Source organism: Passer domesticus, chromosome W (genome assembly GCF_036417665.1).
Source record: "Passer domesticus isolate bPasDom1 chromosome W, bPasDom1.hap1, whole genome shotgun sequence".
Taxonomy (NCBI): domain Eukaryota; kingdom Metazoa; phylum Chordata; class Aves; order Passeriformes; family Passeridae; genus Passer; species Passer domesticus.
The window spans coordinates 35727226-35798814 of record NC_087511.1 but is presented as its reverse complement, the minus strand read 5'-3'; positions in this window follow the sequence as shown (position 1 = coordinate 35798814).

Sequence of the window (71589 nt, the reverse complement as noted above, 5' to 3'; positions counted from 1 at the left end):
ATGGTCTTTCACCTGTGAAACAAAACTCACCAGGCCAGGTTCCTGATGTCAGTTTGCAGGAGGCACTTGGCACTGTCAAACCAGCCACAGTTGCCTGTGTGGGCACCTTGCATCTGGGAGGTATCCTGATCCGTGCGGAATTTCAGCATGCAGCTGGCCACTCCGGGCCACCGGGCCGTGGACACGAACGATGGCCTTTCCCCTGAGAAACAAAACTCACCAGGCCAGGTTCCTGATGTCAGTTTGCAAGAGGCACTTGGCACTGTCAAACCAGCCACAGTTGCCTGTGGTGGCACCTTTCATCTGGGAGGCATCCCGAATGGTGAGGAATTTCAGCAGGCAGCCGGCCACTCCGGGCTACCGGGCCCTGGCTACGAACGATTGCCTTTCCCCAGAGAAACAAAACTCACCAGGCCAGGTTCCTGATGTCAGTTTGCAGGAGGCACTTGGCACTGTCAAACCAGCCACAGTTGCCTGTGGGGGCACCTTGCGTGTGGGAGGTATCCTGATCCGTGCGGAATTTCAGCATGCAGCTGGCCACTCCAGGCCACCGGGCCGTGGACACGAACGATGGTCTTTCACCTGTGAAACAAAACTCACCAGGCCAGGTTCCTGATGTCAGTTTGCAGGAGGCACTTGGCACTGTCAAACCAGCCACAGTTGCCTGTGGGGGCACCTTGCGTGTGGGAGGTATCCTGATCCGTGCGGAATTTCAGCAGGCACTCGGCCACTCCTGGCCACGGGGCCCTGGACACGAATGATGGCCTTTCCCCAGAGAAACAAAACTCACCAGGCCAGGTTCCTGATGTCAGTTTGCAGGAGGCACTTGGCACTGTCAAACCAGTCACAGTTGCCTGTGGGGGCACCTTACATCTGCGACGTATCCTGATCCATGCGGGATTTCAGCAGGCAGCCGGCCACTCCGGGCTACCGGGACCTGGCTATGAACGATGGCCTTTCCCCTGAGAAACAAAACTCACCAGGCCAGGTTCCTGATGTCAGTTTGCAGGAGGCACTTGGCACTGTCAAACCAGCCACAGTTGCCTGTGGGGGCACCTTGCGTGTGGGAGGTATCCTGATCCGTGCGGAATTTCAGCATGCAGCTGGCCACTCCGGGCCACCGGGCCGTGGACACGAACGATGGCCTTTCCCCTGAGAAACAAAACTCACCAGGCCAGGTTCCTGATGTCAGTTTGCAAAAGGCACTTGGCACTGTCAAACCAGCCACAGTTGCCTGTGGGGGCACCTTTCATCTGGGAGGCATCCCTATCGGTGAGGAATTTCAGCAGGCAGCCGGCCACTCCGTGCTACCGGGCCCTGGCTACGAACGATTGCCTTTCCCCAGAGAAACAAAACTCACCAGGCCAGGTTCCTGATGTCAGTTTGCAGGAGGCACTTGGCACTGTCAAACCAGCCACAGTTGCCTGTGGGGGCACCTTGCGTGTGGGAGGTATCCTGATCCGTGCGGAATTTCAGCATGCAGCTGGCCACTCCGGGCCACCGGGCCGTGGACACGAACGATGGCCTTTCCCCTGAGAAACAAAACTCACCAGGCCAGGTTCCTGATGTCAGTTTGCAGGAGGCACTTGGCACTGTCAAACCAGCCACAGTTGCCTGTGGGGGCACCTTGCGTGTGGGAGGTATCCTGATCCGTGCGGAATTTCAGCATGCCGCTGGCCACTCCGGGCCACCGGGCCGTGGACACGAACGATGGCCTTTCCCCTGAGAAACAAAACTCACCAGGCCAGGTTCCTGATGTCAGTTTGCAGGAGGCACTTGGCACTGTCAAACCAGCCACAGTTGCCTGTGGGGGCACCTTGCGTGTGGGAGGTATCCTGATCCGTGCGGAATTTCAGCAGGCACCCGGCCACTCCTGGCCACGGGGCCCTGGAAACGAAGGATGGCCTTTCCCCAGAGAAACAAAACTCACCAGGCCAGGTTCCTGATGTCAGTTTGCAGGAGGCACTTGGCACTGTCAAACCAGCCACAGTTGCCTGTGTGGGCACTTGCCTCTGGGTCGTATCCTGCTCCGTGCGGAATTTCAGCAGGCAGCCGGCCACTCCGGGCCACCGGGCCCTGGACACGAACGATGGCCATTCCACGGAGAAACAAAACTCACCCGGCCAGGCTCCTGATGTCAGTTTGCAGGAGGCACTTGGCACTGTCAAACCAGCCACAGTTGCCTGTGGGGGCACCTTGCGTGTGGGAGGTATCCTGATCCGTGCGGAATTTCAGCATGCAGCTGGCCACTCCGGGCCACCGGGCCGTGGACACGAACGATGGCCTTTCCCCTGAGAAACAAAACTCACCAGGCCAGGTTCCTGATGTCAGTTTGCAGGAGGCACTAGGCACTGTCAAACCAGCCACAGTTGCCTGTGGGGGCACCTTGCGTGTGGGAGGTATCCTGATCCGTGCGGAATTTCAGCATGCAGCTGGCCACTCCGGGCCACCGGGCCGTGGACACGAACGATGGCCTTTCCCCTGAGAAACAAAACTCACCAGGCCAGGTTCCTGATGTCAGTTTGCAAGAGGCGCTTGGCACTGTCAAACCAGACACAGTTGCCTGTGGGGGCACCTTTCATCTGGGAGGCATCCCGATCGGTGAGGAATTTCAGCAGGCAGCCGGCCACTCCGGGCTACCGGGCCCTGGCTACGAACGATTGCCTTTCCCCAGTGAAACAAAACTCACCAGGCCAGGTTCCTGATGTCAGTTTGCAGGAGGCACTTGGCACTGTCAAACCAGCCACAGTTGCCTGTGGGGGCACCTTGCGTGTGGGAGGTATCCTGATGCGTGCGGAATTTCAGCCTGCAGCTGGCCACTCCGGGCCACCGGGCCGTGGACACGAACGATGGCCTTTCCCCTGAGAAACAAAACTCACCAGGCCAGGTTCCTGATGTCAGTTTGCAAGAGGCACTTGGCACTGTCAAACCAGCCACAGTTGCCTGTGGGGGCACCTTGCCTCTGGGTCGTATCCTGCTCCGTGCGGAATTTCAGCAGGCAGCCGGCCACTCCGGGCCACCGGGCCCTGGACACGAACGATGGCCATTCCACAGAGAAACAAAACTCACCCGGCCAGGCTCCTGATGTCAGTTTGCAGGAGGCACTTGGCACTGTCAAACCAGCCACAGTTGCCTGTGGTGGCACCTTGCATCCTGGAGGTATCCTGATCCGTGCGGAATTTCAGCAGGCACCCGGCCACTCCGGGCCACCGCGCCCTGGACACGAACGATGGTCTTTCACCTGTGAAACAAAACTCACCAGGCCAGGTTCCTGATGTCAGTTTGCAGGAGGCACTTGGCACTGTCAAACCAGCCACAGTTGCCTGTGGGGGCACCTTGCCTCTGGGTCGTATCCTGCTCCGTGCGGAATTTCAGCAGGCACCCGGCCACTCCTGGCCACGGGGCCCTGGACACGAACGATGGCCTTTCCCCCGAGAAACAAAACTCACCAGGCCAGGTTCCTGATGTCAGTTTGCAGGAGGCACTTGGCACTGTCAACCCATCCACAGTTGCCTGTGGGGGCACCTTGCATCTGCGACGTATCCTGATCCATGCGGGATTTCAGCAGGCAGCCGGCCACACCAGGCTACCGAGCCCTGGCTACGAACGATTGCCTTTCCCCAGAGAAACAAAACTCACCAGGCCAGGTTCCTGATGTCAGGTTGCAGGAGGCACTTGGCACTGTCAAACCAGCGACAGTTGCCTGTGGGGGCACCTTGCGTGTGGGAGGTATCCTGATCCGTGCGGAATTTCAGCATGCAGCTGGCCACTCCGGGCCACCGGGCCGTGGACACGAACGATGGCCTTTCCCCTGAGAAACAAAACTCACCAGGCCAGGTTCCTGATGTCTGTTTGCAAGAGGCACTTGGCACTGTCAAACCAGCCACAGTTGCCTGTGGGGGCACCTTTCATCTGGGAGGCATCCCGAATGGTGAGGAATTTCAGCAGGCAGCCGGCCACTCCGGGCTACCGGGCCCTGGCTACGAACGATTGCCTTTCCCCAGAGAAACAAAACTCACCAGGCCAGGTTCCTGATGTCAGTTTGCAGGAGGCTCTTGGCACTGTCAAACCAGCCACAGTTGCCTGTGGGGGCACCTTGCGTGTGGGAGGTATCCTGATCCGTGCGGAATTTCAGCATGCAGCTGGCCACTCCGGGCCACCGGGCCGTGGACACGAACGATGGCCTTTCCCCTGAGAAACAAAACTCACCAGGCCAGGTTCCTGATGTCAGTTTGCAGGAGGCACTTGGCACTGTCAAACCAGCCACAGTTGCCTGTGGGGGCACCTTGCGTGTGGGAGGTATCCTGATCCGTGCGGAATTTCAGCATGCAGCTGGCCACTCCGGGCCACCGGGCCGTGGACACGAACGATGGCCTTTCCCCTGAGAAACAAAACTCACCAGGCCAGGTTCCTGATGTCAGTTTGCAAGAGGCGCTTGGCACTGTCAAACCAGACACAGTTGCCTGTGGGGGCACCTTTCATCTGGGAGGCATCCCGATCGGTGAGGAATTTCAGCAGGCAGCCGGCCACTCCGGGCTACCGGGCCCTGGCTACGAACGATTGCCTTTCCCCAGTGAAACAAAACTCACCAGGCCAGGTTCCTGATGTCAGTTTGCAGGAGGCACTTGGCACTGTCAAACCAGCCACAGTTGCCTGTGGGGGCACCTTGCGTGTGGGAGGTATCCTGATGCGTGTGGAATTTCAGCCTGCAGCTGGCCACTCCAGGCCACCGGGCCGTGGACACGAACGATGGCCTTTCCCCTGAGAAACAAAACTCACCAGGCCAGGTTCCTGATGTCAGTTTGCAAGAGGCACTTGGCACTGTCAAACCAGCCACAGTTGCCTGTGGGGGCACCTTGCCTCTGGGTCGTATCCTGCTCCGTGCGGAATTTCAGCAGGCAGCCGGCCACTCCGGGCCACCGGGCCCTGGACACGAACGATGGCCATTCCACAGAGAAACAAAACTCACCCGGCCAGGTTCCTGATGTCAGTTTGCAGGAGGCACTTGGCACTGTCAAACCAGCCACAGTTGCCTGTGTGGGCACCTTGCATCTGGGAGGTATCCTGATCCGTGCGGAATTTCAGCAGGCACCCGGCCACTCCGGGCCACCGCGCCCTGGACACGAACGATGGTCTTTCACCTGTGAAACAAAACTCACCAGGCCAGGTTCCTGATGTCAGTTTGCAGGAGGCACTTGGCACTGTCAAACCAGCCACAGTTGCCTGTGGGGGCACCTTGCCTCTGGGTCGTATCCTGCTCCGTGCGGAATTTCAGCAGGCACCCGGCCACTCCTGGCCACGGGGCCCTGGACACGAACGATGGCCTTTCCCCCGAGAAACAAAACTCACCAGGCCAGGTTCCTGATGTCAGTTTGCAGGAGGCACTTGGCACTGTCAACCCAGCCACAGTTGCCTGTGGGGGCACCTTGCATCTGCGACGTATCCTGATCCATGCGGGATTTCAGCAGGCAGCCGGCCACACCGGGCTACCGGGCCCTGGCTACGAACGATGGCCTTTCCCCCGAGAAACAAAACTCACCAGGCCAGGTTCCTGATGTCAGGTTGCAGGAGGCACTTGGCACTGTCAAACCAGCGACAGTTGCCTGTGGGGGCACCTTGCGTGTGGGAGGTATCCTGATCCGTGCGGAATTTCAGCATGCAGCTGGCCACTCCGGGCCACTGGGCCGTGGACACGAACGATGGCCTTTCCCCTGAGAAACAAAACTCACCAGGCCAGGTTCCTGATGTCAGTTTGCAAGAGGCACTTGGCACTGTCAAACCAGCCACAGTTGCCTGTGGGGGCACCTTTCATCTGGGAGGCATCCCGAATGGTGAGGAATTTCAGCAGGCAGCCGGCCACTCCGGGCTACCGGGCCCTGGCTACGAACGATTGCCTTTCCCCAGAGAAACAAAACTCACCAGGCCAGGTTCCTGATGTCAGTTTGCAGGAGGCACTTGGCACTGTCAAACCAGCCACAGTTGCCTGTGGGGGCACCTTGCGTGTGGGAGGTATCCTGATCCGTGCGGAATTTCAGCATGCAGCTGGCCACTCCAGGCCACCGGGCCGTGGACACGAACGATGGTCTTTCACCTGTGAAACAAAACTCACCAGGCCAGGTTCCTGATGTCAGTTTGCAGGAGGCACTTGGCACTGTCAAACCAGCCACAGTTGCCTGTGGGGGCACCTTGCGTGTGGGAGGTATCCTGATCCGTGCGGAATTTCAGCAGGCACTCGGCCACTCCTGGCCACGGGGCCCTGGACACGAATGATGGCCTTTCCCCAGAGAAACAAAACTCACCAGGCCAGGTTCCTGATGTCAGTTTGCAGGAGGCACTTGGCACTGTCAAACCAGCCACAGTTGCCTGTGGGGGCACCTTACATCTGCGACGTATCCTGATCCATGCGGGATTTCAGCAGGCAGCCGGCCACTCCGGGCTACCGGGCCCTGGCTATGAACGATGGCCTTTCCCCTGAGAAACAAAACTCACCAGGCCAGGTTCCTGATGTCAGTTTGCAGGAGGCACTTGGCACTGTCAAACCAGCCACAGTTGCCTGGGGGGGCACCTTGCGTGTGGGAGGTATCCTGATCCGTGTGGAATTTCAGCATGCAGCTGGCCACTCCGGGCCACCGGGCCGTGGACACGAATGATGGCCTTTCCCCTGAGAAACAAAACTCACCAGGCCAGGTTCCTGATGTCAGTTTGCAAGAGGCACTTGGCACTGTCAAACCAGCCACAGTTGCCTGTGGGGGCACCTTTCATCTGGGAGGCATCCCGATCGGTGAGGAATTTCAGCAGGCAGCCGGCCACTCCGTGCTACCGGGCCCTGGCTACGAACGATTGCCTTTCCCCAGAGAAACAAAACTCACCAGGCCAGGTTCCTGATGTCTGTTTGCAGGAGGCACTTGGCACTGTCAAACCAGCCACAGTTGCCTGTGGGGGCACCTTGCGTGTGGGAGGTATCCTGATCCGTGCGGAATTTCAGCAGGCACCCGGCCACTCCTGGCCACGGGGCCCTGGAAACGAAGGATGGCCTTTCCCCAGAGAAACAAAACTCACCAGGCCAGGTTCCTGATGTCAGTTTGCAGGAGGCACTTGGCACTGTCAAACCAGCCACAGTTGCCTGTGTGGGCACTTGCCTCTGGGTCGTATCCTGCTCCGTGCGGAATTTCAGCAGGCAGCCGGCCACTCCGGGCCACCGGGCCCTGGACACGAACGATGGCCATTCCACGGAGAAACAAAACTCACCCGGCCAGGCTCCTGATGTCAGTTTGCAGGAGGCACTTGGCACTGTCAAACCAGCCACAGTTGCCTGTGGGGGCACCTTGCGTGTGGGAGGTATCCTGATCCGTGCGGAATTTCAGCATGCAGCTGGCCACTCCGGGCCACCGGGCCGTGGACACGAACGATGGCCTTTCCCCTGAGAAACAAAACTCACCAGGCCAGGTTCCTGATGTCAGTTTGCAGGAGGCACTTGGCACTGTCAAACCAGCCACAGTTGCCTGTGGGGGCACCTTGCGTGTGGGAGGTATCCTGATCCGTGCGGAATTTCAGCATGCAGCTGGCCACTCCGGGCCACCGGGCCGTGGACACGAACGATGGCCTTTCCCCTGAGAAACAAAACTCACCAGGCCAGGTTCCTGATGTCAGTTTGCAAGAGGCGCTTGGCACTGTCAAACCAGACACAGTTGCCTGTGGGGGCACCTTTCATCTGGGAGGCATCCCGATCGGTGAGGAATTTCAGCAGGCAGCCGGCCACTCCGGGCTACCGGGCCCTGGCTACGAACGATTGCCTTTCCCCAGTGAAACAAAACTCACCAGGCCAGGTTCCTGATGTCAGTTTGCAGGAGGCACTTGGCACTGTCAAACCAGCCACAGTTGCCTGTGGGGGCACCTTGCGTGTGGGAGGTATCCTGATGCGTGCGGAATTTCAGCCTGCAGCTGGCCACTCCAGGCCACCGGGCCGTGGACACGAACGATGGCCTTTCCCCTGAGAAACAAAACTCACCAGGCCAGGTTCCTGATGTCAGTTTGCAAGAGGCACTTGGCACTGTCAAACCAGCCACAGTTGCCTGTGGGGGCACCTTGCCTCTGGGTCGTATCCTGCTCCGTGCGGAATTTCAGCAGGCAGCCGGCCACTCCGGGCCACCGGGCCCTGGACACGAACGATGGCCATTCCACAGAGAAACAAAAGTCACCCGGCCAGGTTCCTGATGTCAGTTTGCAGGAGGCACTTGGCGCTGTCAAACCAGCCACAGTTGCCTGTGTGGGCACCTTGCATCCTGGAGGTATCCTGATCCGTGCGGAATTTCAGCAGGCACCCGGCCACTCCGGGCCACCGCGCCCTGGACACGAACGATGGTCTTTCACCTGTGAAACAAAACTCACCAGGCCAGGTTCCTGATGTCAGTTTGCAGGAGGCACTTGGCACTGTCAAACCAGCCACAGTTGCCTGTGGGGGCACCTTGCCTCTGGGTCGTATCCTGCTCCGTGCGGAATTTCAGCAGGGACCCGGCCACTCCTGGCCACGGGGCCCTGGACACGAACGATGGCCTTTCCCCCGAGAAACAAAACTCACCAGGCCAGGTTCCTGATATCAGTTTGCAGGAGGCACTTGGCACTGTCAACCCAGCCACAGTTGCCTGTGGGGGCACCTTGCATCTGCGACGTATCCTGATCCATGCGGGTTTTCAGCAGGCAGCCGGCCACACCGGGCTACCGGGCCCTGGCTACGAACGATTGCCTTTCCCCAGAGAAACAAAACTCACCAGGCCAGGTTCCTGATGTCAGGTTGCAGGAGGCACTTGGCACTGTCAAACCAGCGACAGTTGCCTGTGGGGACACCTTGCGTGTGGGAGGTATCCTGATCCGTGCGGAATTTCAGCAGGCAGCCGGCCACTCCGGGCCACCTGGCCCTGGACACGAACGATGGCCATTCCACAGAGAAACAAAACTCACCCGGCCAGGTTCCTGATGTCAGTTTGCAGGAGGCACTTGGCACTGTCAAACCAGCCACAGTTGCCTGTGTGGGCACCTTCCATCTGGGAGGTATCCTGATCCGTGCGGAATTTCAGCAGGCACCCGGCCACTCCGGGCCACCGCGCCCTGGACACGATCGATGGTCTTTCACCTGTGAAACAAAACTCACCAGGCCAGGTTCCTGATGTCAGTTTGCAGGAGGCACTTGGCACTGTCAAACCAGCCACAGTTGCCTGTGGGGGCACCTTGCGTGTGGGAGGTATCCTGATCCGTGCGGAATTTCAGCAGGCACCCGGTCACACCGGGCTACCGGGCCCTGGCTACGAACGATTGCCTTTCCCCAGAGAAACAAAACTCACCAGGCCAGGTTCCTGATGTCAGTTTGCAGGACGCACTTGGCACTGTCAAACCAGCCACAGTTGCCTGTGGGGGCACCTTACATCGGCGACGTATCCTGATCCATGCGGGATTTCAGCAGGTAGCCGGCCACTCCGGGCTACCGGGCCCTGGCTACGAACGATGGCCTTTCCCCTGAGAAACAAAACTCACCAGGCCAGGTTCCTGATGTCAGTTTGCAGGAGGCACTTGGCACTGTCAAACCAGCCACAGTTGCCTGTGGGGGCACCTTGCGTGTTGGAGGTATCCTGATCCGTGCGGAATTTCAGCATGCAGCTGGCCACTCCGGGCCACCGGGCCGTGGACACGAACGATGGCCTTTCCCCTGAGAAACAAAACTCACCAGGCCAGGTTCCTGATGTCAGTTTGCAAGAGGCACTTGGCACTGTCAAACCAGCCACAGTTGCCTGTAGGGGCACCTTTCATCTGGGAGGCATCCCGATCGGTGAGGAATTTCAGCAGGCAGCCGGCCACTCCGGGCTACCGGGCCCTGGCTACGAACGATTGCCTTTCCCCAGAGAAACAAAACTCACCAGGCCAGGTTCCCGATGTCAGTTTGCAGGAGGCACTTGGCACTGTCAAACCAGCCACAGTTGCCTGTGGGGGCACCTTGCGTGTTGGAGGTATCCTGATCCGTGCGGAATTTCAGCATGCAGCTGGCCACTCCGGGCCACCGGGCCGTGGACACGAACGATGGCATTTCCCCTGAGAAACAAAACTCACCAGGCCAGGTTCCTGATGTCAGTTAGCAGGAGGCACTTGGCACGGTCAAACCAGCCACAGTTGCCTGTGGGGGCACCTTGCGTGTGGGAGGTATCCTGATCCGTGCGGAATTTCAGCATGCAGCTGGCCACTCCGGGCCACCGGGCCGTGGACACGAACGATGGCCTTTCCCCTGAGAAACAAAACTCACCAGGCCAGGTTCCTGATGTCAGTTTGCAAGAGGCACTTGGCACTTTCAAACCAGCCACAGTTGCCTGTGGGGGCACCTTTCATCTGGGAGGCATCCCGATCGGTGAGGAATTTCAGCAGGCAGCCAGCCACTCCGGGCTACCGGGCCTTGGCTACGAACGATGGCCTTTCCCCTGAGAAACAAAACTCACCAGGCCAGGTTCCTGATGTCAGTTTGCAGGAGGCACTTGGCACGGTCAAACCAGCCACAGTTGCCTGTGGGGGCACCTTGCGTGTGGGAGGTATCCTGATCCGTGCGGAATTTCAGCATGCAGCTGGCCACTCCGGGCCACCGGGCCGTGGACATGAACGATGGCCTTTCCCCTGAGAAACAAAACTCACCAGGCCAGGTTCCTGATGTCAGTTTGCAAGAGGCACTTGGCACTGTCAAACCAGCCACAGTTGCCTGTGGGGGCACCTTTCATCTGGGAGGCATCCCGATCGGTGAGGAATTTCAGCAGGCAGCCGGCCACTCCGGGCTACCGGGCCCTGGCTATGAACGATGGCCTTTCCCCTGAGAAACAAAACTCACCAGGCCAGGTTCCTGATGTTAGTTTGCAGGTGGCACTTGGCACTGTCAAACCAGCCACAGTTGCCTGTGGGGGCACCTTTCATCTGGGAGGCATCCCGATCGGTGAGGAATTTCAGCAGGCAGCCGGCCACTCCGGGCTACCGGGCCCTGGCTACGAACGATTGCCTTTCCCCAGTGAAACAAAACTCACCAGTCCAGGTTCCTGATGTCAGTTTGCAGGAGGCACTTGGCACTGTCAAACCAGCGACAGTTGCCTGTGGGGGCACCTTGCGTGTGGGAGGTATCCTGATCCGTGCGGAATTTCAGCATGCAGCTGGCCACTCCGGGCCACCGGGCCGTGGACACGAACGATGGCCTTTCCCCTGAGAAACAAAACTCACCAGGCCAGGTTCCTGATGTCAGTTTGCAAGAGGCACTTGGCACTGTCAAACCAGCCACAGTTGCCTGTGGGGGCACCTTTCATCTGGGAGGCATCCCGATCGGTGAGGAATTTCAGCAGGCAGCCGGCCACTCCGGGCTACCGGGCCCTGGCTACGAACGATTGCCTTTCCCCAGAGAAACAAAACTCACCAGGCCAGGTTCCTGATGTCAGTTTGCATCAGGCACTTGGCACTGTCAAACCAGCCACAGTTGCCTGTGGGGGCACCTTGCGTGTGGGAGGTATCCTGATCCGTGCGGAATTTCAGCATGCAGCTGGCCACTCCAGGCCACCGGGCCGTGGACACGAACGATGGCCTTTCCCCTGAGAAACAAAACTCACCAGGCCAGGTTCCTGATGTCAGTTTGCAAGAGGCACTTGGCACTGTCAAACCAGCCACAGTTGCCTGTGGGGGCACCTTGCCTCTGGGTCGTATCCTGCTCCGTGCGGAATTTCAGCAGGCAGCCGGCCACTCCGGGCCACTGGGCCCTGGACAAGAACGATGGCCATTCCACAGAGAAACAAAACTCACCTGGCCAGGTTCCTGATGTCAGTTTGCAGGAGGCACTTGGCACTGTCAAACCAGCCACAGTTGCCTGTGTGGGCACCTGGCATCTGGGAGGTATCCTGATCCGTGCGGAATTTCAGCAGGCACCCGGCCACTCCGGGCCACCGCGCCCTGGACACGAACGATGGCCTTTCCCCTGAGAAACAAAACTCACCAGGCCAGGTTCCTGATGTCAGTTTGCAGGAGGCACTTGGCACTGTCAAACCAGACACAGTCACCTGTGGGGGCACCTTTCATCTGGGAGGCATCCCGATCGGTGAGGAATTTCAGCAGGCAGCCCGCCACTCCGGGCCACCGGGACCTGGCTATCAACAATCGCCGTTTCCCTAGAGAAATAAAACTCACCAGGCCAGGTTCCTGATGTCTGTTTGCAGGACGCACTGGGCACTGTCAAACCAACCACATTTGCCTGTGGGGGCACCTTTCATCTCGGCGGCATCCGGATCCGTGCGGAATTTCAGCCGGTAACCGGCCACTCAGGGCCACCGGGCCCTGGACATGAACGATGGCCATTCCACAGAGAAACAAAAGTCGCCAGGCCAGGTTCCTGATGTCAGTTTGCAGGAGGCACTTGGCACTGTCAAACCAGCCACTGTTGCCTGTGGGGGCACCTTTCTTCTGGGAGGCATCCCGATCGGTGTGGAATTTCAGCAGGCAGCCCGCCACTCCGGGCCACGCGGACCTTGCTTTCAACAATCGCCTTTCCCCAGAGAAACAAAACTCACCAGGCCAGGTTCCTGATGTCAGTTTGCAGGAGGCACTTGGCACTGTCAAACAAGCCACAGTTTACTGTGGGGGCACCTTGCGTGTGGGAGGTATCCTGATCCGTGCGGGATTTCAGCAGGCAGCCGGCCACTCCGGGCCACCTGGCCCTGGACACGAACGATGGCCTTTCCCCTGAGAAACAAAACTCACCAGGCCAGGTTCCTGATGTCAGTTTGCAGGAGGCACTTGGCACTGTCAAACCAGCCACAGTTGCCTGTGTGGGCACCTTGCATCTGGGAGGTATCCTGATCCGTGCGGAATTTCAGCAGGCACCCGGCCACTCCTGGCCACGGGGCCCTGGACACGAATGATGGCCTTTCCCCAGAGAAACAAAACTCACCAGGCCAGGTTCCTGATGTCAGTTTGCAGGACGCACTTGGCACTGTCAAACCAGCCACAGTTGCCTGTGGGGGCACCTTACATCTGCGACGTATCCTGATCCATGCGGGATTTCAGCAGGTAGCCGGCCACTCCGGGCTACCGGGCCCTGGCTACGAACGATGGCCTTTCCCCTGAGAAACAAAACTCACCAGGCCAGGTTCCTGATGTCAGTTTGCAGGAGGCACTTGGCACTGTCAAACCAGCCACAGTTGCCTGTGGGGGCACCTTGCGTGTGGGAGGTATCCTGATCCGTGCGGAATTTCAGCATGCAGCTGGCCACTCCGGGCCACCGGGCCGTGGACACGAACGATGGCCTTTCCCCTGAGAAACAAAACTCACCAGGCCAGGTTCCTGATGTCAGTTTGCAAGAGGCACTTGGCACTGTCAAACCAGCCACAGTTGCCTGTAGGGGCACCTTTCATCTGGGAGGCATCCCGATCGGTGAGGAATTTCAGCAGGCAGCCGGCCACTCCGGGCTACCGGGCCCTGGCTACGAACGATTGCCTTTCCCCAGAGAAACAAAACTCACCAGGCCAGGTTCCTGATGTCAGTTTGCAGGAGGCACTTGGCACTGTCAAACCAGCCACAGTTGCCTGTGGGGGCACCTTGCGTGTTGGAGGTATCCGGATCCGTGCGGAATTTCAGCATGCAGCTGGCCACTCCGGGCCACCGGGCCGTGGACACGAACGATGGCATTTCCCCTGAGAAACAAAACTCACCAGGCCAGGTTCCTGATGTCAGTTTGCAGGAGGCACTTGGCACGGTCAAACCAGCCACAGTTGCCTGTGGGGGCACCTTTCATCTGGGAGGCATCCCGATCGGTGAGGAATTTCAGCAGGCAGCCGGCCACTCCGGGCTACCGGGCCCTGGCTATGAACGATGGCCTTTCCCCTGAGAAACAAAACTCACCAGGCCAGGTTCCTGATGTCAGTTTGCAGGTGGCACTTGGCACTGTCAAACCAGCCACAGTTGCCTGTGGGGGCACCTTTCATCTGGGAGGCATCCCGATCGGTGAGGAATTTCAGCAGGCAGCCGGCCACTCCGGGCTACCGGGCCCTGGCTACGAACGATTGCCTTTCCCCAGTGAAACAAAACTCAGTAGTCCAGGTTCCTGATGTCAGTTTGCAGGAGGCACTTGGCACTGTCAAACCAGCCACAGTTGCCTGTGGGGGCACCTTGCGTGTGGGAGGTATCCTGATCCTTGCGGAATTTCAGCATGCAGCTGGCCACTCCAGGCTACCGGGCCCTGGCTATGAACGATGGCCTTTCCCCTGAGAAACAAAACTCAACAGGCCAGGTTCCTGATGTCAGTTTGCAAGAGGCACTTGGCACTGTCAAACCAGCCACAGTTGCCTGTGGGGGCACCTTGCCTCTGGGTCGTATCCTGCTCCGTGCGGAATTTCAGCAGGCAGCCGGCCACTCCGGGCCACCGGGCCCTGGACACGAACGATGGCCATTCCACAGAGAAACAAAACTCACCCGGCCAGGTTCCTGATGTCAGTTTGCAGGAGGCACTTGGCACTGTCAAACCAGCCACAGTTGCCTGTGGGGGCACCTTGCATCTGGGAGGTATCCTGATCCGTGCGGAATTTCAGCAGGCACCCGGCCACTCCGGGCCACCGCGCCCTGGACACGAACGATGGTCTTTCACCTGTGAAACAAAACTCACCAGGCCAGGTTCCTGATGTCAGTTTGCAGGAGGCACTTGGCACTGTCAAACCAGCCACAGTTGCCTGTGGGGGCACCTTGCCTCTGGGTCGTATCCTGCTCCGTGCGGAATTTCAGCAGGCACCCGGCCACTCCTGGCCACGGGACCCTGGACACGAACGATGGCCTTTCCCCCGACAAACAAAACTCACCAGGCCAGGTTCCTGATGTCAGTTTGCAAGAGGCACTTGGCACTGTCAAACCAGCCACAGTTGCCTGTGGGGGCACCTTGCCTCTGGGTCGTATCCTGCTCCGTGCGGAATTTCAGCATGCAGCTGGCCACTCCGGGCCACCGGGCCGTGGACACGAACGATGGCATTTCCCCTGAGAAACAAAACTCACCAGGCTAGGTTCCTGATGTCAGTTTGCAGGAGGCACTTGGCACGGTCAAACCAGCCACAGTTGCCTGTGGGGGCACCTTGCGTGTGGGAGGTATCCTGATCCGTGCGGAATTTCAGCATGCAGCTGGCCACTCCGGGCCACCGGGCCGTGGACACGAACGATGGCCTTTCCCCTGAGAAACAAAACTCACCAGGCCAGGTTCCTGATGTCAGTTTGCAAGAGGCACTTGGCACTGTCAAACCAGCCACAGTTGCCTGTGGGGGCACCTTTCATCTGGGAGGCATCCCGATCGGTGAGGAATTTCAGCAGGCAGCCGGCCACTCCGGGCTACCGGGCCCTGGCTATGAACGATGGCCTTTCCCCTGAGAAACAAAACTCACCAGGCCAGGTTCCTGATGTCAGTTTGCAGGTGGCACTTGGCACTGTCAAACCAGCCACAGTTGCCTGTGGGGGCACCTTTCATCTGGGAGGCATCCCGATCGGTGAGGAATTTCAGCAGGCAGCCGGCCACTCCGGGCTACCGGGCCCTGGCTACGAACGATTGCCTTTCCCCAGTGAAACAAAACTCACCAGTCCAGGTTCCTGATGTCAGTTTGCAGGAGGCACTTGGCACTGTCAAACCAGCGACAGTTGCCTGTGGGGGCACCTTGCGTGTGGGAGGTATCCTGATCCGTGCGGAATTTCAGCATGCAGCTGGCCACTCCGGGCCACCGGGCCGTGGACACGAACGATGGCCTTTCCCCTGAGAAACAAAACTCACCAGGCCAGGTTCCCGATGTCAGTTTGCAAGAGGCACTTGGCACTGTCAAACCAGCCACAGTTGCCTGTGGGGGCACCTTGCCTCTGGGTCGTATGCTGCTCCGTGCGGAATTTCAGCAGGCAGCCGGCCACTCCGGGCCACCGGGCCCTGGACACGAACGATGGCCATTCCACAGAGAAACAAAACTCACCCGGCCAGGTTCCTGATGTCAGTTTGCAGGAGGCACTTGGCACTGTCAAACCAGCCACAGTTGCCTGTGGGGGCACCTTTCATCTGGGAGGCATCCCGATCGGTGAGGAATTTCAGCAGGCAGCCGGCCACTCCGGGCTACCGGGCCCTGGCTATGAACGATGGCCTTTCCCCTGAGAAACAAAACTCACCAGGCCAGGTTCCTGATGTCAGTTTGCAGGTGGCACTTGGCACTGTCAAACCAGCCACAGTTGCCTGTGGGGGCACCTTTCATCTGGGAGGCATCCCGATCGGTGAGGAATTTCAGCAGGCAGCCGGCCACTCCGGGCTACCGGGCCCTGGCTACGAACGATTGCCTTTCCCCAGTGAAACAAAACTCACCAGTCCAGGTTCCTGATGTCAGTTTGCAGGAGGCACTTGGCACTGTCAAACCAGCGACAGTTGCCTGTGGGGGCACCTTGCGTGTGGGAGGTATCCTGATCCGTGCGGAATTTCAGCATGCAGCTGGCCACTCCGGGCCACCGGGCCGTGGACACGAACGATGGCCTTTCCCCTGAGAAACAAAACTCACCAGGCCAGGTTCCTGATGTCAGTTTGCAAGAGGCACTTGGCACTGTCAAACCAGCCACAGTTGCCTGTGGGGGCACCTTTCATCTGGGAGGCATCCCGAATGGTGAGGAATTTCAGCAGGCAGCCGGCCACTCCGGGCTACCGGGCCCTGGCTACGAACGATTGCCTTTCCCCAGAGAAACAAAACTCACCAGGCCAGGTTCCTGATGTCAGTTTGCAGGAGGCACTTGGCACTGTCAAACCAGCCACAGTTGCCTGTGGGGGCACCTTGCGTGTGGGAGGTATCCTGATCCGTGCGGAATTTCAGCATGCAGCTGGCCACACCAGGCCACCGGGCCGTGGACACGAACGATGGCCTTTCCCCTGAGAAACAAAAGTCACCAGGCCAGGTTCCTGATGTCAGTTTGCAAGAGGCACTTGGCACTGTCAAACCAGCCACAGTTGCCTGTGGGGGCACCTTGCCTCTGGGTCGTATCCTGATCCGTGCGGAATTTCAGCAGGCACCCGGCCACTCCGGGCCACCGCGCCCTGGACACGAACGATGGCCTTTCCCCTGAGAAACAAAACTCACCAGGCCAGGTTCCTGATGTCAGTTTGCAGGAGGCACTTGGCACTGTCAAACCAGACACAGTCACCTGTGGGGGCACCTTTCATCTGGGAGGCATCCCGATCGGTGAGGAATTTCAGCAGGCAGCCCGCCACTCCGGGCCACCGGGACCTGGCTATCAACAATCGCCGTTTCCCTAGAGAAATAAAACTCACCAGGCCAGGTTCCTGATGTCTGTTTGCAGGACGCACTGGGCACTGTCAAACCAACCACATTTGCCTGTGGGGGCACCTTTCATCTCGGCGGCATCCGGATCCGTGCCGAATTTCAGCCGGTAACCCGCCACTCAGGGCCACCGGGCCCTGGACATGAACGATGGCCATTCCACAGAGAAACAAAAGTCGCCAGGCCAGGTTCCTGATGTCAGTTTGCAGGAGGCACTTGGCACTGTCAAACCAGCCACTGTTGCCTGTGGGGGCACCTTTCTTCTGGGAGGCATCCCGATCGGTGTGGAATTTCAGCAGGCAGCCCGCCACTCCGGGCCACGCGGACCTTGCTTTCAACAATCGCCTTTCCCCAGAGAAACAAAACTCACCAGGCCAGGTTCCTGATGTCTGTTTGCAGGACGCACTGGGCACTGTCAAACCAACCACATTTGCCTGTGGGGGCACCTTTCATCTCGGCGGCATCCGGATCCGTGCGGAATTTCAGCCGGTAACCGGCCACTCAGGGCCACCGGGCCCTGGACATGAACGATGGCCATTCCACAGAGAAACAAAAGTCGCCAGGCCAGGTTCCTGATGTCAGTTTGCAGGAGGCACTTGGCACTGTCAAACCAGCCACTGTTGCCTGTGGGGGCACCTTTCTTCTGGGAGGCATCCCGATCAGTGTGGAATTTCAGCAGGCAGCCCGCCACTCCAGGCCACGCGGACCTTGCTTTCAACAATCGCCTTTCCCCAGAGAAACAAAACTCACCAGGCCAGGTTCCTGATGTCAGTTTGCAGGAGGCACTTGGCACTGTCAAACAAGCCACAGTTTACTGTGGGGGCACCTTGCGTGTGGGAGGTATCCTGATCCGTGCGGGATTTCAGCAGGCAGCCGGCCACTCCGGGCCACCTGGCCCTGGACACGAACGATGGCCATTCCACAGAGAAACAAAACTCACCTGGCCAGGTTCCTGATGTCAGTTTGCAGGAGGCACTTGGCACTGTCAAACCAGCCACAGTTGCCTGTGTGGGCACCTTGCATCTGGGAGGTATCCTGATCCGTGCGGAATTTCAGCAGGCACCCGGCCACTCCGGGCCACCGCGCCCTGGACACGATCGATGGTCTTTCACCTGTGAAACAAAACTCACCAGGCCAGGTTCCTGATGTCAGTTTGCAGGAGGCACTTGGCACTGTCAAACCAGCCACAGTTGCCTGTGGGGGCACCTTGCGTGTGGGAGGTATCCTGATCCGTGCGGAATTTCAGCAGGCACCCGGCCACTCCTGGCCACGGGGCCCTGGACACGAATGATGGCCTTTCCCCAGAGAAACAAAACTCACCAGGCCAGGTTCCTGATGTCAGTTTGCAGGACGCACTTGGCACTGTCAAACCAGCCACAGTTGCCTGTGGGGGCACCTTACATCTGCGACGTATCCTGATCCATGCGGGATTTCAGCAGGCAGCCGGCCACTCCGGGCTACCGGGCCCTGGCTACGAACGATGGCCTTTCCCCTGAGAAACAAAACTCACCAGGCCAGGTTCCTGATGTCAGTTTGCAGGAGGCACTTGGCACTGTCAAACCAGCCACAGTTGCCTGTGGGGGCACCTTGCGTGTGGGAGGTATCCTGATCCGTGCGGAATTTCAGCATGCAGCTGGCCACTCCGGGCCACCGGGCCGTGGACACGAACGATGGCCTTTCCCCTGAGAAACAAAACTCACCAGGCCAGGTTCCTGATGTCAGTTTGCAAGAGGCACTTGGCACTGTCAAACCAGCCACAGTTGCCTGTAGGGGCACCTTTCATCTGGGAGGCATCCCGATCGGTGAGGAATTTCAGCAGGCAGCCGGCCACTCCGGGCTACCGGGCCCTGGCTACGAACGATTGCCTTTCCCCAGAGAAACAAAACTCACCAGGCCAGGTTCCTGATGTCAGTTTGCAGGATGCACTTGGCACTGTCAAACCAGCCACAGTTGCCTGTGAGGGCAGCTTGCGTGTTGGAGGTATCCGGATCCGTGCGGAATTTCAGCATGCAGCTGGCCACTCCGGGCCACCGGGCCGTGGACACGAACGATGGCATTTCCCCTGATAAACAAAACTCACCAGGCCAGGTTCCTGATGTCAGTTTGCAGGAGGCACTTGGCACGGTCAAACCAGCCACAGTTGCCTGTGGGGGCACCTTTCATCTGGGAGGCATCCCGATCGGTGAGGAATTTCAGCAGGCAGCCGGCCACTCCGGGCTACCGGGCCCTGGCTATGAACGATGGCCGTTCCCCTGAGAAACAAAACTCACCAGGCCAGGTTCCTGATGTCAGTTTGCAGGTGGCACTTGGCACTGTCAAACCAGCCGCAGTTGCCTGTGGGGGCACCTTTCATCTGGGAGGCATCCCGATCGGTGAGGAATTTCAGCAGGCAGCCGGCCACTCCGGGCTACCGGGCCCTGGCTACGAACGATTGCCTTTCCCCAGTGAAACAAAACTCACCAGTCCAGGTTCCTGATGTCAGTTTGCAGGAGGCACTTGGCACTGTCAAACCAGCCACAGTTGCCTGTGGGGCCATCTTGCGTGTGGGAGGTATCCTGATCCGTGAGGAATTTCAGCATGCAGCTGGCCACTCGGGGCCACCGGGCCGTGGACATGAAGCATGGCCTTTCCCCAGAGAAACAAAACTCACCAGGCCAGGTTCCTGATGTGACTTTGCAAGAGGCAGTTCACACTGTCAAACCAGCCACAGTTGCCTGTAGGGGCTCCTTGCATCTCGGCGGCATCCTGATCCGTGCGGAATTTCAGCAGGCAGCCAGCCACTTTTGGCCACCGGGCCCTAAATATGAACGAGGGCCTTTCCCCAGAGAAACAAAACTCACCAGGCCAGGTTCCTGATGTCAGTTTGCAGGAGGCACTTGGCACTGTCAAACCAGCCACAGTTGCCTGTCGTAGTACCTTCGGTTTGGGAGGCATCCTGATCCGTGCGGAATTTCAGCAGGCAGCCGGCCACTACAGGCCACCGGGCCCTGGACAGGAACCATCCCCTTTCCCCAGAGAAACAAAACTCACCAGGCCAGGTTCCTGATGTCAGTTTCCAGCAGGCACTTACTTGGCACTGTCAAACCAGCCACAGTTGCCTGTGGGGGCACCTTGCATCTCGGCGGCATACTGATCCGTGCGGAATTTCAGCAGGCACCCCGCCACTCCGGGCCACCGGGCCTGTCTATGAACCATGGCCTTTCCCCAGAGAAAAAAAAGTCACCAGGCCAGGTTCCTGATGTCAGTTTGCAGGTGGCACTTGGCGCTGTCAAACCAGCCACAGTTGCCTGTGGGGGCACCTTTCATCTGGGAGGCATCCCGATCAGTGTGGAATTTCAGCAGGCAGCCCGCCACTCCGGGCCTCCGGGACCTGGCTATCAACAATCGCCTTTCCCCAGAGAAACAAAAGTCACCAGGCCAGGTTCCTGATGTCAGTTTGCAGGAGGCACTTGGCACTGTCAAACCAGCCACAATCGCCTGTGGTGGTACCTTCGGTCTGGGAGGCATCCTCATCCGTGCAGAATTTCAGCAGGCAGCCGGCCACTCCAGGCCACCGGGTCCTGGATATGAACCATATTTCAGTAGATAAACAAAACTCACCAGGCCAGGTTCCTGATGTGACTTTGCAAGAGGCAGTTGGCACTGTCAAAGCAGCCACAGTTGCCTGTGGGGGCTCCTTGCATCTCGGCGGCATCCTGATCCGTGCGGAATTTCAGCAGGCAGCCAGCCACTTTTGGCCACCGGGCCCTAAATATGAACGAGGGCCTTTCCCCAGAGAAACAAAATTCACCAGGCCAGGTTCCTGATGTCAGTTTGCAGGAGGCACTTGGCACTGTCAAACCAGCCACAGTTGCCTGTCGTAGTACCTTCGGTTTGGGAGGCATCCTGATCCGTGCGGAATTTCAGCAGGCAGCCGGCCACTACAGGCCACCGGGCCCTGGACAGGAACCATCCCCTTTCCCCAGAGAAACAAAACTCACCAGGCCAGGTCCCTGATGTCAGTTTGCAGGAGGCACTTACTTGGCACTGTCAAACCCGCCACAGTTGCCTGTGGGGGCACCTTGCATCTCGGTGGCATACAGATCCGTGCGGAATTTCAGCAGGCAGCCGGCCACTCCGGGCCACCGGGCCTGTCTATGAACCATGGCCTTTCCCCAGAGAAAAAAAAGTCACCAGGCCAGGTTCTTGATGCCAGTTTGCAGGAGGCACTTGGCACAGTCAAATCAGCCACAGTTGCCTGTGGGGGCACCTTTCATCTGGGAGGCATCCCGATCGGTGTGGAATTTCAGCAGGCAGCCCGCCACTCCGGGCCACCGGGACATGGACAGGAACCATCCCCTTTCCCCAGAGAAACAAAAGTCACCAGGCCAGGTTCCTGATGTCAGTTTGCAGGAGGCACTTGGCACTGTCAAACCAGTCACAGCTGCCTGTGGTGGTACCTTCGGTCTGGGAGGCATCCTCATCCCTGCGGAATTCCAGCAGGCAGCCGGCCACTCCCGGCCACCGGGTCCTGGATATGAACCATATTTCAGTAGATAAACAAAACTGACCAGGCCAGGTTCCTGATGTCACTTTGCAGGAGGCACTTGGCACTGTCAAACCAGCCACAGTTGCCTGTGGGGGCACCTTGCATCTGGGAGGTATCCTGATCCGTGCGGAATTTCAGCAGGCAGCCGGCCACTCCGGGCCACCGCGCCCTGGACACGAACGATGGTCTTTCACCTGAGAAACAAAACTCACCAGGCCAGGTTCCTGATGTCAGTTTGCAGGAGGCACTTACTTGGCACTGTCAAACCAGCCACAGTTGCCTGTGGGGGCACCTTTCATCTGGGAGGCATCCTGATCCGTGCGGAATTTCAGCAGGCAGCCAGCCACTTCTGGCCACTGGACCCTGGACATGAACTATGGCCTTTCCCCAGCGAAACAAAACTCACCAGGCCAGGGTCCTGATGTCAGTTTGCAGGAGGCACATGGCACTGTCAAACCAGCCACAGTTGCCTGTGGGGGCACCTTGTATCCGGGAGGCATCCTGATTCGTGCGGAATTTCAGCAGGCAGCCGGCCACTCCGTGCCACCGGGCCCTGGCTATGAACCACGGCCTTTCCCCAGAGAAACAAAACTCACCAGGCCAGGTTCCTGATGTCAGTTTGCAGGAGGCACTTGGCACTGTCAAACCAGCCATAGTTGCCTGTGGGGCCATCTTGCGTGTGGGAGGTATCCTGATCCGTGAGGAATTTCAGCATGCAGCTGGCCACTCGGGGCCACCGGGCCGTGGACATGAAGCATGGCCTTTCCCCAGAGAAACAAAACTCACCAGGCCAGGTTCCTGATGTGACTTTGCAAGAGGCAGTTCGCACTGTCAAACCAGCCACAGTTGCCTGTAGGGGCTCCTTGCATCTCGGCGGCATCCTGATCCGTGCGGAATTTCAGCAGGCAGCCAGCCACTTTTGGCCACCGGGCCCTAAATATGAACGAGGGCCTTTCCCCAGAGAAACAAAACTCACCAGGCCAGGTTCCTGATGTTAGTTTGCAGGAGGCACTTACTTGGCACTGTCAAACCAGCCACAGTTGCCTGTGGGGGCACCTTTCATCTGGGCGGCATACTGATCCGTGCGGAATTTCAGCAGGCACCCCGCCACTCCGGGCCACCGGGCCTGTCTATGAACCATGGCCTTTCCCCAGAGAAAAAAAAGTCACCAGGCCAGGTTCCTGATGTCAGTTTGCAGGTGGCACTTGGCGCTGTCAAACCAGCCACAGTTGCCTGTGGGGGCACCTTTCATCTGGGAGGCATCCCGATCAGTGTGGAATTTCAGCAGGCAGCCCGCCACTCCGGGCCTCCGGGACCTGGCTATCAACAATCGCCTTTCCCCAGAGAAACAAAAGTCACCAGGCCAGATTCCTGATGTCAGTTTGCAGGAGGCACTTGGCACTGTCAAACCAGCCACAGTCGCCTGTGGTGGTACCTTCGGTCTGGGAGGCATCCTCATCCGTGCAGAATTTCAGCAGGCAGCCGGCCACTCCAGGCCACCGGGTCCTGGATATGAACCATATTTCAGTAGATAAACAAAACTCACCAGGCCAGGTTCCTGATGTGACTTTGCAAGAGGCAGTTCGCACTGTCAAACCAGCCACAGTTGCCTGTGGGGGCTCCTTGCATCTCGGCGGCATCCTGATCCGTGCGGAATTTCAGCAGGCAGCCAGCCACTTTTGGCCACCGGGCCCTAAATATGAACGAGGGCCTTTCCCCAGAGAAACAAAACTCACCAGGCCAGGTTCCTGATGTCAGTTTGCAGGAGGCACTTGGCACTGTCAAACCAACCACAGTTGCCTGTCGTAGTACCTTCGGTTTGGGAGGCATCCTGATCCGTGCGGAATTTCAGCAGGCAGCCGGCCACTACAGGCCACCGGGCCCTGGACAGCAACCATCCCCTTTCCCCAGAGAAACAAAACTCACCAGGCCAGGTTCCTGATGTCAGTTTGCAGGAGGCACTTACTTGGCACTGTCAAACCAGCCACAGTTGCCTGTGGGGGCACCTTGCATCTCGGCGGCATACTGATCCGTGCGGAATTTCAGCAGGCAGCCGGCCACGCCGGGCCACCGGGCCTGTCTATGAACCATGGCCTTTCCCCAGAGAAAAAATGTCACCAGGCCAGGTTCTTGATGCCAGTTTGCAGGAGGCACTTGGCACAGTCAAATCAGCCACAGTTGCCTGTGGGGGCACCTTTCATCTGGGAGGCATCCCGATCGGTGTGGAATTTCAGCAGGCAGCCCGCCACTCCGGGCCACCGGGACCTGGCTATCAACAATCGCCTTTCCCCAGAGAAACAAAAGTCACCAGGCCAGGTTCCTGATGTCAGTTTGCAGGAGGCACTTGGCACTGTCAAACCAGTCACAGCTGCCTGTGGTGGTACCTTCGGTCTGGGAGGCATCCTCATCCCTGCGGAATTCCAGCAGGCAGCCGGCCACTCCCGGCCACCGGGTCCTGGATATGAACCATATTTCAGTAGATAAACAAAACTGACCAGGCCAGGTTCCTGATGTCACTTTGCAGGAGGCACTTGGCACTGTCAAACCAGCCACAGTTGCCTGTGGGGGCACCTTGCATCTGGGAGGTATCCTGATCCGTGCGGAATTTCAGCAGGCACCCGGCCACTCCGGGCCACCGCGCCCTGGACACGAACGATGGTCTTTCACCTGAGAAACAAAACTCACCAGGCCAGGTTCCTGATGTCAGTTTGCAGGCGGCACTTACTTGGCACTGTCAAACCAGCCACAGTTGCCTGTGGGGGCACCTTTCATCTGGGAGGCATCCCAATCCGTGCGGAATTTCAGCAGGCAGCCAGCCACTTCTGGCCACTGGACCCTGGACATGAACTATGGCCTTTCCCCAGCGAAACAAAACTCACCAGGCCAGGGTCCTGATGTCAGTTTGCAGGAGGCACATGGCACTGTCAAACCAGCCACAGTTGCCTGTGGGGGCACCTTGTATCCGGGAGGCATCCTGATTCGTGCGGAATTTCAGCAGGTAGCCGGCCACTCCGTGCCACCGGGCCCTGGCTGTGAACCACGGCCTTTCCCCAGAGAAACAAAACTCACCAGGCCAGGTTCCTGATGTCAGTTTGCAGGAGGCACTTGGCACTGTCAAACCAGCCATAGTTGCCTGTGGGGCCATCTTGCGTGTGGGAGGTATCCTGATCCGTGAGGAATTTCAGCATGCAGCTGGCCACTCGGGGCCACCGGGCCGTGGACATGAAGCATGGCCTTTCCCCAGAGAAACAAAACTCACCAGGCCAGGTTCCTGATGTGACTTTGCAAGAGGCAGTTCGCACTGTCAAACCAGCCACAGTTGCCTGTAGGGGCTCCTTGCATCTCGGCGGCATCCTGATCCGTGCGGAATTTCAGCAGGCAGCCAGCCACTTTTGGCCACCGGGCCCTAAATATGAACGAGGGCCTTTCCCCAGAGAAACAAAACTCACCAGGCCAGGTTCCTGATGTCAGTTTGCAGGAGGCACTTGGCACTGTCAAACCAGCCACAGTTGCCTGTCGTAGTACCTTCGGTTTGGGAGGCATCCTGATCCGTGCGGAATTTCAGCAGGCAGCCGGCCACTACAGGCCACCGGGCCCTGGACAGGAACCATCCCCTTTCCCCAGAGAAACAAAAGTCACCAGGCCAGGTTCCTGATGTCAGTTTGCAGGAGGCACTTGGCACTGTCAAACCAGTCACAGCTGCCTGTGGTGGTACCTTCGGTCTGGGAGGCATCCTCATCCCTGCGGAATTCCAGCAGGCAGCCGGCCACTCCCGGCCACCGGGTCCTGGATATGAACCATATTTCAGTAGATAAACAAAACTGACCAGGCCAGGTTCCTGATGTCACTTTGCAGGAGGCACTTGGCACTGTCAAACCAGCCACAGTTGCCTGTGGGGGCACCTTGCATCTGGGAGGTATCCTGATCCGTGCGGAATTTCAGCAGGCAGCCGGCCACTCCGGGCCACCGCGCCCTGGACACGAACGATGGTCTTTCACCTGAGAAACAAAACTCACCAGGCCAGGTTCCTGATGTCAGTTTGCAGGAGGCACTTACTTGGCACTGTCAAACCAGCCACAGTTGCCTGTGGGGGCACCTTTCATCTGGGAGGCATCCTGATCCGTGCGGAATTTCAGCAGGCAGCCAGCCACTTCTGGCCACTGGACCCTGGACATGAACTATGGCCTTTCCCCAGCGAAACAAAACTCACCAGGCCAGGGTCCTGATGTCAGTTTGCAGGAGGCACATGGCACTGTCAAACCAGCCACAGTTGCCTGTGGGGGGACCTTGCATCCGGGAGGCATCCTGATTCGTGCGGAATTTCAGCAGGCAGCCGGCCACTCCGTGCCACCGGGCCCTGGCTATGAACCACGGCCTTTCCCCAGAGAAACAAAACTCACCAGGCCAGGTTCCTGATGTCAGTTTGCAGGAGGCACTTGGCACTGTCAAACCAGCCATAGTTGCCTGTGGGGCCATCTTGCGTGTGGGAGGTATCCTGATCCATGCGGAATTTCAGCATGCAGCTGGCCACTCGGGGCCACCGGGCCGTGGACATGAAGCATGGCCTTTCCCCAGAGAAACAAAACTCACCAGGCCAGGTTCCTGATGTCACTTTGCAAGAGGCAGTTGGCACTGTCAAACCAGCCACAGTTGCCTGTGGGGGCTCCTTGCATCTCGGCGGCATCCTGATCCGTGCGGAATTTCAGCAGGCAGCCAGCCACTTTTGGCCACCGGGCCCTAAATATGAACGAGGGCCTTTCCCCAGAGAAACAAAACTCACCAGGCCAGGTTCCTGATGTCAGTTTGCAGGAGGCACTTGGCACTGTCAAACCAGCCACAGTTGCCTGTCGTAGTACCTTCGGTTTGGGAGGCATCCTGATCCGTGCGGAATTTCAGCAGGCAGCCGGCCACTACAGGCCACCGGGCCCTGGACAGGAACCATCCCCTTTCCCCAGAGAAACAAAACTCACCAGGCCAGGTTCCTGATGTCAGTTTGCAGGAGGCACTTACTTGGCACTGTCAAACCAGCCACAGTTGCCTGTGGGGGCACCTTGCATCTCGGCGGCATACTGATCCGTGCGGAATTTCAGCAGGCACCCCGCCACTCCGGGCCACCGGGCCTGTCTATGAACCATGGCCATTCCCCAGAGAAAAAAAAGTCACCAGGCCAGGTTCTTGATGCCAGTTTGCAGGAGGCACTTGGCACAGTCAAATCAGCCACAGTTGCCTGTGGGGGCACCTTTCATCTGGGAGGTATCCCGATCGGTGTGGAATTTCAGCAGGCAGCCCGCCACTCCGGGCCACCGGGACCTGGCTATCAACAATCGCCTTTCCCCAGAGAAACAAAAGTCACCAGGGCAGGTTCCTGATGTCAGTTTGCAGGAGGCACTTGGCACTGTCAAACCAGCCACAGTTGCCTGTGGTGGTACCTTCGGTCTGGGAGGCATCCTCATCCCTGCGGAATTTCAGCAGGCAGCCGGCCACTCCCGGCCACCGGGTCCTGGATATGAACCATATTTCAGTAGATAAACAAAACTCACCAGGCCAGGTTCCTGATGTCACTTTGCAGGAGGCACTTGGCACTGTCAAACCAGCCACAGTTGCCTGTGGGGCCACCTTGCATCTGGGAGGTATCCTGATCCGTGCGGAATTTCAGCAGGCACCCGGCCACTCCGGGCCACCGCGCCCTGGACACGAACGATGGTGTTTCACCTGAGAAACAAAACTCACCAGGCCAGGTTCCTGATGTCAGTTTGCAGGAGGCACTTACTTGGCACTGTCAAACCAGCCACAGTTGCCTGTAGGGGCTCCTTGCCTCTGGGTCGTATCCTGCTCCGTGCGGAATTTCAGCAGGCAGCCAGCCTTTCCGGGCCACTGGACCCTGGACACGAACGATGGCCTTTCCCCAACGAAACAAAACTCACCAGGCCAGGGTCCTGATGTCAGTTTGCAGGAGGCACATGGCACTGTCAAACCAGCCATAGTTGCCTGTGGGGCCATCTTGCGTGTGGGAGGTATCCTGATCCGTGCGGAATTTCAGCATGCAGCTGGCCACTCCGGGCCGCCGGGCCGTGGACATGAAGCATGGCCTTTCCCCAGAGAAACAAAACTCACCAGGCCAGGTTCCTGATGTGACTTTGCAAGAGGCAGTTGGCACTGTCAAACCAGCCACAGTTGCCTGTAGGGGCTCCTTGCATCTCGGCGGCATCCTGATCCGTGCGGAATTTCAGCAGGCAGCCAGCCACTTTTGGCCACCGGGCCCTAAATATGAACGAGGGCCTTTCCCCAGAGAAACAAAACTCACCAGGCCAGGTTCCTGATGTCAGTTTGCAGGAGGCACTTGGCACTGTCAAACCAGCCACAGTTGCCTGTCGTAGTACCTTCGGTTTGGGAGGCATCCTGATCTGTGCGGAATTTCAGCAGGCAGCCGGCCACTACAGGCCACCGGGCCCTGGACAGGAACCATCCCCTTTCCCCAGAGAAACAAAACTCACCAGGCCAGGTTCCTGATGTCAGTTTGCAGGAGGCACTTACTTGGCACTGTCAAACCAGCCACAGTTGCCTGTGGGGGCACCTTGCATCTCGGCGGCATACAGATCCGTGCGGAATTTCAGCAGGTACCCCGCCACTCCGGGCCACCGGGCCTGTCTATGAACCATGGCCTTTCCCCAGAGAAAAAAAAGTCACCAGGCCAGGTTCTTGATGCCAGTTTGCAGGAGGCACTTGGCACAGTCAAATCAGCCACAGTTGCCTGTGGGGGCACCTTGCATCTGGGAGGCATCCTGATCGGTGTGGAATTTCAGCAGGCAGCCAGCCACTCCTGGCCACTGGACCCTGGACACGAACTATGGCCTTTCCCCAGCGAAACAAAACTCACCAGGCCAGGGTCCTGATGTCAGTTTGCAGGAGGCACATGGCACTGTCAAACCAGCCACAGTTGCCTGTGGGGGGACCTTGCATCCGGGAGGCATCCTGATTCGTGCGGAATTTCAGCAGGCAGCCGGCCACTCCGTGCCACCGGGCCCTGGCTATGAACCACGGCCTTTCCCCAGAGAAACAAAACTCACCAGGCCAGGTTCCTGATGTCAGTTTGCAGGAGGCACTTGGCACTGTCAAACCAGCCACAGTTGCCTGTGGGGGCACCTTGCATCTGGGAGGCATCCTGATCCGTGCGGAATTTCAGCATGCAGCTGGCCACTCCGGGCCACCGGGCCGTGGACATGAAGCATGGCCTTTCCCCAGAGAAACAAAAGTCACCAGGCCAGGTTCCTGAGGTCAGTTTGCAGGTGGCACTTGGCGCTGTCAAACCAGCCACAGTTGCCTGTGGGGGCACCTTTCATCTGGGAGGCATCCCAATCAGTGTGGAATTTCAGCAGGCAGCCCGCCACTCCGGGCCTCCGGGACCTGGCTATCAACAATCGCCTTTCCCCAGAGAAACAAAAGTGACCAGGCCAGGTTCCTGATGTCAGTTTGCAGGAGGCACTTGGCACTGTCAAACCAGCCACAGTTGCCTGTGGGGGCACCTTGCCTCTGGGTCGTATCCTGCTCCGTGCGGAATTTCAGCAGGCAGCCGGCCACTCCAGGCCACCGGGCCTGTCTATGAACCATGGCCTTTCCCCAGAGAAAAAAAACTCACCAGGCCAAGTTCTTGATGTCAGTTTGCAGGAGGCACTTGGCACTGTCAAACCAGCCACAGTTGCCTGTGGGGGCACCTTGCATCTGGGACGTATCCTGATCCGTGCGGGATTTCAGCAGGCAGCTCGCCACTCCGGTCCAACAGGCCCTGGAGACGAAGGATGGCCTTTCCCCAGAGAAACAAAAGTCACCAGGCCAGGTTCCTGATGTCAGTTTGCAGGAGGCACTTGGCACTGTCAAACCAGCCACAGTTGCCTGTGGTGGTACCTTCGGTCCGGGAGGCATCCTGATCCGTGCGGAATTTCAGCAGGCAGCCAGCCACTCCAGGCACCCGGGCTTTGGACACGAACGATGGCCTTTCCCCTGAGAAACAAAACTCACCAGGCCAGGTTCCTGATGTCAGTTTGCAGGAGGCACTTGGCACTGTCAAACCAGCCACAGTTGCCTGTGGTGGTACCTTCAGTCCGGGAGGCATCCCGATCCGTGCGGAATTTCAGGAGGCAGCCGGCCACTCCGGGCCACCGGGCCCTGGACACGAACGATGGCCTTTCCCCAGTGAAACAAAACTCACCATGCCAGGTTCCTGATGTCACTTTGCAAGAGGCAGTTGGCACTGTCAAACCAGCCACAGTTGCCTGTGGGGGCTCCTTGCATCTCGGCGGCATCCTGATCCGTGCGGAATTTCAGCAGGCAGCCAGCCACTTTTGGCCACCGGGCCCTAAATATGAACGAGGGCCTTTCCGCAGAGAAACAAAAGTCACCAGGCCAGGTTCCTGATGTCAGTTTGCAGGAGGCACTTGGCACTGTCAAACCAGCCACAGTTGCCTGTGGGGGCACCTTGCATCTGGGACATATCCTGATCTGTGCAGAATTTCAGCAGGCAGCCGGCCACTCCAGGCCACCGGGTCCTGGATATGAACCATATTTCAGTAGATAAACAAAACTCACCAGGCCAGGTTCCTGATGTCACTTTGCAAGAGGCAGTCGGCACTGTCAAACCAGCCACAGTTGCCTGTGGGGGCTCCTTGCATCTCGGCGGCATCCTGATCCGTGCGGAATTTCAGCAGGCAGCCAGCCACTTTTGGCCACCGGGCCCTAAATATGAACGAGGGCCTTTCCGCAGAGAAACAAAACTCACCAGGCCAGGTTCCTGATGTCAGTTTGCAGGAGGCACTTGGCACTGTCAAACCAGCCACAGTTGCCTGTCGTAGTACCTTCGGTTTGGGAGGCATCCTGATCCGTGCGGAATTTCAGCAGGCAGCCGGCCACTACAGGCCACCGGGCCCTGGACAGGAACCACCCCCTTTCCCCAGAGAAACAAAACTCACCAGGCCAGGTTCCTGATGTCAGTTTGCAGGAGGCACTTACTTGGCACTGTCAAACCAGCCACAGTTGCCTGTGGGGGCACCTTGCATCTCGGCGGCATACTGATCCGTGCGGAATTTCAGCAGGCACCCCGCCACTCCGGGCCACCGGGCCTGTCTATGAACCATGGCCTTTCCCCAGAGAAAAAAAAGTCACCAGGCCAGGTTCTTGATGCCAGTTTGCAGGAGGCACTTGGCACAGTAAAATCAGCCACAGTTGCCTGTGGGGGCACCTTTCATCTGGGAGGCATCCCGATCGGTGTGGAATTTCAGCAGGCAGCCCGCCACTCCGGGCCACCGGGACCTGGCTATCAACAATCTCCTTTCCCCAGAGAAACAAAACTCACCAGGCCAGGTTCCTGATGTCAGTTTGCAGGAGGCACTTGGCACTGTCAAACCAGCCACAGTTGCCTGTGGTGGAACCTTCGGTCTGGGAGGCATCCTCATCCCTGCGGAATTTCAGCAGGCAGCCGGCCACTCCCGGCCACCGGGTCCTGGATATGAACCATATTTCAGTAGATAAACAAAACTCACCAGGCCAGGTTCCTGATGTCAGTTTGCAGGAGGCACTTGGCACTGTCAAACCAGCCACAGTTGCCTGTGGGGGCACCTTGCATCTGGGACGTATCCTGATCCGTGCGGAATTTCAGCAGGCACCCGGTCACTCCGGGCCACCGCGCCCTGGACAAGAACGATGGTCTTTCACCTGAGAAACAAAACTCACCAGGCCAGGTTCCTGATGTCAGTTTGCAGGAGGCACTTACTTGGCACTGTCAAACCAGCCACAGTTGCCTGTGGGGGCACCTTGCCTCTGGGTCGTATCCTGCTCCGTGTGGAATTTCAGCAGGCAGCCAGCCTTTCCGGGCCACTGGACCCTGGACACGAACGATGGCCTTTCTCCAACGAAACAAAACTCACCAGGCCAGGGTCCTGATGTCAGTTTGCAGGAGACACTTGGCACTGTCAAACCAGCCACAGTTGCCTGTCGTAGTACCTTCGGTTTGGGAGGCATCCTGATCCGTGCGGAATTTCAGCAGGCAGCCGGCCACTCCAGGCCACCGGGCCCTGGACAGGAACCATCCCCTTTCCCCAGAGAAACAAAAGTGACCAGGCCAGGTTCCTGATGTCAGTTTGCAGGAGGCACTTGGCACTGTCAAACCAGCCTCAGTTGCCTGTGGGGGCACCTTGCCTCTGGGTCGTATCCTGCTCCGTGCGGAATTTCAGCAGGCAGCCGGCCACTCCAGGCCACCGGGCCTGTCTATGAACCATGGCCTTTCCCCAGAGAAAAAAAACTCACCAGGCCAAGTTCTTGATGTCAGTTTGCAGGAGGCACTTGGCACTGTCAAACCAGCCACAGTTGCCTGTGGGGGCACCTTGCATCTGGGACGTATCCTGATCCGTGCGGGATTTCAGCAGGCAGCCCGCCACTCCGGTCCAACAGGCCCTGGAGACGAAGGATGGCCTTTCCCCAGAGAAACAAAAGTCACCAGGCCAGGTTCCTGATGTCAGTTTGCAGGAGGCACTTGGCACTGTCAAACCAGCCACAGTTGCCTGTGGTGGTACCTTCAGTCCGGGAGGCATCCTGATCCGTGCGGAATTTCAGCAGGCAGCCAGCCACTCCAGGCACCCGGGCTTTGGACACGAACGATGGCCTTTCCCCTGAGAAACAAAACTCACCAGGCCAGGTTCCTGATGTCAGTTTGCAGGAGGCACTTGGCACTGTCAAACCAGCCACAGTTGCCTTTGGTGGTACCTTCAGTCCGGGAGGCATCCCGATCCGTGCGGAATTTCAGGAGGCAGCCGGCCACTCCGGGCCACCGGGCCCTGGACACGAACGATGGCCTTTCCCCAGCGAAACAAAACTCACCATGCCAGGTTCCTGATGTCACTTTGCAAGAGGCAGTTGGCACTGTCAAACCAGCCACAGTTGCCTGTGGGGGCTCCTTGCATCTCGGCGGCATCCTGATCCGTGCGGAATTTCAGCAGGCAGCCAGGCACTTTTGGCCACCGGGCCCTAAATATGAACGAGGGCCTTTCCGCAGAGAAACAAAAGTCACCAGGCCAGGTTCCTGATGTCAGTTTGCAGGAGGCACTTGGCACTGTCAAACCAGCCACAGTTGCCTGTGGTGGTACCTTCGGTCTGGGAGGCATCCTCATCCGTGCAGAATTTCAGCAGGCAGCCGGCCACTCCAGGCCACCGGGTCCTGGATATGAACCATATTTCAGTAGATAAACAAAACTCACCAGGCCAGGTTCCTGATGTCACTTTGCAAGAGGCAGTCGGCACTGTCAAACCAGCCACAGTTGCCTGTGGGGGCTCCTTGCATCTCGGCGGCATCCTGATCCGTGCGGAATTTCAGCAGGCAGCCAGGCACTTTTGGCCACCGGGCCCTAAATATGAACGAGGGCCTTTCCGCAGAGAAACAAAACTCACCAGGCCAGGTTCCTGATGTCAGTTTGCAGGAGGCACTTGGCACTGTCAAACCAGCCACAGTTGCCTGTCGTAGTACCTTCGGTTTGGGAGGCATCCTGATCCGTGCGGAATTTCAGCAGGCAGCCCGCCACTCCGGGCCACCGGGACCTGGCTATCAACAATCGCCTTTCCCCAGAGAAACAAAAGTCACCAGGCCAGGTTCCTGATGTCAGTTTGCAGGAGGCACTTGGCACTGTCAAACCAGCCACAGTTGCCTGTGGTGGAACCTTCGGTCTGGGAGGCATCCTCATCCCTGCGGAATTTCAGCAGGCAGCCGGCCACTCCCGGCCACCGGGTCCTGGATATGAACCATATTTCAGTAGATAAACAAAACTCACCAGGCCAGGTTCCTGATGTCAGTTTGCAGGAGGCACTTGGCACTGTCAAACCAGCCACAGTTGCCTGTGGGGGCACCTTGCATCTGGGACGTATCCTGATCCGTGCGGAATTTCAGCAGGCACCCGGTCACTCCGGGCCACCGCGCCCTGGACAAGAACGATGGTCTTTCACCTGAGAAACAAAACTCACCAGGCCAGGTTCCTGATGTCAGTTTGCAGGAGGCACTTACTTGGCACTGTCAAACCAGCCACAGTTGCCTGTGGGGGCACCTTGCCTCTGGGTCGTATCCTGCTCCGTGTGGAATTTCAGCAGGCAGCCAGCCTTTCCGGGCCACTGGACCCTGGACAAGAACGATGGTCTTTCACCTGAGAAACAAAACTCACCAGGCCAGGGTCCTGATGTCAGTTTGCAGGAGACACTTGGCACTGTCAAACCAGCCACAGTTGCCTGTCGTAGTACCTTCGGTTTGGGAGGCATCCTGATCCGTGCGGAATTTCAGCAGGCAGCCGGCCACTCCAGGCCACCGGGCCCTGGACAGGAACCATCCCCTTTCCCCAGAGAAACAAAAGTGACCAGGCCAGGTTCCTGATGTCAGTTTGCAGGAGGCACTTGGCACTGTCAAACCAGCCTCAGTTGCCTGTGGGGGCACCTTGCCTCTGGGTCGTATCCTGCTCCGTGCGGAATTTCAGCAGGCAGCCGGCCACTCCAGGCCACCGGGCCTGTCTATGAACCATGGCCTTTCCCCAGAGAAAAAAAACTCACCAGGCCAAGTTCTTGATGTCAGTTTGCAGGAGGCACTTGGCACTGTCAAACCAGCCACAGTTGCCTGTGGGGGCACTTTGCATCTGGGACGTATCCTGATCCGTGCGGGATTTCAGCAGGCAGCCCGCCACTCCGGTCCAACAGGCCCTGGAGACGAAGGATGGCCTTTCCCCAGAGAAACAAAAGTCACCAGGCCAGGTTCCTGATGTCAGTTTGCAGGAGGCACTTGGCACTGTCAAACCAGCCACAGTTGCCTGTGGTGGTACCTTCAGTCCGGGAGGCATCCTGATCCGTGCGGAATTTCAGCAGGCAGCCAGCCACTCCAGGCACCCGGGCTTTGGACACGAACGATGGCCTTTCCCCTGAGAAACAAAACTCACCAGGCCAGGTTCCTGATGTCAGTTTGCAGGAGGCACTTGGCACTGTCAAACCAGCCACAGTTGCCTGTGGTGGTACCTTCAGTCCGGGAGGCATCCCGATCCGTGCGGAATTTCAGGAGGCAGCCGGCCACTCCGGGCCACCGGGCCCTGGACACGAACGATGGCCTTTCCCCAGCGAAACAAAACTCACCATGCCAGGTTCCTGATGTCACTTTGCAAGAGGCAGTTGGCACTGTCAAACCAGCCACAGTTGCCTGTGGGGGCTCCTTGCATCTCGGCGGCATCCTGATCCGTGCGGAATTTCAGCAGGCAGCCAGGCACTTTTGGCCACCGGGGCCTAAATATGAACGAGGGCCTTTCCGCAGAGAAACAAAAGTCACCAGGCCAGGTTCCTGATGTCAGTTTGCAGGAGGCACTTGGCACTGTCAAACCAGCCACAGTTGCCTGTGGTGGTACCTTCGGTCTGGGAGGCATCCTCATCCGTGCAGAATTTCAGCAGGCAGCCGGCCACTCCAGGCCACCGGGTCCTGGATATGAACCATATTTCAGTAGATAAACAAAACTCACCAGGCCAGGTTCCTGATGTCACTTTGCAAGAGGCAGTCGGCACTGTCAAACCAGCCACAGTTGCCTGTGGGGGCTCCTTGCATCTCGGCGGCATCCTGATCCGTGCGGAATTTCAGCAGGCAGCCAGGCACTTTTGGCCACCGGGCCCTAAATATGAACGAGGGCCTTTCCGCAGAGAAACAAAACTCACCAGGCCAGGTTCCTGATGTCAGTTTGCAGGAGGCACTTGGCACTGTCAAACCAGCCACAGTTGCCTGTCGTAGTACCTTCGGTTTGGGAGGCATCCTGATCCGTGCGGAATTTCAGCAGGCAGCCGGCCACTACAGGCCACCGGGCCCTGGACAGGAACCACCCCCTTTCCCCAGAGAAACAAAACTCACCAGGCCAGGTTCCTGATGTCAGTTTGCAGGAGGCACTTACTTGGCACTGTCAAACCAGCCACAGTTGCCTGTGGGGGCACCTTGCATCTCGGCGGCATACTGATCCGTGCGGAATTTCAGCAGGCACCCCGCCACTCCGGGCCACCGGGCCTGTCTATGAACCATGGCCTTTCCCCAGAGAAAAAAAAGTCACCAGGCCAGGTTCTTGATGCCAGTTTGCAGGAGGCACTTGGCACAGTAAAATCAGCCACAGTTGCCTGTGGGGGCACCTTTCATCTGGGAGGCATCCCGATCGGTGTGGAATTTCAGCAGGCAGCCCGCCACTCCGGGCCACCGGGACCTGGCTATCAACAATCGCCTTTCCCCAGAGAAACAAAACTCACCAGGCCAGGTTCCTGATGTCAGTTTGCAGGAGGCACTTGGCACTGTCAAACCAGCCACAGTTGCCTGTGGTGGTACCTTCGGTCTGGGAGGCATCCTCATCCCTGCGGAATTTCAGCAGGCAGCCGGCCACTCCCGGCCACCGGGTCCTGGATATGAACCATATTTCAGTAGATAAACAAAACTCACCAGGCCAGGTTCCTGATGTCAGTTTGCAGGAGGCACTTGGCACTGTCAAACCAGCCACAGTTGCCTGTGGGGGCACCTTGCATCTGGGTCGTATCCTGATCCGTGCGGAATTTCAGCAGGCACCCGGTCACTCCGGGCCACCGCGCCCTGGACAAGAACGATGGTCTTTCACCTGAGAAACAAAACTCACCAGGCCAGGTTCCTGATGTCAGTTTGCAGGAGGCACTTACTTGGCACTGTCAAACCAGCCACAGTTGCCTGTGGGGGCACCTTGCCTCTGGGTCGTATCCTGCTCCGTGTGGAATTTCAGCAGGCAGCCAGCCTTTCCGGGCCACTGGACCCTGGACACGAACGATGGCCTTTCCCCAACGAAACAAAACGCACCAGGCCAGGGTCCTGCTGTCAGTTTGCAGGAGACACTTGGCACTGTCAAACCAGCCACAGTTGCCTGTCGTAGTACCTTCGGTTTGGGTGGCATCCTGATCCGTGCGGAATTTCAGCAGGCAGCCGGCCACTCCGGGCCACCGGGCCTGTCTATGAACCATGGCCTTTCCCCAGAGAAACAAAACTCACCAGGCCAGGTTCCTGATGTCAGTTTGCAGGAGGCACTTGGCACTGTCAAACCAGCCACAGTTGCCTGTGGGGGCACCTTGCATCTGGGACGTATCCTGATCCGTGCGGGATTTCAGCAGGCAGCCCGCCACTCCGGTCCAACAGGCCCTGGAGACGAAGGATGGCCTTTCCCCAGAGAAACAAAAGTCACCAGGCCAGGTTCCTGATGTCAGTTTGCAGGAGGCACTTGGCACTGTCAAACCAACCACAGTTGCCTGTGGTGGTACCTTCAGTCCGGGAGGCATCCTGATCGGTGCGGAATTTCAGCAGGCAGCCAGCCACTCCAGGCACCCGGGCTTTGGACACGACCGATGGCCTTTCCCCTGAGAAACAAAACTCACCAGGCCAGGTTCCTGATGTCAGTTTGCAGGAGGCACTTGGCACTGTCAAACCAGCCACAGTTGCCTGTGGTGGTACCTTCAGTCCGGGAGGCATCCCGATCCGTGCGGAATTTCAGGAGGCAGCCGGCCACTCCGGGCCACCGGGCCCTGGACACGAGCGATGGCCTTTCCCCAGCGAAACAAAACTCACCATGCCAGGGTCCTGATGTCAGTTTGCAGGAGGCACTTGGCACTGTCAAACCAGCCACAGTTGCCTGTGGGGGCACCTTGCATCTCGGCGGCATACGGGTGCGTGCGGAATTTCAGCAGGCACCCGGCCACTCCGGGCCACCGGGCCTGTCTATGAACCATGGCCTTTCCCCAGAGAAAAAAAAGTCACCAGGCCAGGTTCCTGATGTCAGTTTGCAGGAGGCACTTGGCACTGTCAAATCAGCCACAGTTGCCTGTGGGGGCACCTTTCATCCGGGAGGCATCCCGATCGGTGTGGAATTTCAGCAGGCAGCCAGCCACTCCAGGCACCCGGGCTTTGGACACGAACGATGGCCTTTCCCCTGAGAAACAAAACTCACCAGGCCAGGTTCCTGATGTCAGTTTGCAGGAGGCACTTGGCACTGTCAAACCAGCCACAGTTGCCTGTGGTGGTACCTTCAGTCCGGGAGGCATCCCGATCCGTGCGGAATTTCAGGAGGCAGCCGGCCACTCCGGGCCACCGGGCCCTGGACACGAACGATGGCCTTTCCCCAGCGAAACAAAACTCACCATGCCAGGTTCCTGATGTCACTTTGCAAGAGGCAGTTGGCACTGTCAAACCAGCCACAGTTGCCTGTGGGGGCTCCTTGCATCTCGGCGGCATCCTGATCCGTGCGGAATTTCAGCAGGCAGCCAGGCACTTTTGGCCACCGGGCCCTAAATATGAACGAGGGCCTTTCCGCAGAGAAACAAAAGTCACCAGGCCAGGTTCCTGATGTCAGTTTGCAGGAGGCACTTGGCACTGTCAAACCAGCCACAGTTGCCTGTGGTGGTACCTTCGGTCTGGGAGGCATCCTCATCCGTGCAGAATTTCAGCAGGCAGCCGGCCACTCCAGGCCACCGGGTCCTGGATATGAACCATATTTCAGTAGATAAACAAAACTCACCAGGCCAGGTTCCTGATGTCACTTTGCAAGAGGCAGTCGGCACTGTCAAACCAGCCACAGTTGCCTGTGGGGGCTCCTTGCATCTCGGCGGCATCCTGATCCGTGCGGAATTTCAGCAGGCAGCCAGGCACTTTTGGCCACCGGGCCCTAAATATGAACGAGGGCCTTTCCGCAGAGAAACAAAACTCACCAGGCCAGGTTCCTGATGTCAGTTTGCAGGAGGCACTTGGCACTGTCAAACCAGCCACAGTTGCCTGTGGTGGTACCTTCAGTCCGGGAGGCATCCCGATCCGTGCGGAATTTCAGGAGGCAGCCGGCCACTCCGGGCCACCGGGCCCTGGACACGAACGATGGCCTTTCCCCAGCGAAACAAAACTCACCATGCCAGGGTCCTGATGTCAGTTTGCAGGAGGCACTTGGCACTGTCAAACCAGCCACAGTTGCCTGTGGGGGCACCTTGCATCTCGGCGGCATACGGGTGCGTGCGGAATTTCAGCAGGCACCCGGCCACTCCGGGCCACCGGGCCTGTCTATGAACCATGGCCTTTCCCCAGAGAAAAAAAAGTCACCAGGCCAGGTTCCTGATGTCAGTTTGCAGGAGGCACTTGGCACTGTCAAATCAGCCACAGTTGCCTGTGGGGGCACCTTTCATCCGGGAGGCATCCCGATCGGTGTGGAATTTCAGCAGGCAGCCGGCCACTCCAGGCACCCGGGCTTTGGACACGAACGATGGCCTTTCCCCTGAGAAACAAAACTCACCAGGCCAGGTTCCTGCTGTCAGTTTGCAGGAGGCACTTGGCACTGTCAAACCAGCCACAGTTGCCTGTGGTGGTACCTTCAGTCCGGGAGGCATCCCGATCCGTGCGGAATTTCAGGAGGCAGCCGGCCACTCCGGGCCACCGGGCCCTGGACACGAACGATGGCCTTTCCCCAGCGAAACAAAACTCACCATGCCAGGTTCCTGATGTCACTTTGCAAGAGGCAGTTGGCACTGTCAAACCAGCCACAGTTGCCTGTGGGGGCTCCTTGCATCTCGGCGGCATCCTGATCCGTGCGGAATTTCAGCAGGCAGCCAGGCACTTTTGGCCACCGGGCCCTAAATATGAACGAGGGCCTTTCTGCAGAGAAACAAAAGTCACCAGGCCAGGTTCCTGATGTCAGTTTGCAGGAGGCACTTGTCACTGTCAAACCAGCCACAGTTACCTGTGGTGGTACCTTCGGTCTGGGAGGCATCCTCATCCGTGCAGAATTTCAGCAGGCAGCCGGCCACTCCAGGCCACCGGGTCCTGGATATGAACCATATTTCAGTAGATAAACAAAACTCACCAGGCCAGGTTCCTGATGTCAGTTTGAAAGAGGCAGTCGGCACTGTCAAACCAGCCACAGTTGCCTGTGGGGGCTCCTTGCATCTCGGCGGCATCCTGATCCGTGCGGAATTTCAGCAGGCAGCCAGGCACTTTTGGCCACCGGGCCCTAAATATGAACGAGGGCCTTTCCGCAGAGAAACAAAACTCACCAGGCCAGGTTCCTGATGTCAGTTTGCAGGAGGCACTTGGCACTGTCAAACCAGCCACAGTTGCCTGTCGTAGTACCTTCGGTTTGGGAGGCATCCTGATCCGTGCGGAATTTCAGCAGGCAGCCGGCCACTACAGGCCACCGGGCCCTGGACAGGAACCACCCCCTTTCCCCAGAGAAACAAAACTCACCAGGCCAGGTTCCTGATGTCAGTTTGCAGGAGGCACTTACTTGGCACTGTCAAACCAGCCACAGTTGCCTGTGGGGGCACCTTGCATCTCGGCGGCATACTGATCCGTGCGGAATTTCAGCAGGCACCCCGCCACTCCGGGACACCGGGCCTGTCTATGAACCATGGCCTTTCCCCAGAGCAAAAAAAGTCACCAGGCCAGGTTCTTGATGCCAGTTTGCAGGAGGCACTTGGCACAGTAAAATCAGCCACAGTTGCCTGTGGGGGCACCTTTCATCTGGGAGGCATCCCGATCGGTGTGGAATTTCAGCAGGCAGCCCGCCACTCCGGGCCACCGGGACCTGGCTATCAACAATCGCCTTTCCCCAGAGAAACAAAAGTCACCAGGCCAGGTTCCTGATGTCAGTTTGCAGGAGGCACTTGGCACTGTCAAACCAGCCACAGTTGCCTGTGGTGGTACCTTCGGTCTGGGAGGCATCCTCATCCCTGCGGAATTTCAGCAGGCAGCCGGCCACTCCCGGCCACCGCGCCCTGGACAAGAACGATGGTCTTTCACCTGAGAAACAAAACTCACCAGGCCAGGTTCCTGATGTCAGTTTGCAGGAGGCACTTACTTGGCACTGTCAAACCAGCCACAGTTGCCTGTGGGGGCACCTTGCCTCTGGGTCATATCCTGCTCCGTGTAGAATTTCAGCAGGCAGCCAGCCTTTCCGGGCCACTGGACCCTGGACACGAACGATGGCCTTTCCCCAACGAAACAAAACTCACCAGGCCAGGGTCCTGATGTCAGTTTGCAGGAGACACTTGGCACTGTCAAACCAGCCACAGTTGCCTGTCGTAGTACCTTCGGTTTGGGAGGCATCCTGATCCGTGCGGAATTTCAGCAGGGAGCCGGCCACTCCGGGCCACCGGGCCTGTCTATGAACCATGGCCTTTCCCCAGAGAAAAAAAACTCACCAGGCCAGGTTCCTGGTGTCAGTTTGCAGGAGGCACTTGGCACTGTCAAACCAGCCACAGTTGCCTGTGGGGGCACCTTGCATCTGGGAGGTATCCTGATCCGTGCGGGCTTTCAGCAGGCAGCCCGCCACTCGGGTCCAACAGGCCCTGGAGACGAAGGATGGCCTTTCCCCAGAGAAACAAAAGTCACCAGGCCAGGTTCCTGATGTCAGTTTGCAGGAGGCACTTGGCACTGTCAAACCAGCCACAGTTGCCTGTGGTGGTACCTTCAGTCCGGGAGGCATCCCGATCCGTGCGGAATTTCAGGAGGCAGCCGGCCACTCCGGGCCACCGGGCCCTGGACACGAGCGATGGCATTTCCCCAGCGAAACAAAACTCACCATGCCAGGGTCCTGATGTCAGTTTGCAGGAGGCACTTGGCACTGTCAAACCAGCCACAGTTGCCTGTGGGGGCACCTTGCATCTCGGCGGCATACGGGTGCGTGCGGAATTTCAGCAGGCACCCGGCCACTCCGGGCCACCGGGCCTGTCTATGAACCATGGCCTTTCCCCAGAGAAAAAAAAGTCACCAGGCCAGGTTCCTGATGTCAGTTTGCAGGAGGCACTTGGCACTGTCAAATCAGCCACAGTTGCCTGTGGGGGCACCTTTCATCCGGGAGGCATCCCGATCGGTGTGGAATTTCAGCAGGCAGCCAGCCACTCCAGGCACCCGGGCTGTGGACACGAACGATGGCCTTTCCCCTGAGAAACAAAACTCACCAGGCCAGGTTCCTGATGTCAGTTTGCAGGAGGCACTTGGCACTGTCAAACCAGCCACAGTTGCCTGTGGTGGTACCTTCAGTCCGGGAGGCATCCCGATCCGTGCGGAATTTCAGGAGGCAGCCGGCCACTCCGGGCCACCGGGCCCTGGACACGAACGATGGCCTTTCCCCAGCGAAACAAAACTCACCAGGCCAGGTTCCTGATGTCAGTTTGCAGGAGGCACTTGGCACTGTCAAACCAGCCACAGTTGCCTGTGGGGGCTCCTTGCATCTCGGCGGCATCCTGATCCGTGCGGAATTTCAGCAGGCAGCCAGGCACTTTTGGCCACCGGGCCCTAAATATGAACGAGGGCCTTTCCGCAGAGAAACAAAAGTCACCAGGCCAGGTTCCTGATGTCAGTTTGCAGGAGGCACTTGGCACTGTCAAACCAGCCACTGTTGCCTGTGGTGGTACCTTCGGTCTGGGAGGCATCCTCATCCGTGCAGAATTTCAGCAGGCAGCCGGCCACTCCAGGCCACCGGGTCCTGGATATGAACCATATTTCAGTAGATAAACAAAACTCACCAGGCCAGGTTCCTGATGTCACTTTGCAAGAGGCAGTCGGCACTGTCAAACCAGCCACAGTTGCCTGTGGGGGCTCCTTGCATCTCGGCGGCATCCTGATCCGTGCGGAATTTCAGCAGGCAGCCAGGCACTTTTGGCCACCGGGCCCTAAATATGAACGAGGGCCTTTCCGCAGAGAAACAAAACTCACCAGGCCAGGTTCCTGATGTCAGTTTGCAGGAGGCACTTGGCACTGTCAAACCAGCCACAGTTGCCTGTCGTAGTACCTTCGGTTTGGGAGGCATCCTGATCCGTGCGGAATTTCAGCAGGCAGCCGGCCACTACAGGCCACCGGGCCCTGGAGAGGAACCACCCCCTTTCCCCAGAGAAACAAAACTCACCAGGCCAGGTTCCTGATGTCAGTTTGCAGGAGGCACTTACTTGGCACTGTCAAACCAGCCACAGTTGCCTGTGGGGGCACCTTGCATCTCGGCGGCATACTGATCCGTGCGGAATTTCAGCAGGCACCCCGCCACTCCGGGACACCGGGCCTGTCTATGAACCATGGCCTTTCCCCAGAGAAAAAAAAGTCACCAGGCCAGGTTCTTGATGCCAGTTTGCAGGAGGCACTTGGCACAGTAAAATCAGCCACAGTTGCCTGTGGGGGCACCTTTCATCCGGGAGGCATCCCGATCGGTGTGGAATTTCAGCAGGCAGCCCGCCACTCCGGGCCACCAGGACCTGGCTATCAACAATCGCCTTTCCCCAGAGAAACAAAAGTCACCAGGCCAGGTTCCTGATGTCAGTTTGCAGGAGGCACTTGGCACTGTCAAACCAGCCACAGTTGCCTGTGGTGGTACCTTCGGTCTGGGAGGCATCCTCATCCCTGCGGAATTTCAGCAGGCAGCCGGCCACTCCCGGCCACCGGGTCCTGGATATGAACCATATTTCAGTAGATAAACAAAACTCACCAGGCCAGGTTCCTGATGTCAGTTTGCAGGAGGCACTTGGCACTGTCAAACCAGCCACAGTTGCCTGTGGGGGCACCTTGCATCTGGGACGTATCCTGATCCGTGCGGAATTTCAGCAGGCACCCGGTCACTCCTGGCCACCGCGCCCTGGACAAGAACGATGGTCTTTCACCTGAGAAACAAAACTCACCAGGCCAGGTTCCTGATGTCAGTTTGCAGGAGGCACTTACTTGGCACTGTCAAACCAGCCACAGTTGCCTGTGGGGGCACCTTGCCTCTGGGTCGTATCCTGCTCCGTGTGGAATTTCAGCAGGCAGCCAGCCTTTCCGGGCCACAGGACCCTGGACACGAACGATGGCCTTTCCCCAACGAAACAAAACTCACCAGGCCAGGGTCCTGATGTCAGTTTGCAGGAGACACTTGGCACTGTCAAACCAGCCACAGTTGCCTGTCGTAGTACCTTCGGTTTGGGAGGCATCCTGATCCGTGCGGAATTTCAGCAGGCAGCCGGCCACTCCGGGCCACCGGGCCTGTCTATGAACCATGGCCTTTCCCCAGAGAAAAAAAACTCACCAGGCCAGGTTCCTGGTGTCAGTTTGCAGGAGACACTTGGCACTGTCAAACCAGCCACAGTTGCCTGTGGGGGCACCTTGCATCTGGGACGTATCCTGATCCGTGCGGGATTTCAGCAGGCAGCCCGCCACGCCGGTCCAACAGGCCCTGGAGACGAAGGATGGCCTTTCCCCAGAGAAACAAAACTCACCAGGCCAGGTTACTGATGTCAGTTTGCAGGAGGCACTTGGCACTGTCAAACCAGCCACAGTTGCCTGTGGTGGTACCTTCAGTCCGGGAGGCATCCCGATCCGTGCGGAATTTCAGGAGGCAGCCGGCCACTCCGGGCCACCGGGCCCTGGACACGAGCGATGGCCTTTCGCCCAGCGAAACAAAACTCACCATGCCAGGGTCCTGATGTCAGTTTGCAGGAGGCACTTGGCACTGTCAAACCAGCCACAGTTGCCTGTGGGGGCACCTTGCATCTCGGCGGCATACGGGTGCGTGCGGAATTTCAGCAGGCACCCGGCCACTCCGGGCCACCGGGCCTGTCTATGAACCATGGCCTTTCCCCAGAGAAAAAAAAGTCACCAGGCCAGGTTTCTGATGTCAGTTTGCAGGAGGCACTTGGCACTGTCAAACCAGCCACAGTTGCCTGTGGTTGTACCTTCGGTCTGGGAGGCATCCTCATCCCTGCGGAATTTCAGCGGGCAGCCGGCCACTCCCGGCCACCGGGTCCTGGATATGAATCATATTTCAGTAGATAAACAAAACTCACCAGGCCAGGTTCCTGATGTCACTTTGCAGGAGGCACTTGGCACTGTCAAACCAGCCACAGTTGCCTGTGGGGGCACCTTGCCTCTGGGTCGTATCCTGCTCCGTGTGGAATTTCAGCAGGCAGCCAGCCACTCCGGGCCACCGCGCCCTGGACATGAACGATGGCCTTTCCCCAGCGAAACAAAACTCACCAGGCCAGGGTCCTGATGTCAGTTTGCAGGAGGCACTTGGCACTGTCAAACCAGCCATAGTTGCCTGTGGGGCCATCTTGCGTGTGGGAGGTATCCTGATCTGTGCGGAATTTCAGCATGCAGCTGGCCACTCCCGGCCACCGGGCCGTGGACATGAAGCATGGCCTTTCCCCAGAGAAAAAAAACTCACCAGGCCAGGTTCCTGATGTCAGTTTGCAGGAGGCACTTGGCACTGTCAAACCAGCCACAGTTGCCTGTGGTGGTACCTTCAGTCCGGGAGGCATCCTGATCGGTGCGGAATTTCAGCAGGCAGCCAGCCACTCCAGGCACCCGGGCTTTGGACACGAACGATGGCCTTTCCCCAGAGAAACAAAACTCACCAGGCCAGGTTCCTGATGTCAGTTTGCAGGAGGCACTTGGCACTGTCAAATCAGCCACAGTTGCCTGTGGGGGCACCTTTCATCCGGGAGGCATCCCGATCGGTGTGGAATTTCAGCAGGCAGCCCGCCACTCCGGGCCACCGGGACCTGGCTATCAACAATCGCCTTTCCCCAGAGAAACAAAAGTCACCAGGCCAGGTTCCTGATGTCAATTTGCAGGAGGCACTTGGCACTGTCAAACCAGCCACAGTTGCCTGTGGTGGTACCTTCAGTCTGGGAGGCATCCTCATCCCTGCGGAATTTCAGCAGGCAGCCGGCCACTACCGGACACCGGGTCCTGTATATGAACCATATTTCAGTAGATAAACAAAACTCTCCAGGCCAGGTTCCTGATGTCAGTTTGCAGGAGGCACTTGGCACTGTCAAACCAGCCACAGTTGCCTGTGGGGGCACCTTTCATCTGGGAGGTATCCTGATCCGTGCGGAATTTCAGCATGCAGCTGGCCACTCCGGGCCACCGGGCCGTGGACACGAACCATGGCCTTTCCCCAGAGAAACAAAACTCACCAGGCCAGGTTCCTGATGTCAGTTTGCAGGTGGCACTTGGCACTGTCAAACCAGCCACAGTTGCCTGCGGTGGTGCCTTCGTTCCGGGAGGCATCCTAATCGGTGAGGAATTTCAGCAGGCAGCCAGCCACTTTTGGCCACGGGGCCCTAAACCCGAACGATGGCCTTTCCCCAGAGAAACAAAAGTCACCAGGCCAGGTTCCTGATGTCAGTTTGCAGGAGGCACTTGGCACTGTCAAACCAGCCACAGTTGCCTGTGGTGGTACCTTCGGTTTGGGAGGCATCCTGATCCGTGCGGAATTTCAGCAGGCAGCCGGCCACTCCAGGCCACCGGGCCTTGGATATGAACCATGGCCTTTCGCCCGAGAAACAAAAGTCACCAGGCCAGGTTCCTGATGTCAGTTTGCAGGAGGCACTTGGCACTGTCAAACCAGCCACAATTGCCTGTGGGGGCACCTTGCATCTGAGAGGTATCCTGATCCGTGCGGAATTTCAGCAGGCACCCGGCCACTCCGGGCCACCGCGTCCTGGACACGAACGATGGTCTTTCACCTGAGAAACAAAAGTCACCAGGCCAGGTTCCTGATGTCAGTTTGCAGGCGGCACTTGTCACTGTCAAACCAGCCACAGTTGCCTGTGGTGGTACCTTCAGTCCGGGAGGCATCCTGGTCGGTGCGGAATTTCAGCAGGCAGCCGGCCACTCCAGGCACCCGGGCTTTGGACACGAACGATGGCCTTTCCCCTGAGAAAAAAAGCTCACCAGGCCCTGTTCCTGATGTCAGTTTGCAGGCGGCACTTGGCACTGTCAAACCAGCCACAGTTGCCTGTGGTTGTACCTTCGGTCTGGGAGGCATCCTCATCCCTGCGGAATTTCAGCAGGCAGCCGGCCACTCCCGGCCACCGGGTCCTGGATATGAACCATATTTCAGTAGATAAACAAAACTCACCAGGCCAGGTTCCTGATGTCACTTTGCAGGAGGCACTTGGCACTGTCAAACCAGCCACAGTTGCCTGTGGGGGCACCTTGCATCTGGGAGGTATCCTGATCCGTGCGGAATTTGAGCAGGCACCCGGCCACTCCGGGCCACCGCGCCCTGGACACGAACGATGGTCTTTCACCTGAGAAACAAAACTCACCAGGCCAGGTTCCTGATGTCAGTTTGCAGGAGGCACTTACTTGGCACTGTCAAACCAGCCGCAGTTGCCTGTGGGGGCACCTTGCCTCTGGGTCGTATCCTGCTCCGTGTGGAATTTCAGCAGGCAGCCAGCCACTCCGGGCCACCGCGCCCTGGACATGAACGATGGCCTTTCCCCAGCGAAACAAAACTCACCAGGCCAGGGTCCTGATGTCAGTTTGCAGGAGGCACTTGGCACTGTCAAACCAGCCATAGTTGCCTGTGGGGCCATCTTGCGTGTGGGAGGTATCCTGATCTGTGCGGAATTTCAGCATGCAGCTGGCCACTCCCGGCCACCGGGCCGTGGACATGAAGCATGGCCTTTCCCCAGAGAAAAAAAACTCACCAGGCCAGGTTCCTGATGTCAGTTTGCAGGAGGCACTTGGCACTGTCAAACCAGCCACAGTTGCCTGTGGTGGTACCTTCAGTCCGGGAGGCATCCTGATCGGTGCGGAATTTCAGCAGGCAGCCAGCCACTCCAGGCACCCGGGCTTTGGACACGAACGATGGCCTTTCCCCAGAGAAACAAAACTCACCAGGCCAGGTTCCTGATGTCAGTTTGCAGGAGGCACTTGGCACTGTCAAATCAGCCACAGTTGCCTGTGGGGGCACCTTTCATCCGGGAGGCATCCCGATCGGTGTGGAATTTCAGCAGGCAGCCCGCCACTCCGGGCCACCGGGACCTGGCTATCAACAATCGCCTTTCCCCAGAGAAACAAAAGTCACCAGGCCAGGTTCCTGATGTCAATTTGCAGGAGGCACTTGGCACTGTCAAACCAGCCACAGTTGCCTGTGGTGGTACCTTCAGTCTGGGAGGCATCCTCATCCCTGCGGAATTTCAGCAGGCAGCCGGCCACTACCGGACACCGGGTCCTGTATATGAACCATATTTCAGTAGATAAACAAAACTCACCAGGCCAGGTTCCTGATGTCAGTTTGCAGGAGGCACTTGGCACTGTCAAACCAGCCACAGTTGCCTGTGGGGGCACCTTGCGTGTGGGAGGTATCCTGATCCGTGCGGAATTTCAGCATGCAGCTGGCCACTCCGGGCCACCGGGCCGTGGACACGAACCATGGCCTTTCCCCAGAGAAACAAAACTCACCAGGCCAGGTTCCTGATGTCAGTTTGCAGGTGGCACTTGGCACTGTCAAACCAGCCACAGTTGCCTGCGGTGGTGCCTTCGTTCCGGGAGGCATCCTAATCGGTGAGGAATTTCAGCAGGCAGCCAGCCACTTTTGGCCACGGGGCCCTAAACCCGAACGATGGCCTTTCCCCAGAGAAACAAAACTCACCAGGCCAGGTTCCTGATGTCAGTTTGCAGGAGGCACTTGGCACTGTCAAACCAGCCACAGTTGCCTGTGGTGGTACCTTCGGTTTGGGAGGCATCCTGATCCGTGCGGAATTTCAGCAGGCAGCCGGCCACTCCAGGCCACCGGGCCTTGGATATGAACCATGGCCTTTCGCCCGAGAAACAAAAGTCACCAGTCCAGGTTCCTGATGTCAGTTTGCAGGAGGCACTTGGCACTGTCAAACCAGCCACAATTGCCTGTGGGGGCACCTTGCATCTGAGAGGTATCCTGATCCGTGCGGAATTTCAGCAGGCAGCCAGCCACTCCGGGCCACTGGACCCTGGACAGGAACGATGGCCTTTCCCCAACGAAACAAAACTCACCAGGCCAGGGTCCTGATGTCAGTTTGCAGGAGACACTTGGCACTGTCAAACCAGCCACAGTTGCCTGTGGGGGCACCTTGCATCTCGGTGGTATACTGATCCGTGCGGAATTTCAGCAGGCAGCCGGGCACTCCGGGCCACCGGGCCTGTCTATGAACCATGGCCTTTCCCCAGAGAAAAAAAGTCACCAGGCCAGGTTCCTGATGTCAGTTTGCAGGAGGCACTTGGCACTGTCAAACCAGCCACAGTTGCCTGTGGGGGCACCTTGCATCTGGGACGTATCCTGATCCGTGCGGGATTTCAGCAGGCAGCCCGCCACTCCGGTCCAACAGGCCCTGGAGACGAAGGATGGCCTTTCCCCAGATAAACAAAAGTCACCAGGCCAGGTTCCTGATGTCAATTTGCAGGAGGCCCTTGGCACTGTCAAACCAGCCACAGTTGCCTGTGGTGGTACCTTCTGATCGGTGCGGAATTTCAGCAGGCAGCCGGCCACTCCAGGCCACCGGGCCCTGGACAGGAACCATCCCCTTTCCCCAGAGAAACAAAAGTCACCAGGCCAGGTTCCTGATGTCATTTTGCAGGAGGCACTTGGCACTGTCAAACCAGCCACAGTTGCCTGTGGGGGCACCTTGCGTGTGGGAGGTATCCTGATCCGTGCGGAATTTCAGCAGGCACCCGGCCACTGCGGGCCACCGCGCCCTGGACAAGAACGATGGTCTTTCACCTGAGAAACAAAACTCACCAGGCCAGGTTCCTGATGTCAGTTTGCAGGAGGCACTTGGCACTGTCAAACCAGCCACAATTGCCTGTGGGGGCACCTTGCATCTGAGAGGTATCCTGATCCGTGCGGAATTTGAGCAGGCACCCGGCCACTCCGGGCCACCGCGCCCTGGACACGAACGATGGTCTTTCACCTGAGAAACAAAACTCACCAGGCCAGGTTCCTGATGTCAGTTTGCAGGAGGCACTTACTTGGCACTGTCAAACCAGCCACAGTTGCCTGTGGGGGCTCCTTGCATCTCGGCGGCATCCTGATCCGTGCGGAATTTCAGCAGGCAGCCAGCCACTTTTGGCCACCGGGCCCTAAATATGAACGAGGGCCTTTCCCCAGAGAAACAAAACTCACCAGGCCAGGTTCCTGATGTCAGTTTGCAGGAGGCACTTGGCACTGTCAAACCAGCCACAGTTGCCTGTGGTGGTACCTTCAGTCCGGGAGGCATCCTGATCGGTGCGGAATTTCAGCAGGCAGCCGGCCACTCCAGCCACCCGGGCTTTGGACACGAACGATGGCCTTTCCCCTGAGAAAAAAAACTCACCAGGCCCTGTTCCTGATGTCAGTTTGCAGGCGGCACTTGGCACTGTCAAACCAGCCACAGTTGCCTGTGGGGGCACCTTGCCTCTGGGTCGTATCCTGCTCCGTGTGGAATTTCAGCAGGCAGCCAGCCTTTCCGGGCCACTGGACCCTGGACACGAACGATGGCCTTTCCCCAACGAAACAAAACTCACCAGGCCAGGGTCCTGATGTCAGTTTGCAGGAGACACTTGGCACTGTCAAACCAGCCACAGTTGCCTGTGGGGGCACCTTGCATCTCGGTGGTATACTGATCGGTGCGGAATTTCAGCAGGCAGCCGGGCACTCCGGGCCACCGGGCCTGTCTATGAACCATGGCCTTTCCCCAGAGAAAAAAAAGTCACCAGGCCAGGTTCCTGATGTCAGTTTGCAGGAGGCACTTGGCACTGTCAAACCAGCCACAGTTGCCTGTGGGGGCACCTTGCATCTGGGACGTATCCTGATCCGTGCGGGATTTCAGCAGGCAGCCCGCCACTCCGGTCCAACAGGCCCCGGAGACGAAGGATGGCCTTTCCCCAGATAAACAAAAGTCACCAGGCCAGGTTCCTGATGTCAATTTGCAGGAGGCACTTGGCACTGTCAAACCAGCCACAGTTGCCTGTGGTGGTACCTTCAGTCCGGGAGGCATCCTGTTCGGTGCGGAATTTCAGCAGGCAGCCAGCCACTCCAGGCACCCGGGCTTTGGACACGAACGATGGCCTTTCCCCTGAGAAACAAAACTCACCAGGCCAGGTTCCTGATGTCAGTTTGCAGGAGGCACTTGGCACTGTCAAACCCGCCACAGTTGCCTGTGGTGGTACCTTCGGTGCGGGAGGCATCCTGATCGGTGTGGAATTTCGGGAGGCAGCCGGCCACTCCGGGCCACTGGGCCCTGGACACGAACTATGGCCTTTCCCCAGCGAAACAAAACTCACCAGGCCAGGGTCCTGATGTCAGTTTGCAGGAGGCACTTGGCACTGTCAAACCAGCCACAGTTGCCTGTGGGGGCACCTTGCATCTCGGCGGCATACTGATGCGTGCGGAATTTCAGCAGGCACCCGGCCACTCCGGGCCACCGGGCCTGTCTATGAACCATGGCCTTTCCCCAGAGAAAAAAAAGTCACCAGGCCAGGTTCCTGATGTCAGTTTGCAGGAGGCACTTGGCACTGTCAAATCAGCCACAGTTGCCTGTGGGGGCACCTTTCATTCGGGAGGCATCCCGATCGGTGTGGAATTTCAGCAGGCAGCCCGCCACTCCGGGCCACCGGGACCTGGCTATCAACAATCGCCTTTCCCAAGAGAAACAAAAGTCACCAGGCCAGGTTCCTGATGTCAATTTGCAGGAGGCACTTGGCACTGTCAAACCAGCCACAGTTGCCTGTGGTGGTACCTTCAGTCTGGGAGGCATCCTCATCCCTGCGGAATTTCAGCAGGCAGCCGGCCACTACCGGACACCGGGTCCTGTATATGAACCATATTTCAGTAGATAAACAAAACTCACCAGGCCAGGTTCCTGATGTCAGTTTGCAGGAGGCACTTGGCACTGTCAAACCAGCCACAGTTGCCTGTGGGGGCACCTTGCGTGTGGGAGGTATCCTGATCCGTGCGGAATTTCAGCATGCAGCTGGCCACTCCGGGCCACCGGGCCGTGGACACGAACCATGGCCTTTCCCCAGAGAAACAAAACTCACCAGGCCAGGTTCCTGATGTCAGTTTGCAGGTGGCACTTGGCACTGTCAAACCAGCCACAGTTGCCTGCGGTGGTACCTTCGTTCCGGGAGGCATCCTAATCGGTGAGGAATTTCAGCAGGCAGCCAGCCACTTTTGGCCACGGGGCCCTAAACACGAACGATGGCCTTTCCCCAGAGAAACAAAACTCACCAGGCCAGGTTCCTGATGTCAGTTTGCAGGAGGCACTTGGCACTGTCAAACCAGCCACAGTTGCCTGTGGTGGTACCTTCGGTTTGGGAGGCATCCTGATCCGTGCGGAATTTCAGCAGGCAGCCGGCCACTCCAGGCCACCGGGCCTTGGATATGAACCATGGCCTTTCGCCCGAGAAACAAAAGTCACCAGGCCAGGTTCCTGATGTCAGTTTGCAGGAGGCACTTGGCACTGTCAAACCAGCCACAGTTGCCTGTGGTGGTACCTTCAGTCCGGGAGGCATCCTGATCGGTGCGGAATTTCTGCAGGCAGCCAGCCACTCCAGGCACCCGGGCTTTGGACACGAACGATGGCTTTTCCCCTGAGAAACAAAACTCACCAGGCCAGGTTCCTGATGTCAGTTTGCAGGAGGCACTTGGCACTGTCAAACCCGCCACAGTTGCCTGTGGTGGTACCTTCGGTGCGGGAGGCATCCTGATCGGTGCGGAATTTCGGGAGGCAGCCGGCCACTCCGGGCCACTGGGCCCTGGACACGAACTATGGCCTTTCCCCAGCGAAACAAAACTCACCAGGCCAGGGTCCTGATGTCAGTTTGCAGGAGGCACTTGGCACTGTCAAACCAGCCACAGTTGCCTGTGGGGGCACCTTGCATCTCGGCGGCATACTGATGCGTGCGGAATTTCAGCAGGCGCCCGGCCACTCCGGGCCACCGGGCCTGTCTATGAACCATGGCCTTTCCCCAGAGGAAAAAAAGTCACCAGGCCAGGTTCCTGATGTCAGTTTGCAGGAGGCACTTGGCACTGTCAAATCAGCCACAGTTGCCTGTGGGGGCACCATTCATCCGGGAGGCATCCCGATCGGTGTGGAATTTCAGCAGGCAGCCCGCCACTCCGGGCCACCGGGACCTGGCTATCAACAATCGCCTTTCCCCAGAGAAACAAAAGTCACCAGGCCAGGTTCCTGATGTCAATTTGCAGGAGGCACTTGGCACTGTCAAACCAGCCACAGTTGCCTGTGGTGGTACCTTCAGTCTGGGAGGCATCCTCATCCCTGCGGAATTTCAGCAGGCAGCCGGCCACTACCGGACACCGGGTCCTGTATATGAACCATATTTCAGTAGATAAACAAAACTCACCAGGCCAGGTTCCTGATGTCAGTTTGCAGGAGGCACTTGGCACTGTCAAACCAGCCACAGTTGCCTGTGGGGGCACCTTGCGTGTGGGAGGTATCCTGATCCGTGCGGAATTTCAGCATGCAGCTGGCCACTCCGGGCCACCGGGCCGTGGACACGAACCATGGCCTTTCCCCAGAGAAACAAAACTCACCAGGCCAGGTTCCTGATGTCAGTTTTCAGGTGGCACTTGGCACTGTCAAACCAGCCACAGTTGCCTGCGGTGGTACCTTCGTTCCGGGAGGCATCCTAATCGGTGAGGAATTTCAGCAGGCAGCCAGCCACTTTTGGCCACGGGGCCCTAAACACGAACGATGGCCTTTCCCCAGAGAAACAAATCTCACCAGGCCAGGTTCCTGATGTCAGTTTGCAGGAGGCACTTGGCACTGTCAAACCAGCCACAGTTGCCTGTGGTGGTACCTTCGGTTTGGGAGGCATCCTGATCCGTGCGGAATTTCAGCAGGCAGCCGGCCACTCCAGGCCACCGGGCCTTGGATATGAACCATGGCCTTTCGCCCGAGAAACAAAAGTCACCAGGCCAGGTTCCTGATGTCAGTTTGCAGGAGGCACTTGGCACTGTCAAACCAGCCACAATTGCCTGTGGGGGCACCTTGCATCTGAGAGGTATCCTGATCCGTGCGGAATTTCAGCAGGCACCCGGCCACTCCGGGCCACCGCGCCCTGGACACGAACGATGGTCTTTCACCTGAGAAACAAAAGTCACCAGGCCAGGTTCCTGATGTCAGTTTGCAGGCGGCACTTGTCACTGTCAAACCAGCCACAGTTGCCTGTGGTGGTACCTTCAGTCCGGGAGGCATCCTGATCGGTGCGGAATTTCAGCAGGCAGCCGGCCACTCCAGCCACCCGGGCTTTGGACACGAACGATGGCCTTTCCCCTGAGAAAAAAAACTCACCAGGCCCTGTTCCTGATGTCAGTTTGCAGGCGGCAGTTGGCACTGTCAAACCAGCCACAGTTGCCTGTGGGGGCACCTTGCCTCTGGGTCGTATCCTGCTCCGTGTGGAATTTCAGCAGGCAGCCAGCCTTTCCGGGCCACTGGACCCTGGACACGAACGATGGCCTTTCCCCAACGAAACAAAACTCACCAGGCCAGGGTCCTGATGTCAGTTTGCAGGAGACACTTGGCACTGTCAAACCAGCCACAGTTGCCTGTGGGGGCACCTTGCATCTCGGTGGTATACTGATCGGTGCGGAATTTCAGCAGGCAGCCGGGCACTCCGGGCCACCGGGCCTGTCTATGAACCATGGCCTTTCCCCAGAGAAAAAAAAGTCACCAGGCCAGGTTCCTGATGTCAGTTTGCAGGAGGCACTTGGCACTGTCAAACCAGCCACAGTTGCCTGTGGGGGCACCTTGCATCTGGGACGTATCCTGATCCGTGCGGGATTTCAGCAGGCAGCCCGCCACTCCGGTCCAACAGGCCCCGGAGACGAAGGATGGCCTTTCCCCAGATAAACAAAAGTCACCAGGCCAGGTTCCTGATGTCAATTTGCAGGAGGCACTTGGCACTGTCAAACCAGCCACAGTTGCCTGTGGTGGTACCTTCAGTCCGGGAGGCATCCTGTTCGGTGCGGAATTTCAGCAGGCAGCCAGCCACTCCAGGCACCCGGGCTTTGGACACGAACGATGGCCTTTCCCCTGAGAAACAAAACTCACCAGGCCAGGTTCCTGATGTCAGTTTGCAGGAGGCACTTGGCACTGTCAAACCCGCCACAGTTGCCTGTGGTGGTACCTTCGGTGCGGGAGGCATCCTGATCGGTGTGGAATTTCGGGAGGCATCCGGCCACTCCGGGCCACTGGGCCCTGGACACGAACTATGGCCTTTCCCCAGCGAAACAAAACTCACCAGGCCAGGGTCCTGATGTCAGTTTGCAGGAGGCACTTGGCACTGTCAAACCAGCCACAGTTGCCTGTGGGGGCACCTTGCATCTCGGCGGCATACTGATGCGTGCGGAATTTCAGCAGGCACCCGGCCACTCCGGGCCACCGGGCCTGTCTATGAACCATGGCCTTTCCCCAGAGAAAAAAAAGTCACCAGGCCAGGTTCCTGATGTCAGTTTGCAGGAGGCACTTGGCACTGTCAAATCAGCCACAGTTGCCTGTGGGGGCACCTTTCATCCGGGAGGCATCCCGATCGGTGTGGAATTTCAGCAGGCAGCCCGCCACTCCGGGCCACCGGGACCTGGCTATCAACAATCGCCTTTCCCCAGAGAAACAAAAGTCACCAGGCCAGGTTCCTGATGTCAATTTGCAGGAGGCACTTGGCACTGTCAAACCAGCCACAGTTGCCTGTGGTGGTACCTTCAGTCTGGGAGGCATCCTCATCCCTGCGGAATTTCAGCAGGCAGTCGGCCACTACCGGACACCGGGTCCTGTATATGAACCATATTTCAGTAGATAAACAAAACTCACCAGGCCAGGTTCCTGATGTCAGTTTGCAGGAGGCACTTGGCACTGTCAAACCAGCCACAGTTGCCTGTGGGGGCACCTTTCATCTGGGATGCATCCTGATCCGTGCGGAATTTCCGCAGGCAGCCGGCCACTACAGGCCACCGGGCCCTGGACAGGAACCATCCCCTTTCCCCAGAGAAACAACACTCACCAGGCCAGGTTCCTGATGTCAGTTTGCAGGAGGCACTTGGCACTGTCAAACCAGCCACAGTTGCCTGTGGGGGCACCTTGCCTCTGGGTCGTATCCTGCTCCGTGTGGAATTTCAGCAGGCAGCCAGCCACTCCGGGCCACTGGGCCCTGGACACGAACGATGGCCTTTCCCCACCGAAACAAAACTCACCAGGCCAGGGTCCTGATGTCAGTTTGCAGGAGGCACTTGGCACTGTCAAACCAGCCACATTTGCCTGTGGTGGTTCCTTCGGTCCGGGAGGCATCCTAATCAGTGAGGAATTTCAGCAGGCAGCCGGCCGCTCCGGGCCACCGGGCCCTGGACACGAACGATGGCCTTTCCCCTGAGAAAAAAAAGTCACCAGGCCAGGTTACTGATGTCAGTTTGAAGGAGGCACTTGGCACTGTCAAATCAGCCACAGCTCCCTGTGGGGGCACCTTTCATCTGGGAGGCATCCCGATCGGTGTGGAATTTCAGCAGGCAGCCCGCCACTCCGGGCCACCGGGACCTGGTTATCAACAATAGCCTTTCCCCAGAGAAACAAAACTCACCAGGCCAGGTTCCTGATGTCAGTTTGCAGGAGGCACTTGGCACTGTCAAACCAGCCACAGTTGCCTGTGGTGGTACCTTCGGTCTGGGAGGCATCCTCATGCGTGCGGAATTTCAGCATGCAGCTGGCCACTCCGGGCCACTGGGCCGTGGACAAGAACCACGGCCTTTCCCCAGAGAAACAAAAGTCACCAGGCCAGGTTCCTGATGTCAGTTTGCAGGTGGCACTTGGCACTGTCAAACCAGCCACAGTTGCCTGTGAGGGCACCTTTCATCTGGGAGGCATCCCGATCGGTGAGGAATTTCAGCAGGCAGCGGGCCACTCCGGGCCACCGGGACCTGGCTATCAACAATCGCCTTTCCCCAGAGAAACAAAAGTCACCAGGCCAGGTTCCTCATGTCAGTTTGCAGGAAGCACTTGGCACTGTCAAACCAGCCACAGTTGCTTGAGGGGGCACCTTGTCTCTGGCCGGCATACTGATTCGTGCGGAATTTCAGCAGGCAGCCAGCCATTCCGGGCCAACGAGTTCTGGATATGAACCATATTTCAGAAGATAAACAAAAGTCACCCGGCCGGGTTCCTGATGTCAGTTGGCAGGAGGCACTTGGCACTGACAAACCAGCCACAGTTGCCTGTGGGGGCACCTTGCATCAGGGACGTATCCTGATCCGTGCGGAATTTCAGCAGGCAGCCGGCCACTCCGGGCCACCGGGCCCTGGATATGAACCATGGCCTTTCCCCAGAGAAACAAAACTCACCAGGCCAGGTTCCTGATGTCAGTTTGCAGGAGGCACTTGACACTGTCAAACCAGCCACAGTTGCTTGAAGGGGCACCTTGCCTCTGGGTCGTATCCTGCTGCGTGTGGAATTTCAGCATGCAGCCGGCCACTCCGGGCTACCGAGCCGTCGCTATGAACCAAGGCCTTTCCCCAGAGAAACAAAACTCACCAGGGCAGGTTCCTGATGTCAGTTTGCAGGAGGCACTTGGCACTGACAAAACAGCCACAGTTGCCTGTGTGGGCACCTTGCATCTCGGCGGCATCCTGATCCATGCGGAATTTCAGCAGGGAACCGGCCACTCCGGGCCACCGGGCCCTGGACACGAACGATGGCCTTTCCCCAGAGAAACAAAACTCACCAGCCCAGGTTCCTGATGTCTGTTTGCAGGACGCACTTGGCCCTGTCAAACCAGCCACAGTTGCCTGTGGGGGCACCTTTCATCTCGGCGGCATCCGGATCCGTGCGGGATTTCAGCCTGCAACCGGCCACTCAGGGCCACCGGGCCCTGGACATGAACCATGGCTTTTCACCTGAGAAACAAAACACACCAGGCCAGGTTCCTGATGTCAGTTTGCAGGAGGCACTTGGCACTGTCAAACCAGCCACAGTTGCCTGTGGTGATATCTTCGGCCCGGGAGGCATCCTGATCGGTGTGGAATTTCAGCAGGCAGCCGGCCACTCCGGGCCACCGCGCCCTGCACACGAACAATTGCCTTTCCACAGAGAAACAAAACCCAGCAGGTCAAGTTCCTGATGTCAGTTTGCAGGAGGCACTTGGCACTGTCGAACCAGCCACAGTTGCCTGTGGGGGCACCTTGCATCTGGGAGGTATCCTGATCCGTGCAGAATTTCAGCAGGCAGCCGGCCGCTCCGGGCCACCGGGCCCTGGACATGAACCATGGCTTTTCCCCAGAGAAACAAAAGTCACCAGGCCAGGTTCCTCATGTCTGTTTGCAGGAGGCACATGGCACTGTCAAACCAGCCACAGTTGCCTGTGGTGATATCTTCGGCCCGGGAGGCATCCTGATCGGTGCGGAATTTCAGCAGGCAGCCGGCCACTCCAGGCCACCGGGCCCTGTCTAGGAAACATTCCCTTACCCCAGAGAAACAAAACTCACCAGGCCAGGTTCCTGATGTCAGTTTGCAGGAGGCACTTGGCACTGTCAAACCAGCCACAGTTGCCTGTGGTGGTACCTACGGTCCGGGAGGCATCCTGATCAGTGCGGAATTTCCGCAGGCAGCCGGCCACTCCGGGCCACCGGGCCCTGTCTAGGAAACATTCCCTTACCCCAGAGAAAGAAAATGAACAAGGCCAGGTTCCTGATGTCAGTTTGCAGGAGGCACTTGGCACTGTCAAACCAGCCACAGTTGCCTGTGGGGGCACCTGGCATCTGGGACATATCCTGATCTGTGCAGAATTTCAGCAGGCAGCCGGCCACTCAATGCCATCGGGCCCTGGACACGAACGATGGCCTTTCCCCTGAGAAACAAAACTCACCAGGCCAGGTTCCTGATGTCAGTTTGCAGGAGGCACTTGGCACTGTCAAACCAGCCACAGTTGCCTGTGGGGGCACCTTGCATCTGGGAGGTATCCTGATCCGTGCGGAATTTCAGCAGGCATCCGGCCACTCCCGGCCACCGGGCCCTGGTCATGAACCAACGCCTTTCCCCAGAGAAACAAAACTCACCAAGCCAGGGTCCTGATGTCAGTTTGCAGGAGGCACTTGGCACTGTCAAACCAGCCACAGTTGCCTGTGGTGGTACCTACGGTCCGGGAGGCATCCTGATCGGTGGGGAATTTCAGCAGGCCGCCGGCCACTACAGGCCATCGGGCCCTGGACACAGACGATGGCCTTTCACCTGAGAAACAAAACTCACCAGGCCAGGTTCCTGATGTCAGTTTGCAGGAGGCACTTGGCACTGTCAAACCAGCCACAGTTGCCTGCGGGGGCACCTTGCATCTGGGACATATCCTGATCTGTGCAGAATTTCAGCAGGCAGCCGGCCACTCCAGGCCACCGGGCCCTGTCTAGGAAACATTCCCTTACCCCAGAGAAACAAAACTCACCAGGCCAGGTTCCTGATGTCAGTTTGCAGGAGGCACTTGGCACTGTCAAACCAGCCACAGTTTCCTGTGGGGGCGCCTTTCATCTGGGAGGTATCCTGATCCATGCGGAATTTCAGCAGGCAGCCGGCCACTCCCGGCCACAGGGCCCTGTCTAGGGACCATCCCCTTACCCCTGAGAAACAAAACTCACCAGGCCAGGTTCCGGATGTCAGTTTGCAGGAGGCACTTGGCACTGTCAAACCAGCCACAGTAGCCTGTGGGGGCACCTTTCATCTGGGACGTATCCTGACCCGTGCGGAATTTCAGCAGGCAGCCGGCCACTCCGGGCCACCGGGCCCTGGATAAGATCTATGGCCTTTCCTCAGAGAAACAAAAGTCACCAGGCCAGGATCCTGATGTCATTTTGCAGGAGGCACTTGGCACTGTCAAACCAGCCACAGTTGCCTGTGGGGGCACCTTTCATCTGGGAGGTATCCTGATCCATGCGGAATGTCAGCAGGCAGCCGCCCACTGCGGGCCACCGGTCCCTGGACATGAACCATGGCTTTTCCCCAGAGAAACATAAGTCACCAGGCCAGGTTCCTCATGTCAGTTTGCAGGAGGCACTTGGCACTGTCAAACCAGCCACAGTTGCCTGTGGTGATATCTTCGTCCCGGGAGGCATCCTGATCGGTGCGGAATTTCAGCATGCAGCTGGCCACTCCGGGCCACCGGGCCGTGGACACGAACGATGGCCTTTCCACAGAGAAACAAAACTCAGCAGGCCAAATTCCTGATGTCAGTTTGCAGGAGGCACTTGGCACTGTCGAACCAGCCACAGTTGCCTATGGGGGCACCTTGCATCTGGGAGGTATCCTGATCTGTGCGTAATTTCAGCCGGCAGCCGGCCACTCCGGGCCACCGGGCCCTGGACATGAACCAACGCCTTTCCCCAGAGAAACAAAACTCACCAGGCCAGGATCCTGCTGTCAGTTTGCAGGAGGCACTTGGCACTGTCAAACCAGCCACAGTTGCCTGTGGGGGCACCTTTCATCTGGGAGGTATCCTGATCCGTGCGGAATTTCAGCAGGCAGCCGCCCACTGCGGGCCACCGGGCCCTGGACATGAACCATGGCTTTTCCCCAGAGAAACAAAAGTCACCAGGCCAGGTTCCTCATGTGTGTTTGCAGGAGGCACTTGGCACTGTCAAACCAGCCACAGTTGCCTGTGGTGATATCTTCGTCCCAGGAGGCATCCTGATCGGTGCGGAATTTCAGCAGGCAGCCGGCCACTCCAGGCCACCAGGCCCTGTCTAGGAAACATTCCCTTACCCCAGAGAAACAAAACTCACCAGGCCAGGTTCCTGATGTCAGTTTGCAGGAGGCACTTGGCACTGTCAAACCAGCCACAGTTGCCTGTGGTGGTACCTACGGTCCGGGAGGCATCCTGATCGGTGCGGAATTTCAGCAGGCCGCCGGCCACTCCAGGCCATAGGGCCCTCGACACGAACGATGGCATTTCGCCTGAGAAACAAAACTCACCAGGCCAGGTTCCTGATATCAGTTTGCAGGAGGCACTTGGCACTGTCAAAACAGCCACAGTTGCCTGTGGTGGTACCTTCGTCCCGGGAGGCATCCTGATCGGTGCGGAATTTCAGCAGGCAGCCGGCCACTCCGGGACACCGGGCCCTGGACACGAACGATGGCCTTTCCACAGAGAAACAAAACTCACCAGGCCAGGTTCCTGATGTCAGTTTGCAGGAGGCACTTGGCACTGTCAAACCAGCCACAGTTGCCTGTGGTGATATCTTCGGCCCGGGAGGCATCCTGATCGGTGCGGAATTTCAGCAGGCAGCCGGCCACTCCAGGCCACCGGGCCCTGTCTAGGAAACATTCCCTTACCCCAGAGAAACAAAACTCACCAGGCCAGGTTCCTGATGTCAGTTTGCAGGAGGCACTTGGCACTGTCAAACCAGCCACAGTTGCCTGTGGTGGTACCTACGGTCCGGGAGGCATCCTGATCAGTGCGGAATTTCCGCAGGCAGCCGGCCACTCCGGGCCACCGGGCCCTGTCTAGGAAACATTCCCTTACCCCAGAGAAAGAAAATGAACAAGGCCAAGTTCCTGATGTCAGTTTGCAGGAGGCACTTGGCACTGTCAAACCAGCCACAGTTGCCTGTGGGGGCACCTGGCATCTGGGACATATCCTGATCTGTGCAGAATTTCAGCAGGCAGCCGGCCACTCAATGCCATCGGGCCCTGGACACGAACGATGGCCTTTCCCCTGAGAAACAAAACTCACCAGGCCAGGTTCCTGATGTCAGTTTGCAGGAGGCACTTGGCACTGTCAAACCAGCCACAGTTGCCTGTGGGGGCACCTTGCATCTGGGAGGTATCCTGATCCGTGCGGAATTTCAGCAGGCAGCCGGCCACTCCCGGCCACCGGGCCCTGGTCATGAACCAACGCCTTTCCCCAGAGAAACAAAACTCACCAAGCCAGGGTCCTGATGTCAGTTTGCAGGAGGCACTTGGCACTGTCAAACCAGCCACAGTTGCCTGTGGTGGTACCTACGGTCCGGGAGGCATCCTGATCGGTGGGGAATTTCAGCAGGCCGCCGGCCACTCCAGGGCATCGGGCCCTGGACACAGACGATGGCCTTTCACCTGAGAAACAAAACTCACCAGGCCAGGTTCCTGATGTCAGTTTGCAGGAGGCACTTGGCACTGTCAAACCAGCCACAGTTGCGTGCGGGGGCACCTTGCATCTGGGACATATCCTGATCTGTGCAGAATTTCAGCAGGCAGCCGGCCACTCCAGGCCACCGGGCCCTGTCTAGGAAACATTCCCTTACCCCAGAGAAACAAAACTCACCAGGCCAGGTTCCTGATGTCAGTTTGCAGGAGGCACTTGGCACTGTCAAACCAGCCACAGTTTCCTGTGGGGGCGCCTTTCATCTGGGAGGTATCCTGATCCATGCGGAATTTCAGCAGGCAGCCGGCCACTCCCGGCCACAGGGCCCTGGCTAGGGACCATCCCCTTACCCCTGAGAAACAAAACTCACCAGGCCAGGTTCCGGATGTCAGTTTGCAGGAGGCACTTGGCACTGTCAAACCAGCCCCAGTTTCCTGTGGGGGCACCTTTCATCTGGGACGTATCCTGACCCGTGCGGAATTTCAGCAGGCAGCCGGCCACTCCGGGCCACCGGGCCCTGGATAAGATCTATGGCCTTTCCTCAGAGAAACAAAAGTCACCAGGCCAGGATCCTGATGTCATTTTGCAGGAGGCACTTGGCACTGTCAAACCAGCCACAGTTGCCTGTGGGGGCACCTTTCATCTGGGAGGTATCCTGATCCATGCGGAATGTCAGCAGGCAGCCGCCCACTGCGGGCCACCGGTCCCTGGACATGAACCATGGCTTTTCCCCAGAGAAACATAAGTCACCAGGCCAGGTTCCTCATGTCAGTTTGCAGGAGGCACTTGGCACTGTCAAACCAGCCACAGTTGCCTGTGGTGATATCTTCGTCCCGGGAGGCATCCTGATCGGTGCGGAATTTCAGCATGCAGCTGGCCACTCCGGGCCACCGGGCCGTGGACACGAACGATGGCCTTTCCACAGAGAAACAAAACTCAGCAGGCCAAATTCCTGATGTCAGTTTGCAGGAGGCACTTGGCACTGTCGAACCAGCCACAGTTGCCTATGGGGGCACCTTGCATCTGGGAGGTATCCTGATCTGTGCGTAATTTCAGCCGGCAGCCGGCCACTCCGGGCCACCGGGCCCTGGACATGAACCAACGCCTTTCCCCAGAGAAACAAAACTCACCAGGCCAGGATCCTGCTGTCAGTTTGCAGGAGGCACTTGGCACTGTCAAACCAGCCACAGTTGCCTGTGGGGGCACCTCGCATCTGGGACATATCCTGATCTGTGCAGAATTTCAGCAGGCAGCCGCCCACTCCGGGCCACCGGGCCCTGGACATGAACCATGGCCTTTCCCCAGAGAAACAAAACTCACCAAGCCAGGGTCCTGATGTCAGTTTGCAGGAGGCACTGGCACTGTCAAACCAGCTAGAGTTGCCTGTGGGGGCACCTTTCATCTGGGAGGTATCCTGATCCGTGCGGAACTTCAGCAGGCAGCCGCCCACTGCGGGCCACCGGGCCCTGGACATGAACCATGGCTTTTCCCCAGAGAAACAAAAGTCACCAGGCCAGGTTCCTCATGTGTGTTTGCAGGAGGCACTTGGGACTGTCAAACCAGCCACAGTTGCCTGTGGTGATATCTTCGTCCCAGGAGGCATCCTGATCGGTGCGGAATTTCAGCAGGCAGCCGGCCACTCCAGGCCACCAGGCCCTGTCTTGGAAACATTCCCTTACCCCAGAGAAACAAAACTCACCAGGCCAGGTTCCTGATGTCAGTTTGCAGGAGGCACTTGGCACTGTCAAACCAGCCACAGTTGCCTGTGGTGGTACCTACGGTCCGGGAGGCATCCTGATCGGTGCGGAATTTCAGCAGGCCGCCGGCCACTCCAGGCCATAGGGCCCTCGACACGAACGATGGCATTTCGCCTGAGAAACAAAACTCACCAGGCCAGGTTCCTGATATCAGTTTGCAGGAGGCACTTGGCACTGTCAAACCAGCCACAGTTGCCTGTGGTGGTACCTTCGTCCCGGGAGGCATCCTGATCGGTGCGGAATTTCAGCAGGCAGCCGGCCACTCCGGGACACCGGGCCCTGGACACGAACGATGGCATTTCCACAGAGAAACAAAACTCACCAGGCCAGGTTCCTGATGTCAGTTTGCAGGAGGCACATGGCGCTGTCAAACCAGCCACAGTTGCCTGTGGGGGCACCTTTCATCTGGGAGGTATCCTGATCCGTGCGGAATTTCAGCAGGCAGCCGGGCACTCCAGGCCACCGGGCCCTGAATAAGAACTATGGCCTTTCCCCAGAGAAACAAAACTCACCAGGCCAGGTTCCTCATGTCTGTTTGAAGGAGGCACTTGGCACTGTCAAAACAGCCACAGTTGCCTGTGGGGGCACCTTGCATCTGGGACATATCCTGATCTGTGCGGAATTTCAGCAGGCAGCCGGGCACTCCAGGCCACCGGGCCCTGTCCAGGAAACATTCCCTTACCCCAGAGAAACAAAACTCACCAGGCCAGGTTCCTGATGTCAGTTTGCAGGAGGCACTTGGCACTGTCAAACCAGCCACAGTTGCCTGTGGGGGCACCTTGCATCTGGGACATATCCTGATCTGTGCGGAATTTCAGCAGGCAGCCGGGCACTCCAGGCCACCGGGCCCTGTCCAGGAAACATTCCCTTTCCCCAGAGAAACAAAACTCACCAGGCCAGGTTCCTGATGTCTGTTTGCAGGAGGCACTGGCACTGTCAAACCAGCCACAGTTGCCTGTGGGGGCACCTTGCTTCTGGGACATATCCTGATCTGTGCGGAATTTCAGCAGGCAGCCGGCCACTCCAGGCCACCGGGCCCTGTCCAGGAAACATTCCCTTACCCCAGAGAAACAAAACTCACCAGGCCAGGTTCCTGATGTCAGTTTGCAGGAGGCACTTGGCACTGTCAAACCAGCCACAGTTGCCTGTGGGGGCACCTTGCATCTGGGAGGTATCCGGACCGTGCGGAATTTCAGCAGGCAGCCGCCCACTCCGGGCCACCGGGCCCTGGACATGAACCAAGGCCTTTCCCCAGAGAAACAAAAGTCACCCGGCCAGGTTCCTGATGTCAGTTGGCAGGAGGCACTTGGCACTGACAAACCAGCCACAGTTGCCTGGGGGGCACCTTGCATCTGGGACGTATCCTGATCCGTGCGGAATTTCAGCAGGCAGCCGGCCACTCCGGGCCACCGGGCCCTGGATATGAACCATGGCCTTTCCCCAGAGAAACAAAACTCACCAGGCCAGGTTCCTGATGTCAGTTTGCAGGAGGCACTTGACACTGTCAAACCAGCCACAGTTGCTTGAAGGGGCACCTTGCCTCTGGGTCGTATCCTGCTGCGTGTGGAATTTTAGCATGCAGCTGGCCACTCCGGGCTACCGAGCCGTCGCTATGAACCAAGGCCTTTCCCCAGAGAAACAAAACTCACCAGGGCAGGTTCCTGATGTCAGTTTGCAGGAGGCACTTGGCACTGTCAAAACAGCCACAGTTGCCTGTGTGGGCACCTTGCATCTCGGTGGCATCCTGATCCATGCGGAATTTCAGCAGGGAACCGGCCACTCCGGGCCATCGGGCCCTGGACACGAACTATGGCCTTTCCCCAGAGAAACAAAACTCACCAGGCCAGGTTCCTGATGTCTGTTTGCAGGACGCACTTGGCCCTGTCAAACCAGCCACAGTTGCCTGTGGTGATATCTTCGGCCCGGGAGGCATCCTGATCGGTGTGGAATTTCAGCAGGCAGCCGGCCACTCCGGGCGACCGCGCCCTGGACACGAACGATTGCCTTTCCACAGAGAAACAAAACTCAGCAGGTCAAGTTCCTGATGTCAGTTTGCAGGAGGCACTTGGCACTGTCGAACCAGCCACAGTTGCCTGTGGGGGCACCTTTCATCTCGGCGGCATCCGGATCCGTGCGTAATTTCAGCAGGCAGCCGGCCGCTCCGGGCCACCGGGCCCTGGATAAGAACTATGGCCTTTCCCTAGAGAAACAAAACTCACCAGGCCAGGTTCCTGATGTCAGTTTGCAGGAGGCACTTGGCACTGTCAAACCAGCCACAGTTGCCTGTGGGGGCACCTTGCATCTGGGAGGTATCCTGATCCGTGCGGAATTTCAGCAGGCAGCCGCCCACTGCGGGCCACCGGGCCCTGGACATGAACCATGGCTTTTCCCCAGAGAAACAAAAGTCACCAAGCCAGGTTCCTCATGTCTGTTTGCAGGAGGCACATGGCACTGTCAAACCAGCCACAGTTGCCTGTGGTGATATCTTCGGCCCGGGAGGCATCCTGGTCGGTGCGGAATTTCAGCAGGCAGCCGGCCACTCCAGGCCACCGGGCCCTGTCTAGGAAACATTCCCTTACCCCAGAGAAACAAAACTCACCAGGCCAGGTTCCTCATGTCTGTTTGAAGGAGGCACTTGGTACTGTCAAAACAGCCACAGTTGCCTGTGGTGGTACCTACGGTCCGGGAGGCATCCTGATCGGTGGGGAATTTCAGCAGGCCGCCGGCCACTCCAGGCCATCGGGCCCTGGACACAGACGATGGCCTTTCTCCTGAGAAACAAAACTCACCAGGCCAGGTTCCTGATGTCAGTTTGCAGGAGGCACTTGGCACTGTCAAACCAGCCACAGTTGCCTGTGGGGGCACCTTGCATCTGGGACATATCCTGATCTGTGCAGAATTTCAGCAGGCAGCCGGCCACTCCAGGCCACCGGGCCCTGTCTAGGAAACATTCCCTTACCCCAGAGAAACAAAAGTCACCAGGCCAGGTTCCTGATGTCAGTTTGCAGGAGGCACTTGGCACTGTCAAACCAGCCACAGTTTCCTGTGGGGGCGCCTTTCATCTGGGAGGTATCCTGATCCATGCGGAATTTCAGCAGGCAGCCGGCCACTCCCGGCCACAGGGCCCTGGCTAGGGACCATCCCCTTACCCCTGAGAAACAAAACTCACCAGGCCAGGTTCCGGATGTCAGTTTGCAGGAGGCACTTGGCACTGTCAAACCAGCCACAGTAGCCTGTGGGGGCACCTTTCATCTGGGACGTATCCTGACCCGTGCGGAATTTCAGCAGCCAGCCGGCCACTCCGGGCCACCGGGCCCTGGATTAGGTCTATGGCCTTTCCTCAGAGAAACAAAAGTCACCAGGCCAGGATCCTGATGTCATTTTGCAGGAGGCACTTGGCACTGTCAAACCAGCCACAGTTGCCTGTGGGGGCACCTTTCATCTGGGAGGTATCCTGATCCGTGCGGAATGTCAGCAGGCAGCCGCCCACTGCGGGCCACTGGTCCCTGGACATGAACCATGGCTTTTCCCCAGAGAAACATAAGTCACAAGGCCAGGTTCCTCATGTCAGTTTGCAGGAGGCACTTGGCACTGTCAAACCAGCCACAGTTGCCTGTGGTGATATCTTCGGCCCGGGAGGCATCCTGATCGGTGCGGAATTTCAGCATGCAGCTGGCCACTCCGGGCCACCGGGCCGTGGACACGAACGATGGCCTTTCCACAGAGAAACAAAACTCACCAGGCCAGGTTCCTGATGTCAGTTTGCAGGAGGCACTTGGCACTGTCGAACCAGCCACAGTTGCCTATGGGGGCACCTTGCATCTGGGACATATCCTGATCTGTGCGTAATTTCAGCCGGCAGCCGGCCACTCCGGGCCACCGGGCCCTGGTCATGAACCAACGCCTTTCCCCAGAGAAACAAAACTCACCAGGCCAGGATCCTGCTGTCAGTTTGCAGGAGGCACTTGGCACTGTCAAACCAGCCACAGTTGCCTGTGGGGGCACCTTTCATCTGGGAGGTATCCTGATCCGTGCGGAATTTCAGCAGGCAGCCGCCCACTGCGGGCCACCGGGCCCTGGACATGAACCATGGCTTTTCCCCAGAGAAACAAAAGTCACCAGGCCAGGTTCCTCATGTGTGTTTGCAGGAGGCACTTGGCACTGTCAAACCAGCCACAGTTGCCTGTGGTGATATCTTCGTCCCGGGAGGCATCCTGATCGGTGCGGAATTTCAGCAGGCAGCCGGCCACTCCAGGCCACCAGGCCCTGTCTAGGAAACATTCCCTTACCCCAGAGAAACAAAACTCACCAGGCCAGGTTCCTGATGTCAGTTTGCAGGAGGCACTTGGCACTGTCAAACCAGCCACAGTTGCCTGTGGTGGTACCTACGGTCCGGGAGGCATCCTGATCGGTGCGGAATTTCAGCAGGCCGCCGGCCACTCCAGGCCATCGGGCCCTCGACACGAACGATGGCATTTCGCCTGAGAAACAAAACTCACCAGTCCAGGTTCCTGATATCAGTTTGCAGGAGGCACTTGGCACTGTCAAAACAGCCACAGTTGCCTGTGGTGGTACCTTCGTCCCGGGAGGCATCCTGATCGGTGCGGAATTTCAGCAGGCAGCCGGCCACTCCGGGACACCGGGCCCTGGACACGAACGATGGCCTTTCCACAGAGAAACAAAACTCACCAGGCCAGGTTCCTGATGTCAGTTTGCAGGAGGCACATGGCGCTGTCAAACCAGCCACAGTTGCCTGTGGGGGCACCTTTCATCTGGGAGGTATCCTGATCCGTGCGGAATTTCAGCAGGCAGCCGGGCACTCCAGGCCACGGGGCCCTGTCCAGGAAACATTCCCTTACCCCAGAGAAACAAAACTCACCAGGCCAGGTTCCTGATGTCATTTTGCAGGAGGCACTGGCACTGTCAAACCAGCCACAGTTGCCTGTGGGGGCACCTTGCATCTGGGACATATCCTGATCCGTGTGGAATTTCAGCAGGCAGCCGGCCACTCCGGGCCACTCCGGGCCCTGGACAGGAACGATGGCCTTTCACCTGAGAAACAAAAGTCAACAGGCCAGGTTCCTGATGTCTGTTTGCAGGAGGCACTTGGCACTGTCAAACCAGCCACAGTTGCCTGTGGTGATATCTTCGGCCCGGGAGGCATCCTGATCGGTGCGGAATTTCAGCAGGCAGCCGGCCACTCCGGGCCACCGGGCCCTGGACACGAACTATGGCCTTTCCCCAGAGAAACAAAAGTCACCAGGCCAGGTTCCTCCAGTCTGTTTGAAGGAGGCACTTGGCACTGTCAAAACAGCCACAGTTGCCTGTGGGGGCACCTTGCATCTGGGAGGTATCCTGATCCGTGCGGAATTTCAGCAGGCAGCCGCCCACTGCGGGCCACCGGGCCCTGGACATGAACCATGGCTTTTCCCCAGAGAAACAAAAGTCACCAGGCCAGGTTCCTCATGTCTGTTTGCAGGAGGCACTTGGCACTGTCAAACCAGCCACAGTTGCCTGTGGTGGTACCTTCGGCCCGGGAGGCATCCTGATCGGTGCGGAATTTCAGCAGGCAGCCGGCCACTGCGGGCCACCGGGCCCTGGACATGAACGATGGCATTTCCACAGAGAAACAAAACTCAGCAGGTCAAGTTCCTGATGTCAGTTTGCAGGAGGCACTTGGCACTGTCAAACCAGCCACAGTTGCCTGTGGTGGTACCTACGGTCCGGGAGGCATCCTGATCCGTGCGGAATTTCAGCAGGCAGACGGCCACTCCAGGCCACCAGGCCCTGTCTAGGAAACATTCCCTTACCCCAGAGAAACAAAACTCACCAGGCCAGGTTCCTGATGTCAGTTTGCAGGAGGCACTTGGCACTGTCGAACCAGCCACAGTTGCCTGTGGTGGTACCTACGGTCCGGGAGGCATCCTGATCGGTGCGGAATTTCAGCAGGCCGCCGGCCACTCCAGGCCATAGGGCCCTCGACACGAACGATGGCATTTCCCCTGAGAAACAAAACTCACCAGGCCAGGTTCCTGATATCAGTTTGCAGGAGGCACTTGGCACTGTCAAAACAGCCACAGTTGCCTGTGGTGGTACCTTCGTCCCGGGAGGCATCCTGATCGGTGCGGAATTTCAGCAGGCAGCCGGCCACTCCGGGCCACCGGGCCCTGGACACGAACGATGGCCTTTCCACAGAGAAACAAAAGTCACCAGGCCAGGTTCCTGATGTCAGTTTGCAGGAGGCACGTGGCACTGTCAAACCAGCCACAGTTGCCTGTGGGGGCACCTTTCATCTGGGAGGTATCCTGATCCGTACGGAATTTCAGCAGGCAGCCGGCCACTCCGGGCCACCGGGCCCTGTCTAGGAAATATTCCCTTACCCCAGAGAAAGAAAATGAACAAGGCCAGGTTCCTGATGTCAATTTGCAGGAGGCACTTGGCACTGTCAAACCAGCCACAGTTGCCTGTGGGGGCACCTTGCATCTGGGACATATCCTGATCTGTGCAGAATTTCAGCAGGCAGCCGGCCACTCAATGCCATCGGGCCCTGGACACGAACGATGTCCTTTCCCCTGAGAAACAAAACTCACCAGGCCAGGTTCCTGATGTCATTTTGCAGGAGGCACTTGGCACTGTCAAACCAGCCACAGTTGCCTGTGGGGGCACCTTGCATCTGGGAGGTATCCTGATCCGTGCGGAATTTCAGCAGGCAGCCGGCCACTCCCGGCCACCGGGCCCTGGTCATGAACCAACGCCTTTCCCCAGAGAAACAAAACTCACCAAGCCAGGGTCCTGATGTCAGTTTGCAGGAGGCACTTGGCACTGTCAAACCAGCCACAGTTGCCTGTGGTGGTACCTACGGTCCGGGAGGCATCCTGATCGGTGGGGAATTTCAGCAGGCCGCCGGCCACTCCAGGGCATCGGGCCCTGGACACAGACGATGGCCTTTCTCCTGAGAAACAAAACTCACCAAGCCAGGTTCCTAATGTCAGTTTGCAGGAGGCACTTGGCACTGTCAAACCAGCCACAGTTGCCTGTGGGGGCACCTTGCATCTGGGACATATCCTGATCTGTGCAGAATTTCAGCAGGCAGCCGGCCACTCCAGGCCACCGGGCCCTGTCTAGGAAACATTCCCTTACCCCAGAGAAACAAAAGTCACCAGGCCAGGTTCCTGATGTCAGTTTGCAGGAGGCACTTGGCACTGTCAAACCAGCCACAGTTTCCTGTGGGGGCGCCTTTCATCTGGGAGGTATCCTGATCCATGCGGAATTTCAGCAGGCAGCCGGCCGCTCCCGGCCACAGGGCCCTGGCTAGGGACCATCCCCTTACCCCTGAGAAACAAAACTCACCAGGCCAGGTTCCGGATGTCAGTTTGCAGGAGGCACTTGGCACTGTCAAACCAGCCACAGTAGCCTGTGGGGGCACCTTTCATCTGGGACGTATCCTGACCCGTGCGGAATTTCAGCAGCCAGCCGGCCACTCCGGGCCACCGGGCCCTGGATAAGGTCTATGGCCTTTCCTCAGAGAAACAAAAGTCACCAGGCCAGGATCCTGATGTCATTTTGCAGGAGGCACTTGGCACTGTCAAACCAGCCACAGTTGCCTGTGGGGGCACCTTTCATCTGGGAGGTATCCTGATCCGTGCGGAATGTCAGCAGGCAGCCGCCCACTGCGGGCCACCGGTCCCTGGACATGAACCATGGCTTTTCCCCAGAGAAACATAAGTCACCAGGCCAGGTTCCTCATGTCAGTTTGCAGGAGGCACTTGGCACTGTCAAACCAGCCACAGTTGCCTGTGGTGATATCTTCGGCCCGGGAGGCATCCTGATCGGTGCGGAATTTCAGCATGCAGCTGGCCACTCCGGGCCACCGGGCCGTGGACACAAACGATGGCCTTTCCACAGAGAAACAAAACTCAGCAAGCCAAATTCCTGATGTCAGTTTGCAGGAGGCACTTGGCACTGTCGAACCAGCCACAGTTGCCTATGGGGGCACCTTGCATCTGGGAGGTATCCTGATCTGTGCGTAATTTCAGCCGGCAGCCGGCCACTCCGGGCCACCGGGCCCTGGTC